Source organism: Gossypium arboreum, chromosome 10 (assembly GCF_025698485.1).
Source record: "Gossypium arboreum isolate Shixiya-1 chromosome 10, ASM2569848v2, whole genome shotgun sequence".
Classification (NCBI taxonomy): Eukaryota; Viridiplantae; Streptophyta; class Magnoliopsida; order Malvales; family Malvaceae; genus Gossypium; species Gossypium arboreum.
Window position 1 is genome coordinate 45,016,951 of NC_069079.1, and position 72,089 is coordinate 45,089,039.

Here is a 72,089-nt window from a genome sequence, read left to right on the forward strand (position 1 = left end):
GTATAATTTATATGCCTGTTTTTTATTTTATCCATATGAAAATAGACTCATTAAGCTTAAATTTCATAACTTTCTCATCATTTAATTCCATTTATACTATTTTTAGTGATTTTTCAAATTCATGTCATTGCTGCAGCAATATTCTGTTTTAAGGCAAATTTCATCTTTTCATGAGTTGTTATGAACTAGATAACCTATTAAACTTCCATGATATCAAACATGATCTAAATTTAACCATCACCATGACTTATCAATATCAAACATTTTCTCAACCAATCATGGCCATATCATAAAATTATTTACACAAAATAAATATATTGCTATACATGCCATACTTAAGTTTTACAAGCCATTTACCCAGATGAAAGTCCTTTGGATAGTGTGATCGAACCTTCGACCCGTCCCGATTCCCGAGCTGGCTTGTTCAAAACTACAGTAAATAAAGAGGAGGGAGTAAGCATAAATGCTTAGTAAGTTCATATGTAAATAACAAGTAACATAACAATACAATTATACCAAACAACTTTAGCATGGTATCACCAAAACATATATCATATTTCTAAACATCATTCATCATCTTACTACCTTATCGTTGTTGTATCTATTATCAACCCGAGGGTTAAGAACATACCTGTCCAAAGTGTCCATTTCACAACACTTACCAAAACGTCGCTTGCATCTTAAGTGTTCTTTCATTTCACTAGAAATTTCACCCGTTGAACACATCGGAATACAACTTGGATACACGGATAATTTGCACATAAGTGCCTCATATGTAACTAAGAAATCATGTAACCCGCCCCTAAGTGAACTCGGACTCAACTCAACCAGCTCGGGCGTTCGCATCCATAAGTGAACTCGGACTCAACTCAACGAGTTCTGATGCCTAGTTACATTTCACGAACTCGGACTCAACTCAACGAGTTCGGACATTCGCATCCATAAGTGAACTCGGACTCAACTCAACGAGTTCGGATGCTCAACCATCCTAGTGACATGTCACTTGTATCCTAATCTATTCCTAAGGTTCAAACGGGCTTTTTTCCTCGATCTCACATTGCCGTCTTCCATAGAATATCGGAACCGATACTCGGTAGCAATTCATATTTATCAAGTAGTAAACATAATTTGCATATTACTCAACATTAACCACAGAGCATAATATTTCACGATAAAAAAATCAGCATATCATATAATTAACATCAATAACTTAAAAATAACAATTATGCTACATTATTTACACATGAACTTACATTGTATGCGAAAATGGCTACTTTTACCATTTCGTCCACAACTTGGTATTTTTCCATTTTAGCCCGAATTTCAATTTTCCTTGCTAATCGAGCTTGGAAGCTTGAAAAACCCTAGCCATGGTTTCTCCTTGCTATATTCGGGCATGGGGTTGAAGATGAGCAAAATTGACTTTTAATTTTGTATTTTAATTTATTTTACCCCTAAATGACCAAAATGCCATTACTACTAAATTTTCCAAAAATTCCATCCATGTCCAATTTTTGTCCATAGACTTAGAAATTGGTAAAATTGCTATTTAAGACCTCCTAATTAATATTTCAAAACAATTTCATACTAGAAACTTCTAGAATGCAAGTTTTACAAATTATTCGATTCAGTCCCTAATTTCAATTTAAGCACTTTATGCATAAAATTTCTTCATGAAATTTTCACACAATCATGAAATCATATCATAGACCTCAAAATAATCATAAAATAATTATTTCTATCTCAGATTTTGTGGTCACGAAACCGCTATTCCGACTAGGCCTAAAATCAAGATATTACACTTTTCAAGTCATGAGAAGGCATGATATGGAACTGAAACAAGCTAAATTCTCATTTGGTGTTGGGCAGGGAAATTTTTTGGCTTTGAGAGTTCAAATATAGGGATAGAAGTTAGAACCGAGAAAATACAAGTTGTCTAGGATATGATCCCCTCCTTAAATAAAAACACACTAGGGACAAAGGTTGACAAATAGGATTGTGGCTTTTAATAGATTTGTTTCCAATATGGTGGACAAATACCTTTCAAACCCTCAAATTCCCTTTTCAATGGAATAAGGCTTGTTAGCAATCCTTTGAATAATTAAAAATTTATTTAAGCTCGCCACTGCTTCTCACTTGGCCTTCCTTAATTTATAGCTTTACTTAGTAGCCTTAGATGAAATAGTAGCTACATTCTTAGTTAAAGAAGAGGGATCATCTTGACACCGTATTTACTATGTCAATAGAGTAGTACAAGATGCATAAATAAAATAGGAAAAGCTTATTTTATACATCAGTGAGTTTTGCTTATGGTGTTTTTACACAATTTTGATGTGTTTGGTTAGCTAACTTTGCCTTAGTTGGTTTCTTCTTTCCCTTAGCTTTTTATTTCTTCTTAATAGTTATGTTTGCCTCAGGCTTCTCCTGAACCGACTTACCACCTTTCAACATCAACTCATAAATTCCTTCATGAGCTGAGTCAAAGTAAGCACCTTGTTCCCCAATTTGTAAGCGGTCCTAAAGCTAACAAACTCATTGGTCAAAGAATTGAAGACTATTTCAATCTAAGTGTTCACATCTAGTTTAGCCCTATTATGCTTCGCTTCTACAAAGAATCCTATAAGCTTAAGCATATGTTCTTTGACCAGAGTGTCGAATTTCTGCTAAGAGTTCATCAAATTTATAATAGTAGATTGTCGAGCCAATGCGACTTGACCTCTGAGCAAATCCTCCAAATTTGTCATGATCTCTTTTGTAGTACAAAAATTCCTATGTTGCGTTTGTAACACATTTGTAACACCCTATACTCGGCCTGGTCGCCAAGCCCGAATATCTAGATGCCACACCACTATCTTATATCATACACAACAAGTAAAAGTTTATTCTGAATGAAACGTCTTCCATATTATAATTCGCATAGGTTCTTGATCGAACATTTTCTTATTGTCGATTATACATGTTGAACATACATCAAAAGGTCTCAAAATAGTAATTAAACATGCATAAGGTCCATTTAACAAAATCTCAAAACTGTCACGTATGTATCAATACTGACACTAAGGTATTGATATTTTTTGTAATGCCCCAAAAAATTTAATTTTTTACTATTAGATTTCTGTCGTAATTGAGTTTTTGTATCTGTGGTTGTGTGCTCTGCTTATGTGATAGAGGTCAGGAGTTTGAGTCACATCTTTAAAAGTTCTGTTATTTTATTTTAAGATAACCTCTATCTTTGAATGACATATTAAGTTTAATTTAGTGTAAACATGTGTCAAGAATGAGCATGTTGGTTCATTGGTTAAGCTTTTGTATTCTGTTTGGTCCTATGTTTGAATCCCAGGGTATGCGATAGGGAACATTTTTGCTAAGTTCTAGAAATCTGATTGGAAGTTATTAAGATTTAAAATTAGTCGTCATCTTCTATTTGTTTCCTACTTTTTCTTGTTCTTTCCTTTCCTTTTCTCTTTTTGATTCTTTTATTTTTCTTCATTTCGATTACTGTCATAAATGAGTAAGGGTCTAGTCGAATTTATACATTGTTAATTGCCTTGATCTAAAGGTTATTAAGTAAGTTTCACCGTCAATTCGTAAAATCCTATGGTTTCCTTTTTGTTTTTCGTAGAATGTTATGAGTTGGGCATTTTGAGTGCATTGTGTAATTTCTGATAATTAGTCGCTTGGTTTCCTCTTAGGTGGGCATATTGGGAGTAGCAAACCTGAACTTGAAAATTTGAGTAATTATTATTGACTTTCCAGTAAGTTTGATTTCGTTGAAGGTTTCGTGTAGAAACTTTTGACATGTAAATGTGCATTATTGCCGATAAAGTTGGTTAATTGAGTTATTGGATGCTCGTTTTATGCTTCGGAGATCCTTTACGTTGTTACTTCTTCGAAATCTCTTCAGGAATGTACCAGAACCCCCGTTTTGTGATTTTTGGATGTCGAAAAAATATGGTTGTTGACACCGCACGAACGTGTACCAGGCCATGTGTTAGGCTGTGTAACACACTGTTCACTAAATACGAGTCACACGGGCAAGGGATACAAGCGTGTGTCAGGCCATGTGTGGTCAGTTTAGTACAAAGTTCACATAGGCCAAAGACACAGGTGTGTGTCTAGGTTGTGTTACTCACTGAGTACAAAATAAGAAACACACAGGCTAAGGACACGGGCGTGTGCCCAAGCCGTGTGACTTACTGTCATTTTTGGATACCACATGGGCCAAAGACATGGGTGTGTGTCTAGGCCATGTGACTCACCGTTTATGATTTAGAACTACACGAGCAGATGATATAGGCGTGTGTTAGGCCGTGTAAGACACACGGATAGGCATACGGGCGTGTGCCAAGTTGTATGGGGTGTGGATAAACTCTGGAACATTTCTCTGAGACTGTAATCATTGTCTAACATGAAAATTGGTCTTCCACAGTGTAATTATGATCTGAATTAGATTGTATGAGTGTCATTAGATGTTTTGATGTAAGGTATTGATTATATAAATGTATGCATATTGTGAAAATTGTCGACGATATTGATCTATATCACTTGATTATGAACTGTGTTTGAATAGTTGAGTATATGTACATGTTATATGTAACCTACATTGCATGGGATGGGAATTTTGTAAAAGAGAAAGTAATTTGTTATGATTCAATGGCTAAGTCACGATTATATGTGAATTTGGCATTTTATTGCATTTCGATCTGGTAGCCAATCTACACATGATTTAATGTGTCAAATTGACACATCCTGTGTGTAGGGTTGGATGAGTATTAAATGCCCTTAATGGTGTGTTGGGATGGTCAGAGATGGTGTGCAGCGGTGAGGGTAGGAATAACTGCATCTGTTTCTAATTTGTACTGTATATGAACTGGAATCATTCTGGCACATAATTGATACATTTAAATATGCACTGGTTAATCTTTGATATTGATTGGCATATGAGATTCAATAGTTTACTATTGCAATTGTGCTTTTAGTTGAACCTATTACGATTATATGTTAAGTTCTAAACTCAGTTTGTTACTAACTAAATTTCAAGCAACCCAAAGTATTGATCGGGTCGGTGTGGTGGGAGCTCGGTCAACTCGTTTTTACCCTTTATGATTATTATTAGTCATTTCAACATTCTCTAGTAATATGACCTTAATGTTGTTGGATTATTGGCTAACCTTTATAATTGTTACAAATTGTCGAACGGTTTCTTTTATTTGTGTTATAAAATGGGTTTCTCTAGTAATGTCAATGTAACTCTTCGGATTTGGTCTAGACACTTAGGTCGGGTTTGGGGTGTTACATTTTCCTTAAGTAGTATTGGTACCACCTAGAAAATCAATATCAAACTTGCAATCTGTTTCTTGATTAAAAACCAAAAGTCTCGAAAATTATCAGTACTTGTCATGAAATATCGATACTTTAACCCTGAGTATCGATACTCGAGCAAATGTATCAATACCAAATCTCTATTTTGGCTTTCTGCATGTTTCGAAACATAGAGGTATCGATTTTAAAACCCGATTATCGATACCTTTTCTTCAGACCTAAAAAATACAGCATATATAAGCAATTAATCCATTTCAATTTAGTTCCTAAACATCGTACATCAATTCCTTCGATGAATAATCATTCAATGGGCTAATTAGGAGTTCAATATCACAAAATCGTGTTCGAGCAAGTAACATTAATCCATCCTTATGTTCATGAACTCAAGCATAACAAAAACATGTAACCCTTATAAACCGAACCAAAAACCAACAAAATGTCTAGAAGTTAACATGGCTATAAACAAGTCTACCACATTGTGTTTTTGCTTAATGTAAATAAATATAGAACACCTACGAAATAATGCAAAAGTCTTGCTTGAATCACCTCTCGGAACCAAATCGCTCACACAGACACATTACTAATCTAAGATGGTTTAAAAGGAGTGGGGGAGCTTAACAAGCTCAGTGAATACTCAGAATAACCACAATGCAAATAATTCATCAAGCATCAACGAAACAATTATATAGCATAACCTTAACAGTTCCAACTCTAGTGTCATTTTATACTTACTCATGCATTATTACTAGTTCTTTTACATGGTAAACATATTCACTTTTAAGCATATATCCTATTACACATATAATCACCTAACATCCAAACATATATCACAATATTCAAAACTTCTTTATAGATAAATTGTACAATGGTCATATACTCATTTAGGCATACATTACGTTACACATATATACATTTTAAGATAATTTGACACTTGAGCTATGAAACATAAAAGTTAGCTCTATCATCACTCATCGGATACGCAGATCTACAACACACCAAACATAGACTCATAGAGTCAAACATATCCCAAAAGTGAAGCATAAAGCTAACACTCTCCTTATTTCCCCTCACATGTCCCGTTGAATGGAGCTTAGCTCACATTCCTTTATCCCTCCAACAAGTCCCAGGGCCTCAATGCCCAGAATTACTGTACATATAGGTGAGTACTCACAATCCTATGACATACCAACTATATTCAATGGTTTCAAGATCACAAGGCCAAAATATCGAAAAAAAAACATGTCACTTACCGATTATCCGTGCACTATCACTGCATATTTGCATCTTTAGCAAAACACTATCACTGTCATATAACACATATATATCATGTATACATCTTCACTTTCACAATAGTTATCATATCCACATATCACATGCTATAGCATCTCATCCCAATTCATATATTTACATTCACATAAGTATATAAATCACAAGATAAACATAGGTACGAGAAAGCTTACACTCGAAATTTAAAGTATGGGTTTAGTCTACTACTAAATTCCCAAATAACACATTGAATCATGTCCACAAGTAATTATTCCAAACACTCACCAATTACACTTTCATTGAAAAAGCTAAAAGCTCAAACTAGCTTTTCCTTGCATTTATCTCTACTCATAGAAGGTTCTATCGAATCTAGAACTTCAACACAACAGATTCACACAACAATACATCCAAAAATCAGCTAAGGACTCATTACAAGCATACAAGACATAAGCCTAAACTAAGTTCTCATGTAACCGAAACTTATAACATAGCAAACTTTAAATTCAAATATCTAGATCTATAATTAATATTTTCACCTAAAACCAATTCCGTTCATCTTATAATTCACCTACGACTAATTCTCAACCTTTAGACTACAATAAAATACTTAATTCATAGTATCAAATTTTTTGACATATTTTATGACTATTTTTCAAAAATTCATTAAAACTGAAGAAATATTTAACGAAACTTCAAAGTAAGTTTAGAAGCCTCTTAATCATGTCAAAACTAATTGGAAAACACTTTGAAACCACGTTTTTACTCAAAATCCTGAATTTCACCATTAACAACCTAATTTTTGGATTTTATTTAAAACATACTATTTAGTGGCTAAAAACTTAGTTTTAAAGACTAAATAATGTTTAAAACTAATTAGAAGTTGAACTGTTACCTTAGATGACGGAAAATCAAGCATTTGATCAAAAACCCGAAAAACTCGAAAGCTTGACAATGGAAGAACTATGGTGCTTTTGGGTGTTTTTCTTGGTCTTTTTATAGAGGTTTGTAACTTAAAAGTTGATAGAAATTAAAAGGATTTATGATTTGGAGTTCAAAATTAATTGGAATAGAAAGAGAGAATAAGGGACGAAAAACACTAGTTTTGGGGGTTGTTTTCTGTGAAATAATTTGGAGATTGGAGGATTTTAGCTTGAATTTTAAAATCTGGTTAAATTGCTTCATAAAATTTCTATGTTTTGAATCTTTTACAAATCAGCCCTTTTTTGCAAAATTAAAGGTATTTAGAACTCATTCTCAGAAATTGATTTAATTTTCTAAAAACCATAATTGAAAACATTATTGGTATATCATGTCACAAAATTCCAAACACTTTAAGGCTGAAATTCTTAATATTCCCCTAAAACTCCTAAGCCCTATTTTGGGGTGTTACAACACTACTCATGCTAGCTAACATATAACATCAAGCAATCGAGGTAGAATCTCTCTAGCGATTTCTTGCTCTAGGCTGAGCTTCAGATGACAAGGTTTGTCAAGGGAGAATTTGTGTTTCTCATAGCTGAAAACTATCAACAAGTTTTGTTCCTATTCTCGAAAGTTATCTCCATTCAATTTAGGCTTAGGGATAAATTTAGCCACTAACGTTTGCATGTTTTGTCAAAATGGCCCTAATTGTATTTTTTGGCCTTTTTTGGCCTTTTTTGGCCATCAACCTTTGTTCTTTTTTTCAATATGCTTTTTCTAGCGGATTAATTGAAAAAATTTAAGGTTTCATTTTTTGTTTTCTTTCAAAAGGTTTCAACCTTTCATACGTTTGTCTACTGAGAAGTTTTTCTACTGAGTTAATTCCTTTTAGATAATTAAGTTTATTTCATTTAAATTAAAAGTTATTTTTTAAATTTAATGTATTATTTATTTTATTATTTTTCTACATGTAATTATCGTATTGGGTTGTCTAAGTAATAAATTACATCTTATTAAAATACTTCACATATGAAATTTCACATCATCCCCATTAATTTTTTTTAATGGTACTTTCATTAAATTTGTTAGAAAAAGCGGATTGAAAAAAAAGAACAAAGGTTATGGCAAAAAAAGACTCAAATATACAATTAGGGCCATTTTGACAAAACATGCAAATGTTAGTGGCTAAATTTGTCATGAAACCTTCAATTTATTCTTAATAAGAATGCTAATAAGAGGAGTAGGAGACATGTTTGAACTAAAAACAATAAAAATTCACTAATTACTATATTTGCATTAAGCAAATATTTTCATTTCAACAACATAGCAAGAACATGGATTACATTCAACAACCATTCTCAGTAAGAATGTATGTGCCTTGTATCAAAGTCTTGAAAAATAGTTTTTTGTTGCTACGATAATTCTCACACCCATATATAATGTTGCCTTGGGATCTCATGATTCACTAGCAAAAACGTGAATTACACCCAACCAATTCGTGAATCTTGATTCTCAAAAATCCTCACGAATCAATGACCGTTTAACATTTAACCATCATCTCTAGCTTAAATATCGTTTCTTGGGAAACTATTTAATAAGAGACGATCTTGAGTGTATAACCATTGACTCAACACCCATCATGAACCTGCTTTCATTTTGAGTCATCTTGGGACAATCTCACTGAAAGTCATGCATGACTAGTTGTCATTAAAAGGAAATCTCATCCAGCGAACCCACATGATAAAGTTTACCTTGGGGTACAGCCAAGGTAGGAATCGACTCAAAATTTTATCATGTTATCACATAAGGGCCATCAATAGAGGCCATAGGTATTGTTCAATGAAATTTTTCCACTCAACATTTTAAAAAACATGCAAGGTTCTATATGACATGTTTCTAATATATGCATGACATGCAATGTCAATTTTATAACATTCAAAGTCATTTATTCACAAGAATCAATCAATCATAAAACAAAAAATTTTGGTTCTTTAGAGTTTTTCTTTTAAAGGAAAAATCGAAGACGTGAATGTGAACCATGCACCAGGTAGGGTCCCAAGAAAGGAAAGTGAGCCATATTTGACCACTTAAAAACCAAGTCCTTTCTTGGCAAAGTCAATCCTAGACATGCACTTTCTCATTACTACACTTCTCACAGCAATCGAATAACTTAAAGAAGTGAATGAAACAATACAACACATGTATTTTCTTATTACCACACTTATTATTTAATCGATCAACTATAGATCATCTCATACATATATATCAAAATTATAATATAAATATTATAAAAAAATATAAAAACATATATATAAGGAGATAGGTAATTAAAATAAAATTGTTAGCCAAGGTTTATACGGTTCTATTTCTAGAAAAAAAATGAAAAACAAAAAATTACACAATTTTTCACAGGAAGGAATTCCTTGGGTCTTCAACTGCCATCGCTCCATTTTCTCGTCATCATGGGCTTCTTATGGAAAAATTATATTTAAGTTCTATGTTCGAGTCTGACTCACAAGAATTCTATGAATTTTTTTTAAAAAAAAACCTACGTGGAGATGATAGTCCACGGTCTATTTCCTAAGAACTACAACCTTGACAAAAAATAAAAGTTATATAAAAATATATATATAATATCGCATCCATTCTCATATATAACTCAAAACATGTATAAGATCTAAAGAATACCACATTCTATGTAATCAAATCATTCAAGAAGAGAAATATATTTTGATTATTTGTTTATACTCATAGATAGAGCACAACCTAACTCATGATACCAATTGTAGGAACATCAGATTTGAAAAACGCAATAGAAAATAGATTTGAGGAAAAATCTGAGTTTAATTTTTTTTTCAAAAATAAGAACTTGGTTGTGATATCTAAAGTAATACATTTAATCAAAATTTTACCTTTTTGATTCGTCTAGGGTGAACGCTTTGACCGAGTAGTCTTCTCTACTATCCTTAAGTCCACGTTTACCAAGTGTGGGCTCGCTTCGAATCAGAAATATTTTTACAAAAATTACCAATGGCGTAATTTTACAATTTCTTTAAACTTTTGGGTCAAGTTGTAAATAAGAAAAATATCTCTAGATATCTTCTGAAATAATTTCTCCTGAGAATAATCTCTTTACAACTTTCTCTTGAAAGTCAAGTGTGTAAAATAATAACTCATAACTCTCTTTATATAAGGACAGTTTAAAGAGTTCAACTATGATTAAACTTAATCACTTTAATATTAAATTAATAAAATACTTATCAAGATAAATATTTGATTAAATTTAATATTAAATCTATTAAATTAATATTATATTTATCTACAATATAAATATTAAATTAAGCTTAATATTAAGACAATCACTTTAATATTAAATTAATAAAATACTATTAAGATAAGTATTAAATTTAATTTAATATTAAATTTATTAAAATAATATTATTTTTGGAATAGATAATTTGAAATCAAATTATCTGATAGAGTCCTATTAGAAGTGTAATTCTTTCACTACTCAACCATCGAAAAACCACCTGCCGACCATTGAAACACCACCATCGCAATTGCCAACATTGTTGTGCCTGGTGGTGCCATCGCAAATGCGAGACCCTCGCGACACTCTAAGCTGGTTCGGGCCTAGTGACAACCGATTAGTCCAGTCCAGCCATCGGTTGGACCATCGGCTCGATTTCACATACCAGGCCCAATTCGACCAAATTTTGGATCTCAGTCTCAGTTTTGGATTCTTGGGCCCAATTTTCGATCTCAAGTCCAATTTTCAAGTTCAATTGCCCATTGGGCCAATTGTTAACTTGAAAATTAATTTCTAAAAATATCATATTAATTTCTAATAATTTGATTAATTTAATTTTCCCAAAATTCACTTAGATTTTTCAAATTAATTTTTCAAGAAAATTATTTAATCAAATTTTCTAATCAAACAGTTCTCAAGACTGCCGAATTTAATTCCATATCGAATAAATCGACTCAATTAAATTATTTCCAAAGTCATAGAATTTTCTTCTGGTTCAAATGTAGTCTGATAAGCTTTTATTGAGCTAGTGGAAGGACTAATCATACATATACAATTAGGCTCTGATAATTGCAATTATGTTCAAAAGCATCATTCTGATAATTCACTTTCACTTAATCATGAAGTTAGTCCACAAGAAGTACCATGATTGAAAACTTTTTATTTTATACTCTTTACGAAAGTAATTCATCCTGCTGCTTTGTCCAATGACCTTATCATGTATGTGTTACCCTCATATGATATCCTTGATTCCTTTGAGTTAAATTCATTCACTCAATACAATCATATTTTATCTCATTGTTACCATTGTGTCTTCTTAATGATTAATATGATCAGTATCAACAAATGGCTGTGATAAATTGCTCGTTTGAGAACAAGCAACTCGTGGACATGTTCCAAATTTATCAATCCATACAATGCCAATGATATGATATCATTAACTCTTTAATTGAGCTATGAATTCCATTGTTGCTAGTAAAGCCATGTTATACACAAGTCATGTACCCAACATACCGGCTATATGGTCGATCATCTTTAGAGCATAAGCCTCCACTTATATCAAAAAGCACGAGTTACATATGCATGGTCAATGACTAACTCAGGATTTAGGTAAATCACACAATGAATGTCACAAGTGAATTAATTCACAAGTGGATTCAGAATTGATTCATTTTGAGTCCAATCCAATGTATCATTCTTCAATGAATACATCTATGTCTCTACCCTTAGAGTCAACTATTCTGATAGCCAACACTAGCTTTCTCCCTTATTGGAATTGTAGACGAAATAATAATCCTTCTAAGCATTTGAATCAAATGCTCACTTTGATTCTTTTTACGGGATCCCAAACTTGTTTAGATTATCTACTAAAGTAAGTTGTCTTTCTTGCAATATAAACATTCTTACAGTGCCACTTATCATCAGTTTGAACTTAGACAATCAATGAGCTAATATTTATTTGTCACAATTTTGCTATGCATGTAAAACATGAAAGAAAGAAACACAAAAGATGTAACACCCCTAACCCCTCTCTGTCGTTAGATTAGGGTCATGGGCATTACTAACACGTCGTACAATTAATTAATTATAATTACACATATATATACTAACCAATAACGATATAATATACAAGGGCACAAACAATCAGTTCATATTATACTTGAAATTATATAATCGAATAATGATTCATGCTATGCAATGCTAAACTTGGTCTACCACTTTCTACACTATTATCACTATTTATACATTACTAAACTTAGCCTTCCACTGTCTACACTCTTATCACTATTTATCCCTTCTTGAATGTCAAAATTCAGATACATATAAGACTATTCCAATTATTAGTATCTGAGTATTAGTCCATACTTCATCTACGATTATCTTTTTAATTTATCTTCGATGAAGTTAGTGAAATACACTTAATTTAGGTTTTCTAATCCATCCCAATTCAAAGTAAAATTTACCCTTATAGCCCCGATTACGAGTCTACAGGACCTTAAAAGTAGTTTAAAAATAGGTAGGGACTAATTTGAAATAATCTGGAAGTTTAGGAAATAATTACAAAAATTTTTCCTCACATGCCCGTGTGGCCAGGCAGTGTGCCTCACACGGCTGAGACACACGCCCATGTCTCAAGCCGTGTAACTCTCTGACTTGGGTCACACGCCCATGTGTGTTTCCCGTGTGTGACACAAGCCCGTGTGGCCAGGCCGTGTGCACCCAAAAGTACCTTAAAGCTCAAGTTTACCATTTCCTACTTACTTGGGCACTAAGCAACTCAATTACCAATCATTTAACCTATTCAAAACACGAATAAACATGCCTAAAATACACCAAAATTCATCACCTAATATGCCTAACCAATGTGCCCTCATTGGTACCACATTTTATATGTTCAAATATATCAACAACACATCAAGCATTCAAGACTTTCATTCATATCACATTTACCATATTTGAAATAACTTTCAACTTCTAAAGTTACCAAATATGAAGTTAAGCATATACCAAGCATTATGGTAAGCTATCAAACTTTAAACTATCACATACCAAAATAAAAACTAGGCTAACATACTAACATAGCCTCAACCACAACTATATACACATTTAACCATCATTTCACTAGCAAATAAGTTAACAACGTTTTATAAACAATACCAACAAAAGGCTCCCTAGGTACATGCCATTACAAAACGAAATATCACCACACTTGAGCTCAAGATTTGTGATTTGATGTTAAGTCGGCAATAATTCGAACAGTACCTAGCTTGCGCACGGACAAAAAACTGCACACTGAGTAAAACTCAATGGTATTTCTATAATCCAAATAATATAAAGTTGATATAAGTATTTAAAATGCAAAATGCAACAAGTAAGCTATGTTCATGTGTTTCAATTCAATAGTATAATTTTTGCTCATTCCTTATTCACATCTACTAAGATTTTCACATGCTCAAATATATAAGTATATATCAATGACATTTCATTTAACATTTGAATACATCATCTCATGCAATGGCATGATTCATATCTTTGATCAATACTTGAATTCATTCAAGTTTCACATCTCAATTTATCATTTCATATCTCATTTTTTATCTCATTATCATTTCTCTTATTTGACATTTCAATATTTTCTCATATCATATTCATTTCTCATCATTGCTATTTCAATATCAATCACTTAACTTATTATTTTACTTTCCCTATTAACAAGACATGGACTCGGACGAATACACAGATCCAACCAACACACCAGTTTGGCACCCACTGCCTCATCAAATAAATCTGCAGTAATAACTGCGCCCAACGCTAGAAAATTGACATCCAATGTCTAATCGGTTAAAGGTTGAAGTAATCCGTGAACTCTTCCTATCCTGTGGCATGCCATATATGTCCGACTCAGTCCGATACAATTAATAGGGATTCACTTCACTTTTAAATACAACCAATGTCTCAATTTTGTTAATATACATATCATCACATATAAGCATATATCTAATTTGATAAAAATCACATTTTTCTCAATACATATATATTCATAATCAGTATATTTCATAATACACAAAATCAATCCATTTCATTTCAATTATGAATTTAATTCAATTCCCAAGTACCAAAGTACTCACCTCAAATTCTTACCATATGCAAATAATTATATATGCAAGAATCTACTATTTAATTCGGATTATAGAAACACAAATTGTGATTTTCGAGCTTTTAGAAGTCGATTTTATCATTCCCCTTTTTACTCGAGGATTTTGATATGATGTTAGCTACGGAATAAACAATTAAATCACATTAATATTACACATTTCAATTTCACATTAATTTTCAATTTTCACACTATATTTTGCTTATTCTTCAATTTAGCCCCTAAACCGAGACTAATTTTAACCTTCACAATTAACTTCATATTTTTATACTAATTTCACTCTAGACCACATTTAGCTTCCTCTTTTCTAATTCGACCCCTTAATTTTGATTTTTTTTAAATTTAGTCCCTATTGTTCAAAATCAACAATTAATTCCACAATTTATTCCTTTTCCATTTCTAAGATAAAAATCTATCTATTTAATCCCTAATACTTAAAATATTCAACAATGTCAACATCTAAAATCTTGAACAATACTAAAAATTACAATATGGGTCGGATAACCTTTAGTACCAGATTCAAAAAATATAAAAATTACAAAAAAAGGGGACTAAATTGACTAACCAATTGAAATTTGAAAGTTTGAAACCCTTGGTGCCATTGGCCAGTTTGTTTCGTTCTTTCTTTTCTTTACTTTAATTTGCATGCAATTGTTTCATCTTTCTTTCCATTTTCTTTCTATTTCTTTATAATGTTTTCATTTTATTATCTTTATTATTATTATCATTATTATTAAAGTTACTTTAATATATAACATATACACATGCAAATTCATTAAACCATAACCGGCCACCTCCCACCATTTTAATAAATGGTAAATTTGCTACTTTAGTCCATTCTATTTCTTGCAATCTATAATTCAACTTTTAACTCTTACACGATTTAGTTCCTATAACTTAATAACTCTTAATTTTACAAAATTCACTATTCCAAAAATTAATTAGCTACCCAACTAACTTCGTAAATATTTAATTAAATATTTAAATATTTACGAGTTTGGTTTATGAAAATGGAGTCTCGAAACAACATTTTTCGACACCCCTGACTATCGGGTCGTTACAAAAGACATAATAGTGAAATGTGAAATTAACTTTATTTATTTATTCAACATTCAAATACATAAAAAAATAATAACATGTTTACTACGATATTGGCATATTTCCTAACACGGATCAACTTGTTGCACACACTATCAAGATTCTGATTCGGTAGTCTTTTAAACATTTTGAATACGGTTATGTGGCATATAAATAGGACTAGTTTTGTACTTATGTTTACTTTTGATGCTCTTGAGTTTGAGTCAAGTATGATACTGATTTTGGATGCTTGAGTATGATGTTTTAAAAGAATTTGTATTGGCAAGTTATTCTTGAAGCATTTGAATGGTAAAATTTGATTGTGTAAAGATTGAGTTAATATGTTTGAAATGGCATATTTATCCGGTTATGAAAATGTGATGGTAACCTAGGTATATTAGCATATGGAATGTTTCTTAATGAAAGGATTTGGTACTCAAGTGCATGGTATTGTGATGAGCCATAATTGAAATGCATAAATGGTAAATGTTTGGATGTTGAATTTGGTTTGTAATTCTTATTTGAATGCTTGAAAGTTCATAATGTGATAAGCGATGTTTTAATGTCTAATTTTTTATAATGAAATGAAAGTTCTTTTGCATAGATGAATGAATACTTTGGCACGTGTTTTGGTCTGGTATGGTACAGGTTTAAATGTGCATGCATGCACCATTGTGTTAGAAATTTAAGTGATTTGAAAGCTAGATCAAAATGACCTATTTTTACATCACACGAGCTGGCCACACGACTGTGTGATAGATATGGGTTGGTGGAACAATCATGTGACTTCTGGTAAAAAGGAATTTTTAGGGTCGCAAGGCTCCCGATTGTTACACAGGCCAGCCATATGGTTATGTGACTACTGAAGGACATGGCTATTTCTGTGCCATACGACCTTAGAAAGTTACATGACCGTGTGTTCCCTGTTTTGCATGAATGTCCTTATCTTTTGAGAATGTTATAGTTTGGTTCTTGCTTGTTCCCGGGTCAACTCTAGAGCTCACATAAGCTTGTACAAGACTTGAAAAAGTTTTAAATTGTAGTAAATGATTAATCTAATAAAAGCTATTGAATTTTGATCATAAATTGTTTGTAACTATTCTGCTTTGTACTATAGCATTCTGTAACTCGATCCCGGCAATAGGGACGAGCGAGGGGTGTTACAATTACATTATTATTCTATTTTATTCCAACAAACTAGTTGTACTTTTAGAAAGCATTTGGTATGATGAAAAGTTATCACTTTTTAAGGAATTTAATTGGTTGGAATGTGATTCCACTGTTTGGTATACAACATTTGGTTTAATTTCCTTGGAATGTAATATCCCTTGGGAATTACTTTCTTACAAGTTATGGAAAGTGATTTCATTGATAATTGTGAGAAAGTAACTTTCCCATGTAGATGAAAAGTAAAAAAGGCTTGCTAAGATAAAAATAACCTTTCTTTTAGGGTAAACTTTCTAGTTAGCCACCAAACTTTTAGGGTGCTTTCATTTTGGCCATCCAAAATAAAATCTTTCCAATTTCTTCACCTAACTCTTAAGGTGCTTTCATTTTAGTCACCCAAGCATTAAATCTCAAACGATGGTTAACTATACATGTCGCATCATGTTTATACTTTCATATTGGTCACCCATATTCTAGGTTGCTTTCATTTTGGTCACCCCAAAAAAGGTTTTTTTTTTTTTTTTTTACTTATTGATCAGGGTAAAAAGTATTAGGGATTCAAGTGAAAAACGGTAGAAACTAAAATAATGCATTAAAAAAATTGTCAAATTGTACTTATTTAACCCCATTTCTGGAAGTTCTAATTTTTTTTTCAAGATTAAAATTTTAAACTTTAAAACATCAAAATCAATTAAATAACTTATTGAAAAATTATATCCCTTGATAATGTCAACTGATTTATTACTATAATATTGAAACTAAATAATTTAATCTCCTTCTAAAAGTTTAAATTTTATTTTATTTTATTTTTCAAATTAAAATAAACTGAAATAACTCATTTTAATAATTTTCTATGAAACACAAATTTCTTTTGATTATAGTATCTTGAATCTTCCATACTAAGCTAAAAGTAAAGAAAAATCTTTGCAATTAATTAATTTAATTAATTTTATCTTTCATACCAAACAAAATTCATAGTTTTATTTATTAATTTTTACCTAAACAATTAATTTAATTAATTGTAATGATTTTCGAAATGGGATAAACAAATACAATTTGATAAATTTTTGGTATTATTTTAGTTTCTACAGCTTTTTTCACTTTAATCCTTAATTGTTTTACCTCAACCAATACTTAAAAAAAAGATTTTTGGGTAACTAAAATGAAAGTATAAATATAAAGTGGTATGTACAGTTAACCACCATTAAAATTTAATGCCTAAATAACAAAAATGAAAATATTCTAAAATTGAGTAACCAACTAAATAATTTACCTTACTTTTATTTGTGTTTTAGGATATTAAATCCTTATTGTAAAAACAAAAATATAACATGACTTTTATTCTCGGTCAATTATTTAAATTCATTGTTTCAAAATAAATATTTTTTCTTTTGTTATAAATATTTTAAATATATATATTTTATTAAATTAAATTTTTTTTTTGAAGAGAAACGACTAGATCTTGTATTTATATAAAAAAGAAGGCCAAAAATAAGACCACCCAAACTGGGTCATCTAAACTGGGCTAAGGTCTGAATAAAGAAATGGCGGTTTTAGTCTGCCATGAGTAAAGTAAAAGCAAATGTAAAGGAACTACAGAAAAAACAAAAACAATAAATGCTGCAGAAAAAGGAAACCTAATCTTTAAGACTAGTCGAATAAAAAAAATAGCCGTAGACCTTTTTTTGTCTTCTTGTCCCATCATCTGTCCCTTTTGTTTTAGATGGTAGCCGTTTCAAAATTTTCTTTACCTGCTACCCATTTCATTTCTTCCCTCATACTTCACTCCTTAGTATGGTTCTCTTCTCCAGTGCCCTTTCGGATACAGAGAGAAACCCCCATTCGCTTGCACTAGGTATGTCTCCTCTTATTTCTTTAAAGCTTCTCGAGCGATCTTGTGTGCAAATACGTTATGTGTTCTGTTTATAAACTGGAATCAGATATTTTGAAAACTAATCTTCTTGCTCTGGATGTCGTGAATAATAGCCCCTATAACTGACTTGTCTTTCTCCATGGATTGGCATTTCTTGATGATTGTCCGAGAATCCCCTATGACCGTTACTGAGGGGAGATTCATCGTAATCCCTAGTTTTGTCGCTTGTAAACCTGCAAGGGCTTCTGCGGCAAAAGGAGAATGAACATTTTTGTGCAGGACTGTCTTTGTTACGGAGAATCTACCTGACTGGCCCCAAACCACCACCCCTGATGCTGATTTAAGAATCCTTTTTATCAAAGGCTGCGTCAAAAGTAATCGTCACTTCGTTATGAGACTCTCGATGACTGTGACTATAATTCATATTTGAGGTACTTGTTCTCTCCTCCAGACCTTCAAGTTCGGCTATATATTTTTTAATTTTATGTGATAACTCCCTCCTATCTCCGATTTTCTTTCATGTATGAGTATATTTCGCGAGTTCCAAATAAACCACATACCAGAACAGATCCTTTTACACTGCTCAGTAGTACTCCTCCTGAAAACCCAAGTAATCCATTTCCGGAATCCCTGATTCGTACTTCCAATAATCCAGGATAGACCTAATAATTGCCATACCTCAACTGTTATAGGACACTGTCGAAAGATATGAGTGATATCTTCTTCCTCTCTTCCGCAACGAGGACATGCTACATTACTAGTAACTCGTTTGTATTTTAAATTAACGAGAGTAGGAAGATAGTTCCAGGATATTTTCCATATTGTAATTGCTATTTTGGAAGGAAGTTGTAGATTCCATAGCTTTTTATAAAAATCCTTAATGTCGGCCTGTATTAAACAAAAATTAGGATCCAAGCTAGACTCTTGTAATAGTTTGTAAGCGTTCCTCACTGAAAATTCTTCGGATGGTTCACCTTTCCACACTTAGAAATCCTCATGAGGAGTTCTGCTAGAGGAATCTGCATTATTTTGAGGGCAATTTCTGTTGGAAAGGTACGCCTAATCAAGTCTGCCTTCCATTTTCTGTCTGCGACTTCTATTAAGTCTGCAACTAACTTAATTCCATTATCATCTCTGTTAGGCCATTCTCCTAGATTGGTACCTGGGATCCAACAGTCATCCCATATAAAAATTCCAGTCCCTCGTCCAACTCTCTAACACAGCCCATCCTGAAACAAGCCTGTGGCAGCCCAGATACTCTTCCAGGTAAGTGAAGGTAGGTTACCTAACTGAGCGTTAAGAAAATCCGACTGTAAAAAATATTTTGCTTTAAGAACTTTCGCTAACAATGAATTCGGATAAGTAAGAAGACACCATCCTTGCTTAGCTAACAACGCAATATTAAACTGGCATAAATTACGAAAACCAAGACTCCCTTTCTCCTTTAAAAGACAAAGATTTTGCCACGTACTCCAATGTATCCCCCTCTTGCTATAACTTTTTTGCCACCAAAAAGTAGCTATGATGCTTTCTAATTCTGAACATAATGATTTCGATAATAAAAAATATGCCATTGAATAGGTTGGAATGGCTTGCAAAACCGTCTTGAGGAATACTTCCTTCCCCCCTTGAGATAAGTGTCTAGTGCTCCAATTGTCAATCCGCTTCTTAACCCGGTCTTTTAGAATCTGGAATGACTCCATTTTCTTTCTGCCCACCATATTTGGCAAACTAAGATAACGCTTTGGATCATTTGAGCTCCGTACTCCCAAAATGCCTATAACCGCTGCTTTGGCTTCTTTTGTCGTGTTTTTACTAAAGAAAACCGTAAATTTTTCAAAATTAACACACTGGCCCGAGCAGATTCTATATTCCCTTAGAATTCCTTTCAATGTGGTAGCCCCTCTACTAGTCGCCTCGCTGAATAAGATACAATTATCTGTAAAAAGTAGATGCGAAATTTACGGTCCACTTCAGCTAGCTTTCACTCCTCTCAATGCTCCTTCTTTAGCTGTAAGCCATAATAAACAAGACAAACCTTCCCCACATAAAAAAAATAAAAATGGGCTCAATGGATCTCCTTGACGAAGACCCCTTCCTGGTTGAAATCGTTCTCTTACATGCCCATTGACCACGACTGAGTAGGAAACAGAATCTAAGCACTTCATAATGGTATCAATCCAAATTCTAGCAAAGCCCATTCGAACCATTATGTCTTTTATGAAATTTCATTCAACTCTGTCATATGCCTTACTCATGTCAAGCTTCACTGCCATAAAGCATTTTTTCCCCAGTTTCTTTAAATTTAGTGTATGAATAATTTCATAGGCCAGCAGAATATTATCCGATTTTAACCTTCCTGGTACAAAAGCGCTTTGAGCTACATCAATACATCTCTCCATTATTCTTCAGAGCTGATTTGCAATAGCCTTAGTTAGCATTTTGTAGATCACATTACATAAACTGATAGGCCTAAATTGCTTCATATTAAATGGATTGGCAATTTTCGGGATGAGTACTATATGAGTACAAATAATTTGTTTAAACTCCTTACCTTCATTAAGAATTTGAAGACAAAAATTGATGACATCCTCCCCTACAATGTGCCAACACTTCTAATAGAAAAGAGCCAGAAATCCATCCTCACCTGGGGCTTTGGTGGGCCTCATTTCAAACACTGCTTCTCGAATCTCTTTTTTTGTATAAGGCGCTGTAAGCCTTTGATTGTCCTCCTCTGAAATGCATCTAGTAATTCCCGACAATAAATGATCAGTTCCTCCTCTTCCCTGAGATGTAAAAAGATTCTGGAAATATTGTCGTGCAATCCCTTCCATTTCTTGAATGGCTTCCGTTTCATTCCCTTTATCATCTCTTAATTTATGAATGCAGATCCTTTTTCGCCTTAGTGATGCCTGACTGTAAAAAAACGTTGTATTTCTATATCCAAACTTTAACCAGTTTACGCGAGCTCTTTGTTCCCAATATCGTTCATCTTTATCAATTTCAAAGTTCAATTGAATCTTTGTGTCAATCATCTCTGCAAGGTTGATATCGTCTCGATCAACTTCTACCAAATTTGAAAGCCTGTTTATAAGTAATTATTTACGTCTCCTTCTATCGATTCTAATTCTCCCTGCTCATCTCTGTAACCCTGTTTTTAGATTATCAAGTTTTTCCAACAGGCCCCCTGAAGCTCACTCCCAAATATTTTAAACCTCCTCACCAAACGAATCCTCCATAATCCACCAGGCTTCAAACTTGAATAGTTTGTTATCCGGCGGTTTATCATCTTTTCTTATATTAATTAAAAGGGGACAGTGATCAGAAAAAGAGTGAGTAACATGAGAGATATTTACCTCAGTAAACATATTTAACCATTCCTTATTTGCAACTCCTCTATCTAATCGTTCTTGGATGTTTGTTTCGGGCAGATTTCCTTTTTCCCAAGTGAACCAAGTCCTAGAGAATCCTAGATCCATTAACTGACAATCTTCCAGGACATTACGGAAAGCTTCCATTCCTCTTTCATCTCGAGGTAATCCTCCCTTTTTTTCAAACCCATACATGATTTCATTGAAGTCCCCACAAACCATCCAAGGAATTCCTTCCTCCGTAAACAAATTTCTCAATGCAGTCCAAGAAGCGTCTCTATCTTGTGCATAAGGGGATCCATAAAATCCCATAAGCCTCCATTCACAGCTCACTTCACTGTCATCAATCAGAACGTCAATGTGCCTTTTAGAAAAACTCTTAAGCGTGACACAAATTTCTTTTCTCCATGCCAAGCACAACCCTCCTCTCATTCCCTCTGGGTCAACTTCAATTCCATGTGGATATCCACAACTGTATCTTACTCTTCCCATATGACTTTTTCCTAGCTTTGTCTCCATAAAGAAGACCAGTTGGGGATTATGAGATTTCAACATATACCGAAGTCTTCTAACAGTGCGTGAACTCCCCAATCCACGGACATTCCAACTTAAGATTTTTATTGTGTTCGGTCGGCTTGTCTCTTGGCAGCTGCCGATAATAAGTGATTGACCTCCATCACGCTTCTGTTTCTTACTACTGAAGTAGAACCTTCTCCCAATTCTGCTGGTACCTCCATCTCGCCCTTAGCCCTCTTCTTCCCTTCCTCACCCATAAGTGCTACCTCTTTTAGATCATGCTCCATGTCAGTAAACACTGACGGGATTAATTGATTATCCCTCTTTGAATTCAAGAGTTCTATTTTACCTTCCAAGTTTACCCCTAAAATCGAATCATAAGGCCTCCCAAATCCTTGATTCTTGTTTCTCGCCGTCTACATAACATTATCTATCTTATAATTCCCTTGCATTCCTCCCTCCCCCTCTTCCCTCAACCATACACTGTTCATGGCTAGAGCCCTCCAAGATTGAGCTCGTAGCGATAGATCCCATCCCAATTCAGCAATTTCCACACCTAGCGCCATCTTTGCTTCACAATAAGAGTCATTATGTCTCAGTCGACCACAATAGAATCAAAATAAAGACAGTCTTTCATATTTTAATCTCACATATGCGCATCTTCCCTGAAACATAATCTGTTTTTTCCTTTTTAAAGGGCGTCGTACATCTATCTAGACTCGTATTCTCATTTCTTTTCCTAGATTCGAGCCATCATATTCAATAAAATCCCCTAAAAAATTGCCCACTTGTACTGCCAAGTTTTCAGAGAGACCAATCGGCATATCATGAATTTGTACCCAAAAAGGCGCCAAAATTAGAGGAACTTTTAAAGGATCCTTCCCCCATTGTAACTTGTGTAACAGTAATAGATGATTATTAAATGACCAAGGAGAACCTTTCAGAACTCTTTCCATATCCATAACATGATAAAATTGAAACAAAAATCTCTTTTCCCCAAGATCTCGAATTTGGACAACCCGAACAGGATGCCAACGATTTGCCATAATGTTTTTCATTGCAGGAAAGTGAATAATACTAGCTGTTAAGAAACAACCCACCAACCTGAAGACTTCTTCTTCTCTATTTGTGTTCTAATCAACTTGAATTTGTAAAACTGCATCTTCATCTTCATTGAGTGTTAACCCCGCTAAATTTGTTTCCATCTGCTGCAAGTGAATGATTCTATCAAGAGTACGCCGTGATGATGCAGAAGCGCTAAAAAGTGAAGTAGGCTGCCGTCAATCAAAAATAAAAAGCAAAAAAAGAAGAACCGAACGGAAAAACAAAAACCCTAGAAACGTGCCAGAGAGGGCAGACTGAAAAATATTAAATCAATATTTAATATAAAGATTTTGTAAATCCTACATTTTCACAATATTGTAAGTTAATTTTCAAATGTATGTCTATTATTGATTTTGATCAAAATAAATTAAACTAGACATGTGTCATGTATTAAACTCTACTTGTGGAATTAAAAATTTTTATTAATAGTGATGAATACTAACCCATAATAAAAAATGCTCGAAAACATTATTATTAAGAGAATATTTAGTATACTATCATGTAATTTTAGATTCTACAAATATAGTCAAAGGTTGGCAAGTAAACCATATAGGGGTATAGTAAAATATTAAAAATAAATATATAAAAAAGAGATACATGTAAATTTTTAAAATTATTTGTAAAATAAAAAAATTAGTATAAAATGTTAACTCTACTATTAAATATTTAATTCATATACTTGTCAATATTAAATATTATTTAAAGAAAATTAAAATATACAAAAATTATTTTTATTTAACAAAAATCTTTTGAGTATACTAAATATGTTATTTTCCTTTCTTGTGAATAATGAATCACATGAATCTAAAATTCAACAATATTGAAAAGTCTTCACCAACTGTCTAAATAAAATACATTTGATTTAGCAATTGCTGCGATCCGTCCACTGTCTTTATCAATCTATTTTTCCTTTCTTGTCCGATTAGACATCCCCAAATAATTTTCTTGGTTGAGTTGCGAACCCCTCAACTACCCACATCATCAATTACTTTTTTAATGAATTATATATATCCCCCTAGATGTTCTTTTTTCTCCTAAAACTAAGAAATTATTTTTAAGCCCAACTTTTATCTTAAGTTAGACTTGAACTCCAAAGTAATAATTGAACTGGAAATGACTTCACTCCACTCTCTTACATCTTATACAACACGATTCCATCACACGTTATACCTGTCCCCTTCAACTTGGCTGCCATTGGTTCTTAGTAGATTATTGCTTTATCTTATATCATTCTTTTTCTTTGATTTCTTGATTCCCTTGGCTGCAATGAAATTCCATGCACTGATAAATGAGTTTTGTGTTGCCAAACCCCTCAAAAACAAATGGAGGAATCAATCCAGGAGAATAAATTGCAGCAAATATTTGTGCTTTCTTCTTATGTTTTCCATTGTTTTATTAGTCTTTCTTTGTCACCTGTTTTTCTTTTCAATCGATGCTCGACCTTCATCTCACCACCACTCAATGAAGAAGATTCATAGTTTAGTTGGTGAAAGTTCAAGTCAAGATTCTTGCTTGGGTCGATATATTTATATTCATGATCTTCCCATGCGATTCAATCAAGATTTGCTCACCAACTGTCAGGTTCTTACAAGGTCCATTGATAAAACCAGTATGTGTGAATATGTACAAAATTCTGGTTTTGGTCCTCAGATTATAAGCTCTGAGGCTTCGGATTTATGGAACAGCAATTGGTTTTGGACGAATCAATTCATGTTAGAAGTTATTTTCCATGACAGGATGAAGAAATACGAGTGTTTAACTAATGATTCACTCGTTGCTTCGGCCATTTTCGTCCCGTATTATGCTGGTTTGGATCTTCGTCGCTATCTATGGGGTTTCAATACTTCCATGAGAGATTCCTCGGGTCTCGATTTGATTAATTGGCTTAAACAAAAACCCCAATGGAAAACGATGTGGGGTAAAGATCATTTCTTGGTTTCCAGCAGGATTGCTCGTGATTTCAGGAGAAAATCCAACAGGAAATCCGACTGGGGAAGCAACTTCAGATTCTTACCGGAATCTAAGAACTTGTCGATGTTAACAATCGAATCAGGTCCTTGGAAAAACGACATAGCTGTTCCATACCCGACTAGCTTCCACCCTTCAAGTGATGATCAAGTTCTTCAATGGCAGAATCTGATGAGAACCCAAAACAGGCCCTACTTATTCTCTTTCGCAGGTGCCTCAAGGACCCGACAAAAGAATTCAACAAGGAAGGAAATCATCCGCCATTGCCAATCTTCAAACAAGCTCTGCAAATTACTTGACTGTAACTCAGTAGGACATGAATGTGATGATCCTTTGAAGTTGATGAACTTGTTTCGAAGCTCAATCTTCTGTTTACAACCACCAGGGGATTCATTAACGAGAAGATCAACATTTGATTCCATTTTAGCTGGTTGTATCCCTGTGTTCTTCCATCCAGGGAGTGCTTACACACAATATTTATGGTATTTGCCCAAGAATTACTCCAACTATTCTGTGTTTATATCGGCGAATGATTTGAAACTTGGAAAAGTTAGAATCGAGGAGAAATTGGTTACGGTCTCCAAGGATGAAGTAGCGTCGATGAGAGAAGAGGTCATAAGATTGATTCCGAGGATTATTTATGGGGATCGACGGTCTGGATTGGAGAGTGTTGAAGATGATGCATTTGATTTGGCAATCGAAGGAGTTTTGAAACGAGTAGATAGATTAAGGGGAAGTGACCTTTGATTAGAGTTTCCAAGTTGATTTTGTATAGTTTTCTCCTTTGTAATAGTACTTTTAGTTTTATTATTACATGATGAAATTCAGATATGTAAATATATTCTTTCAACTTAATTACAAGTGAAGGAAAGGACATAAACATGGAATTTCCCAATTGGGCGCTTCCCCACAAAACCTGTGGGTCAGGCATCAACCGGTGAAGGCCACCGCCTGTTTCTCCTCACACTAATCCCGCATCTTTTTTCGCTGCTGTCGTCCTTGTTGCGTCAATGACCGGGTCCACTCACACTTCTAAAATTTTATTTCTCTAAATTCCTTCAAATCTATCTAAAATTTATATATTTTCACAATTTAAAAATACTAAATATATGATGTGAGTAAAAAAATGTAATATATTTATTAAAATTTTATATAAAAATCAATAATAATGATAAAATTAGGTTGTTTTATGGATATATACTGAAAAACAATTAAATTTGGTCGTCTATGCTGTTTTTTTTTTTAAATTAATAGATTTATAATATTTTTGGAGAGAAAAAGTGAAAACGCATTCTATAGGACGTGTTTTCACTAAAAATTAACAACTTAGGTTTTTTGGTCAAATGGTTAAATGTTAGTATTTTTATCCTTGAGTCCCCGGGTTCAATTTATCTCCTATTTACATTCATATTTTTTATTTCATGTTGTTTTAAGCTTAATTTTGTCCTTAGTCCTAGGTTCGATTCTCTTATAAGCTTTTTTATATATTTTTATTTCATTTGTTTAATTTTTTATTTTTAATTAATAAATATTTTATTTATAAAATAAAATAAAATAATAAATATGTAATTATTTTTAAAAACATCAACTAATTCTTTTGATATATTTTTGTTTATATATAATATTTATATGTCAAATATTTATTTTCTGTACATATATTATGGGTATGGTTCATATATTGTGGGTATGGTGTGTTCTAATATGGATTAAAATAAATATTACACATATAAAAACTATATTTACTAAAAATAATGATATTTGCAATAATTATTTGATTTTATAAATAAGAGAGTTATTAATTAAAAATAAAAAAATTTTGAAAACAATATATTTATTAATTATAAACATTAATTAAAAAAACTTGAAACAACATGGAATAAAAAACACATATTAAAATACTTATAAGAAAAATTAAACACGAGACTCAAAGATGAAATTGCAATTATCTAACCAAAAGAGCTAACATGTTAAAAATATTAATTAAAAAAAGATTGAAACAACATTAAATAAAAAATACAAATGTGAAAGAGAAGAATCAAACCCGAAACTCAAGGACAAAAGCACTAGCATTTAACCATTTAACCAAAGGAGCTAAGCTATCAATTTTAGTGAAAACGCAATTTATAGGGTACGTTTTAAGCTGATGTTACTGAAAGCACGCCCTGTATGATGCGTTTTCAATAAAGGCAACATAGATGGCCAAAAAAAACAATTTCATTTTCTCTATTAAAAAAAACATATATCGGTAAATTTCAAAAAAAAAAAGGGCATAAATGACCAAATTTAACTTTCTTTCAGCATATATCCGTAAATCAACCAATAAAATTAAATATTTATTATATATTGTATTTTAAGTTAAAATCTTATTAGAATTAAAATTTTTGGGCTACACAAGAACAAGGTAATCAACAAATTGGCCAATAAAGTTGCCAAATTTCTTTGTCATTGCTTAGGCAATAAACCTTGGGAGAGATCATGGATCTGACAATGGAACCTATGGAACGTAGATATACCCCAATTCTTCCTTGCCAAGGTTCCTCTTCACTATCCTCAATGGATTTCATTTTCTATAAAAAAAAAATGGAAAAGAAACTATAAAGTAAACCAAAATGGCAAAAGGCAAGAGAAAAGAAAAAACTGAAACGTAAGAGAAAACGTGTTTCAAAAGCAAACTTGTTATTACGGTTGGTGTATTTAATGATATTATACTCATTCATTGTTTAGATCTTAAATGCAGCCTTCATAAAAAATACAATTTTGTTTCTTTTATTGAAAATGATTAATATATTATTTGGTATGAGATTAATTTTAATATTTAATTTGATATTTAAACGAAATCACATCATATAGTTAGGTAAATATTTAATAAGTGTATACCAATAAAAAATATAAGTACTTAATTGAGATAAAAGAATAAATTTAAGTATTAAATTGAACATTGAAACGAAACTTAAGTACTTGTTAGGATAAAGAAAAACTCGTGTATTAATTTTTTCCTAAAAAAATCATGTACCAAACTAAACATTGAAGTTAAACTCAATTATCGAATTGAGACAAAAAAAACCCAAGTATCAAATCAAACATTAAAGCCGTATCAAATAATATGTTAACCCTAATAAAAAGGCATAGCGACTAAATTAGCCCCTAATATTTAATCTTTTGTTATTTTGACCCTAAGTCTCTTTTATTTATCATTTTAACCCTCAATCTTTAAAATTTTATCCAAATAATGTGTTTTGGATGAAAAATGCTAATTGAACCATTAAAAAATAATGTGATAACATGGCATGAAATTTGTAATATTTTGAATTAGGTGCACACATCAACGTTTTTGGAAGAAAAAATAAGTTCCAAATGTTGATATGAAATTTTAAACAAAACATAATACCGGAAAAATCAATTCCCGAAATAATATAACCCTAAAAAATAAAATCAGTATGGAACATGGGAAAACTTAGGAATCAAAATCAAGGAGAATTTATGCATTGGTATGGTTGGTGTCAGATATTGAAGTGGAATGTAAGTTCATACATTGGAAAATTCGTATTCTCTCAGCCACTTCTTGGTGCTTCGACAATTTGGTTGAAAGATGTGAATGTAGACATGATAATCTAAGGGATCGATTATCTTCTTTATATTGTCCATGCAGTGAACAAAGTGTGAATCTCCACGAAAAGGAGTCATGCAAGTGTAAGAGTTTTGGTCATTAAGGTATGATTTTCAAAGTTTCTGATTCATTTCTATTTTCTTCATGATTCTATTATTTGGGGAATGGATCAACCATCTACTTTGCTATTTTTTTATATTATAATGTTATAGTTGCATTGCATTTTTAAGGGGATAACGGAGTTTGAACCATAGAAATGACATTATTAAGAAGGATAACTATGAATTCCAAACATAAAAAATACCCAAAAAATTGTTATGATGATGTCATATCATTCATTATAGTTAACTTCTAATGAATTAGTCAGCATTTTTCATCTAAAATACAACATTCTGATACAATTTTAAATATTGTTGTTGGAATGGGATCAAACCGGTTGCTTGGACCAATTGGATCAATCCAAACAAAGGGATTGGATCGGCCTGTGAGTGAACCATTTGGAACCAGTAAAAAATTGAAAACTGAAATAAAAACTAGTAATTAAACTGGTTGAACCAATTTATAAATTTATAAAATATTTTTTAAAAAAGTATGCAACCAATTTATAAATTTTTAAAATATATTTTTTTTTAAAAAGTATGCATTTTTATTTGTTTATTTGATTATTGTTGGACTGATGATGAAGTCGTAAACCAACTAAAAATCCGACTAAGGCAAGTGCACCTATCAATTAATAGTATAGCTAGGAGCAAAGATATTGTTCCCACGAGAACTAAAAGTACTAGTTATTATTGGATTTTTTATTATTTAACCGAATAATTGGAGTAATTGATTAAAAACTAAAATTAACTAAAGAACACAACAAAAAACAAATCAGGAAAATAATTGAGTAAACAACCAAGAAATGAAACAATACCCAGGAAAGAGTTCACCTAGATTTCATCTGTCATTATCAATCTAAATTACACAACTTCTTCACTTAGTATCGTGATCCGCATAAATCCTTAAATTATGCTAATATCTCTCTTCAAGAATAAGAGCAACTGACTCTAAGTTGATTAATTGAAATTTCTTTCTAATTAAAACCCCTATTATCCCATTAACTCAATCTATGGATTCCCCTATTAAATTTGACTCTAATTCGGTAGATTTATGTCGTCTTATTTCTAGGATTGCATGCAACTCCACTCAATTACGTTAGATCTACTCTTAAACAGGGTTTATTCCTCCTCTAATTAAGCACATCAAACATGGATCAATAGTATAGAAATATTAAACCAAGAATTAAACACACATAATTGAGAACAAACTCTAAGTCTTTATTGCGTAAAATAAAAATCAAATGATAGAATCCATCATAGGGTTCATCTCTCTAAGTATTTATAAAATTAGTTCATGCTAGCAAATAAAAACATCCAAAATACAATATAACCATAAGAAATAAAGAAACTCATAATGGCTTTCTAAGAAATCAATTGGGAGCAGGGGCGAAGCCAGAAAAAATTTTTAGGAGGGCTGAATGAAATTTTAATTTTTTATAGTCTATATATTTATAATTTTTAAAGGATTAAATAGAATTTTTATAATTTGGGGGGGGGCAAAGTACAATTTTACCTTTACTAATTTAAAATTTTAAGAAAAATTCAAGGGCCTAAACATAAATTTTCCAATTTAGGGGGGGCCAGAGCCACTACCAGCCCCCCTGTATTCGCCACTGATTGGGAGTCTTCAATCTTGACAGAAATCTACTTTAAAATCCATTTTAGTGGTGTTTTTCGAGTTGTTTTCTTGAATATTCTATGATGGCTCACTCATATCTTCATATTTTTGTCATATATATGTCTTAGAATGCCCGAAAAACCTAAAAATCACATTTTTCAACAGTTCAGTATCCGAATTCGCAAAATTGACACGGCTTGGCACATGGCCATGTGGCAACCTATATGGCTCACACGGCCAAGTGGACAGGCTATATGGAAAGGGTCAACCTGTGTAGCCCCTGTACCTTGCTCTAATTTTTCGATTTTCATTTGTTTTTCACTCTTTTTGCTCCTAAGTGCTCACCTAAGTATAAAAACATGAATTTAAAGGATTAGGAGTATAAAATTCACAATTAACATCGAATAATTACCAAAAAATGCATTAAGAATGAGATTAAAACATGTTACTTTTAGCACTTATCAAATATCCCCACACTTAAGCTTTTTCTTGTCCTCAAGTAAAATCCTCAACCTACAATAAAGTTAACTTCTCTTAATTTATTATTATCATCGATAATGTCTCAGGATAATTTACAGATAATCATGCATTGAAAATTTAAACTAAAATGAAACTGAACAACACAAGCAATTGAAATAGAGAATTTTAAGGTTTAAAAACATTAGGCATCTCCCCTATCTAAAAAATTACTTGAAATTCAAACTCAATAAGAAATAACATCCTCGCTAAAGATTCACTCAAAGTGTTTAAGGTTCAATTAATATGCACTCAATAGTCAAATGAGAAATTTCATTACCATAGGTTTGCTTGAAAATCAAATTTCCACCACTATTGAATAAGATGGCACACCAATCAAGAGTTCTTCACAAGGTTGTAATGGTTAACACTGACAGGTTAGAATAAAAAAATGTGCTAGGATCAACAGGGTTTACTAAGGGGTAATACAACAGGTAAGCTTATTAAAGGTTAGGTGGGTTAAATCCTAAGTGCCTCTATCATATCAATATATCAAATCAATAATGTGGTCTTGACATGTATAATCGAAGCAATTCTAGAATAACAAATCAAGTCGATATCTCACAACCAAAAATAAAATGAGTTCAAATAAATATATGCTTTATAGGCTCAAAAACTCAAAAAAAAAATGGTTTCAATGTCAAACTTGCGAATTTAAAATTTTAAAATAATATTTCAATTCAGGGAGACAACCTAAAATAATAATTTCTAAAAAATAACTTATCATGCTTGACTCTCTCGTGTCTTAAAGTATAAATCACACAATTCAAAATTTATTCCAAAACAAAATCAATACAAACTCTAAATTAAAAATTAACCTCAATGGTAGATGTGAGAACATTACTTAAAAACAAACAAAAATTTAGGGATTTTATTGCATAAAAATATAAACAACTTCCCCAAACTTAATATGTACATTGAAGACAATGTATAAACAGATATAAACAGAATAAGCATAATATCATAAGGGAGGGAGAGAACTGAAACTACCTTGAATATGGATGAATTCGCCAGAATAGTGAAAACCAAATTGCAGACGATTCTAAATGAAGTACATTTTTCCAAACAAACTAATAAGAGAATAAACAAAAATAAATAAGATAAATAAATTACAAAATAAAAAACAATTAATAAAACAATAAAAGATAAAGTTCAAAATAAAGATAAAATAAAGCAAAGTAGTCTGACAAATAAAATAAAAACAACTAAAAATAAAAGTACAACCGAAGATAAAAATAAATAAAGCAGAAAATGAAATCAAGTCAGTGATCAGCATCGTGCGAGGTGCTTGGATTGCGAGACGCATGATCAGGATGAGAGATATGGAGATGTTGGTAAATCTAATGCAAATACGTCTCAATGCTATCGAATTGATCAAAGCGATCAAATAGCTCAGAGAGATCTTCAAGTGTAACAACGGGAGTAGCCGTACAGTGACTAGGAGGCAGAGGGGAACGAGGTGCGTCCACATAGCTAGGAGGATCATCATCCGAAAACTCCTCATGCTTATTTTAATGATCCAAATGAGACAAAGTGTATCGATGAGGACCCACTCTAAGCTAGCGCTCGATCATCCTCATATGACTCATAATAGATAATCCCTGTGGGATCATCTGACCAACTAATGTAAATGAGGACACCTGTGCTCTGGAGTATCCAATAGTCGAAAATGTCACGCTAGTCGAGTCACGTAAGGGCTCAAACAGATAGGACCCTTCCTGCTTCGGTCAGACTAGTGGCGAAAAGATAGGGCTAGAAAATATGCAACGTCGATGAGGCGTCACATCGCCATGCTCTAAAGGAAATATGCGTCATATGTACCAACCACCCCGATACTCTCCCTTCGTTCGATTAATGTGTGCACCAGAATGGCATGAATATAGCGCAGTGCCGAAGGTAGAGAAGTTGCCTTCAACTAACTTGGGTTGTACGGTGTTGTAGTCACAACAATATCAGTCCAATAGAGAGAGGGTAAGAATAGATGTGCTGAGATAATGTCGAAAAATCCTAGGTATTCATGAACTCCTCAGAATAGAGTTCAAGGGAAACTCCGAACCCTGAAACACTTAGATAACGCGTCATACCACCGAGTCTGAAGGAAACAGTGCGCGGCTTATCCTACTACAACATAACATGTTGTACAGAGAAAGTCAAACAGAACACTAGTGTGATTTCTGACTAGGTAGGCTCGATGATGGTGAAAAATCAATCTTATAAAGTTGAATCAATCAGTGCTCACACTCTATCAGCTAAGTGTATCGCCTGTAATGCCTCCCAGTCTATACAATGTCCTAAACAAAGGGTCACTCCCGTAAATATTGATGTTGGTCCTTACATGGACCCGAGAATGATTGGAGACATGAATGTCTTGCAACTAGAGGAGAAGCCAAGGACGAGGTCAACCCTAGTGTCTTCTGCTTTTTAGAAGCGGGGACGTGACCTCAGGTTTTCCTCTAGTATTCGTCATAATGTACTTGAAAGAATAGATACAAAACAACTATTTTAGCATCAAAGCAGATCAATAAAGCATATGCAATAAGAAAAATACAAACATAATAAACCAATTGCGATGCATCTCACAACAATAACCGATTCACTAACACAACTTTAATTAATATGAAAGCAATAATAAATAAATTAATAAAAGTCTAAACTATAATAATCCAAGCATGTAGAATAATGACAAGCATAGCAATATAATTACTACTATCTTGTAAGATAATAATAATAAAAATAATAACTAAATCTAATACTAATATAATAATAAATAAAAATAATAAACCAATTAAATATAATAAATATATAATAAAATAATAAGAAAAAGAAATGGAAATGACTGAATGGTGGTTGGGGTAGACGGTGGCATAGGTGCGGTCGACGTAGGCGGAGATGGGGGGTTCATAGTCGACAAGCAAACGACGGTTGGGGTTGTGGCTAGTACTTGCGTGAGGAGATGGTGGCCGAATGGAGGGAAAAGAAATGGACGGTGGAGGAAATGGCATGAACCGCGTGTGCGATAAGGATGAGGAAACGAGAGAAAAATGGGTCGTTTGGGCTAAAAGTTCCATCTAGGTTGGAGGCTTAGGGAATGATAGCTGATCTACGATGGGGAAATAAGATAAGGGAGATTGGGGGTAGTTTGGACGAGAAGAAAAAGGAGTAGAGGGAGGTCAGGAAAATAGTTAGAGGAGGGAAAAATGGGAATAAGGAGAACGATGACAATAAGTACTTGTCGGCAGCTAGGGTTAGGCGATTATGAGGAACGACGGCCAATTAAGGAATATGAAGGAATAAAAAATTAGGGTTTCTGATTTTAAAGGGGAACATAGTCATGTTAAAGTCCCGTGTTGGGCCATACGACCTTGTCCATTAGCTATGTACTTACTCTTGGCCCATGTGGCAATTCAAAAATTAAATAAATAAGTTCAATGACTCACATAGCTTAAAACATGCCCGTGTGTCTAGGCCGTGTGCCACACACTACCTTGTCGCCAGGCCATGTAGTTCATCTTAGCCCATGTGATGTTTCGAAAAGAAAATAAAAATATGCCTACTATCCATGCAGCCTAAGACATGCTCGTGTGTCCAGGTTGTGTGTCACAGACAGCCGTGTGTCAAGCTATGTGCGATGATCATTTGCTTCTTACACACCCTACCACACGACCGTGTGACAGGCCGTGTATCACAAATGGCCATGTCTCCAGCCCATGTAACTTTCTGTGTCCGTGTGGGTTAAATTAAAATTAAAAAAATTAGCTCCAGTATGCATACAACCATGTTTCCAGGCTGTATGGACCCTTTTTTAAATTTTTATAAATTTTTTAAATTTTTTTAAATAACATGAAATTAAAATGAATAAATAAGTAAAATAAAAACAATCAAGTTGCCTCTTGAAAAATGCTTATTTAGAGTCTAAGCTTAACTTCCCTTTTTAAGCTAACGGTTAAGGCGAATCTTGGAGCCGAAACTCCTCTATCTCGTTGTTAGTATTACCACCAAAATAAAGTTTGAGACGAAGATTGTTTACAGTAATATACCGTAATCAGGGTGTGTTACCTCAATGGTTCCATATAGAAATACATTTTGTACCACAAGTGGGTTTGACCCTCTTGACTTAAGCTCTAAAGGAAATATTTGTGGATCGGACTTGTCTAGCAGCAATTTATCCCTAACTTTGAATTGGTTTGTCCTCTTTTCATGAACATCATGACATTTCTTTGTTACTTCCTTGTGCTTTCTTGATTTCTCATTAGCTTTGGTTCGCCATTCATCTAGTTCATCGAGGTGCACCATTCGCTCCCCACTCGTCCCTCAATTTTTATCACCTTGAGATGGATACTGTTTGAACACATATTAATTAGTAAATTCCTGCAAAGAATATTGAACCACATGATTACTAATATTAACAAAATAACGAGTATCATCTCACTTCCTAGGAACTCTAATAAAATCACATGCTTAAAGAGTAACATTTTCGTCACCTACACTCAGCACAAGTTCACCATTACCCACATCAATAACAGTTCTAGCAGTGGCTAAAAAGGGTCGACCTAAAATCATGGGTACCTCAATATCATAATTCATGTCCAATATAAAAAAATCAACAGGGAGTATATATTTATCAACTTTAACAAGTACATCTTTAATAATACCCCTAGGATACTTAATTGATCTTTAGCTAATTGAATATTCATTTTAGTGGGTTTTGGTTCCCCAAGACCAACTTGTTTGAACATTTTATAAGGCATAACATTTATACTAGCCCCTAAATTAAACAAAGCTTTTTCAACATTTAAACTACCAATAAGACAAGGAATAGTAAAAATTCCTAGATCTTTAAGCTTGTTGGGTAGTTTGTTTTGGAGAATGGCCGAGTAAACCTTATTAAGCTCCACAGTCGACAAGTCATCTAAATTCCTTTTATTTGTTAAAAACTGCTTTAAAATTTTTGCATATTTGAGCATTTGCGAAAGAGTTTCAAAAAAAGGTAAGTTATTATGCAATTTTTTTAAAGGCTTAAGAAATTTACCATATTGTTTTTTTTATGCAGTTTTGCTTCAATATTGCCGGATATAGAATTCATGGTTTGTATTCTCTAGCCTTCGGATTATGCTTTTTATTGCTTTCCTCAACCCCATCATTTCAGGCTTGACTAACCCTTCCATACTTTGAACAGTAATTGCGTGGACTTTCTCCTTTAGGTTAGTTTCAGTGTTACTAAGCAAACTACCTTATTGTTTTTCCGAAACCAGTTTAGCAAGCTGTCCAATCTAATTTTCAAGCTCTTAAAATCGATGCTTGTTGATTTTTTAGAGTTGTCTCAGTGTTTTGAAATCGAATTTCAGACACCAAAATAAATTTAGCTAACATATCCTCAAGGTTTAGTTTCTTTTCTTACTGATAAGGTTGCTAAAAACCCGGAGCGGGTTGTGACCTTTGATTTCCTTGACCCCCCTAAAAGAAATTTGGATGATTCCTCCAACATGTATTATAGTTATTACTATATGGGTTATTTTGAGATCTAGAATTCTTACCCATAAAATTGACTTGCTCATGCTCCATGCTAGAACCAAAGGGTAAACATTCTAAATTAATCATCACTACTCCATTCGCATCACATTACACTACCAGATTTAACTGCTTAGAAAATTTCAAACCATCAATTTTCTTACCAAGAACTTCAACTTGATTTGCTAACATAAAAACTGCACCTATATTAAAAACATTGATTGCTTTAATCGGTTTCATTCTCATGACTTGCCTCTGACAGTTATTTAGTGTCATCTACTCAATAAACTCTTGAGGTGCCTCAGATGTCTTACTATTCAATGTTCTGCTAGCTGTTGCATCAATTAGTTGTCTAGTTGAAGGATTCAAACCATTGTAAAAGGTTTAAACTTGTATGTAACACCCTAAACCCGACCTAGAAGTTTAGACCGAACCCCGGATGTCACATTGACCATCGGAGTGATCATAAGTAAAAAAATTTTTTACCAAGCAAGTTGTCACGTTGAATTGAAACATTTAATCATTCAAAATCCAGAAAGTAAAATTTCATTAAAACTTAATATGTATATAACCGGAATAAAAACAATAAAAATTAAAATGTGTAACACCCCCTGCCCGTATCCATTGCTAGACTAAGGTACGAGGCATTACCGGAGTTTACAGAATCATTTTTCATTAAACCGAGTCATTTTACTATTCTATTTCGAACGTATTTATAATGTCCCTCTATTGGGCTCAATTCTCATTAAATTTCTTATATATATAGACAATTTCACATTATGTGATTATATAACATATAACAACTATATCTCTGTATTTTAAATACATTTTCATAACAACTCGTCTTGATTTCATACTATTTTATATATTAACTTTACTCATCAAAGTATTTGAAATATCATCTTTATGCAAACAATACACATGACCATAATTATGAATGAACTTATTTATCAAACATATTCCATGTTCATATATCATAGTCTCATGTCTCCATATATCAACAACCATCATTTTCATGAATTTCGAGTTCAATTTCATAACTATCTGTCTCATGTTCAGATTATTCCATGTTGAAACTTTATTCATTACATCATTTGAAATACCAATTCATACGGACAATACACTTAAGATGTACAAATATATAATCACAAATGAATTCATTCATCAACCAAGTTCTATACTCATGTCTCATTAACTTGTATTTCCTTATATCATATAGTTCGATGTAACACTTACCAAACTTTGTCAAATTAGTGAACGTCTTATGGAATTGAGTACTTTGTTTCCTCGATGCCATAGTCCAACTATGGTCTTACACATCTTCACATAATGATGTCATAGCCCAGCTATGGTCTTACACATATTCACATATCAATGTCATAGCACAGCTATGGTCGTACACGTAATCACATATCACATACCGATGCCATAGTCCAGCTATGGTCTTACACGGAATCACATAATCACATACAGATGCCATAGCCCAACTATGGTCTTATACGGAATCACATATTCACATATCACATATTGCCATGGTTCAACCATGGTCTTTTCCGTCAATTCATCTTTTGCAACTGAATGAAAGTACTCAACCCTGCATTCTACTCAATTTGAACATTTAATTCACTTTTCATACTTTTACAATATTTACAATTTAATAACGAACATATGAAATAAAACATTATATCATTTCTAATTCAACGTTTATCGATTATAATCGGGCATGTGATCAACTTATACACAAGTCATTCATATATTTTCCTCCTCCTCCTCTCTATTTCACATCCTTAATGTATATATATCATGCTTATAAGTAACATTATCTATAATTTCACTATTTACTTATATGTGTATTCAATTTAATAACGAACATATGAAATAAAACATTATATCATTTCTAATTCAACGTTTATCGATTATAATCGGGCATGTGATCAATTTATACACAAGTCATTCATATATTTTCCTCCTCCTCCTCTCCATTTCACATCCTTAATGTATATATATCACGCTTATAAGTAACATTATCTATAATTTCACTGTTTACTTATATGTGTATTCAAAGTTGTCCATCCGTGTCATAGTCACTAAATTATTTTTATCTTGAGCTAAAGAACTCCAAATTAAGATCCGCTTGATTTTTTTGAAACTAGATTCATATATCCTTCTACCATAAAAATTCCATAATTTATGGTTTATCTAATTAGTACAGTAAAATCTTCAAATTTATCCTTGTTCTGCTGTTTGAGAGCTTTGACCTTTGCTTACTAAAAATTAATTATCTCTTAACACAGAATTTGGATGATATTCACGTTTATTTCTCTTTAAACATATAAATTTAAGTCCCTAATTATTTTTCTCCAATTTTTGATGATTTTCTAAATTCAGAATAGGGGAACCCGAAATCATTCTGACCTTGTCTTACAAAATTTATTATATCTCATGATTTACAATTTCATTACTTATACCGTTTCTTCTATGAGAAACTAGACTCAATCAGATTTAATACCATATTATATTCATCCTCTAATTTGATTCCCACAATTTTTTGTGATTTTTCAATTTAGATTACTGCTGCAGTCCAAAACTATTTTAGTGCAAAATATTGATTATCATTTTCCCCTAAACTTTTAATACATGAAGATTTCGTCCCTAGGCTCGGAAAATGAAATTCTTGCAATTTAATCCTTATTCCAAGCCTAACTATTCTCATGCATACCAATCACAGCCCATGAATTCCATGAAATTTCAGAATATACCATAGATTCAACACTTTTCAATTTAACCCCTAAAACATGTTTTCATCCAAAATTCTTTAATAAAACACCTTTAAACATCCATTATCATCTCAATTTCATCATCAAATAAAAAAAATCATATGAAATTATCAATGGTAACTTCCAAAATTTTCAACAAAATCAAAAACTAATAGAATACTAAGTTGGACCTAATTGTAAAAGTCTAAAAATATAAAAATTTCAAGGAAAAAGCAAGAGTTGAACTTACTTGAAGCTAAAATATGAAATACCAGCTCAAAACCCTCTTTCATGGTTGTTTTTGATAGAAAGTTGAAGAAGAAATGGCCTAGAAATCCTTAAAATCAACTTTGGCCATGTAACTTTTGTTAAAATTCCAATTTTGTCCTTTTCACATAAAAATCTTTGATTTTTTTCATGCTATGCCGCCTAAGCCATTTTAGAATGGTCCATTTTCCCTTTTAGTCCTCCCTTATTTAATGGTTAAGCTATTTAATCACTTTAGCAAGTTTTGCACCTTTTCAATTTAGTCCTTTTTATCTTTTTTTCTACCGAAACATTAAAATTTTCTGACGAAATTTTAATACTACCTTACTGACACTCTGTAAATATTCATAAAAATATTTATGGCTCGATTTATAACACCAAGATCTGAATACCTTTTTTTCTCAATTTCTTAACCAAATAAATCTTTATAAAACACAGTTTACTATTTCAAAAATCTTTTTAAAAGCTACATTTGGCTCGTAAATATTAAATAATATAATTTACGAGTTCATTTTCCAAATTTGGTGGTCTTGAACCACTATTTCTTACATTGCTGAAATTTGGGCTATTACATTGTAACCACAAAGGTAACCCATGGTGAATGAACCTTCTCAAAAGCTCCTTAAATCTCTCTCATGCATCATATAATGTTTCCAAATCAATTTGAGAAAATGAAGAGATGTCGTTCATCAACTTAGCTATTTTAGTCATTGAGAAGTACTTCAACAAAAACTTATCAATCATCTAATCCCAAATTGTGATAAAGCCTTGTGGAAGTGAATTCAACCACTTATTTTCCTTACTCCTCAAAGAGAACGGGAACAACAATAAGCATATGGCATCATCAGAAATGCCATTGATCTTCAAAGTGTCGTAAATCTCTACAAAGTTAGCCAAATGAGTATTTGAATCTTCATCTTACAACCCATCAAACTGAACATATTGTTGTACGATCTAAATTGTGTTCAGTTTCAGCATAAAATTGTTTACAACAGTAGTCATTCTGAGATACTCGATTCAACCCCAATCAAAATAAGGTTAGCATAATCAAACATAGTGCGAGGAGTAGAAGGTGCAAGATGCTGCTGATTATTTTGATTATCATTCATCTCCATAGTAATATCCTTTTCCTCTTGATTGTATAATAAAACTTGTTGACCTTGCTTTGCTTCTTTAACTTCTCTCTGATTTTTGGGAGTAATCTTTTCAATTTCACTGTTAAAAATTAATGGTTCCGACGGGTTTTCTCTAGTCATAAACCAAAAGAACTTGTCAGAATCAAACAAATGAAAAATTAGAATGTAAAAATTAAATTACAAACAAAAATAAAAATGGCTAAATTAATAGAAATAAAGTTTTCCTAATTTTTAATCCCCGAAAATGGCACCAACAACTTGATGCAGTCGTAAATCAACTTAAAATCCGACTAAGGCAAGTGCACCTATCAATTAATAGTATAGTTACAGTGAGCAAATATATTGATCCCATGAGAACTAAAAGTACTAGTAATTACTGTCTTTCTATTATTTAATCGAATAATTGGAGTAATTGATTAAAAACTAAAATTAACTAATTAAATTAACTAAAGAACATGACAAAAAATAAATTAGGAAAATAATCGAGTAAATAACCAAGAAATGAGACAATACTCAAGAAAAAATTCACCTAGATTTCATCTGTCCTTATCAATCTAAATTACACAATTTTTTCACTTGGTATCTTGATCCGCAGAAATCCCTAAATTATTCTAATATCTCTCTTCAAGAATAATAGCATCTGACTCTAAGTTAATTAATTGAAATTTCTTTCTAATTAAAACCCTTATTATCGCATTAACTCGACCTATGGATTCCCCTATTAGATATGACTTTAATCCGTTAGATTTATTTCGTCCTATTTCTAGGATTGCATGCAACTCCACTCAATTACGCTAAATTTACTCTTAAACAGGGTCTATTCCTGTTTTAATTTAAGCACATCAAACATTGATAAATAGTCTAGAAATATTAAACCAAGAATTAAGCACAAATAATTGAGAATAAGATCTAAGACTTTATTGTGTAAAATAAAAATCAAACAACATAATCCATCATAAGATTCATCTTCTTAGGTATTTATAAAATTAGTTCATGCTAGTAAATAAAAACAACCAAAATACAGTGTAACCATAAGAAATAAAGAAACTCATGATGACTTCCTAAGAAATCAATTGAGAGTATTCAATCTTGATAGGAATCTACTTTAGAATTCGTTTCAATGGTGTTTTTCGAGTAGTTTTCTTGAATATTCTCTGACGGCTCACTCATATCTTCATATTTTTGTCATATATACATCTTAGAATGCTCGAAAACCCTAAAATTCATGTTTTCCTGCAGTTTGGGGTCCAAATTTATAAAATTGACATGGCCTGCCACATGGCTGTGTGGCAGCCTATGTGGCTCACACGACCATGTGTACAGGTTGTATGGAAGGGTCAGTCTGTGTGGCCCTATACCTTGCTCCAGTTTTTTGATTTTCGCTCATTTTGTTCCCAAATGCTCTCCTAAGTATAAGAACATGAATTTAAAGGATTATGAGCATAAAATTCACCACTAACATCGAATAATCACCTAAAAATGTATTAAGAATGAGATTAAAACATGTTACTTTTAGCATTTATCAACTGATGGTTGAACTTATTAAATCAGGAATGGATGACCTGATCGATTCCACCACCGATCTAGTTCTTAAAACATTGATTTAAAAATTGAAAACCAAAATAATTTGAAAAAAAAATTAGAACCAAGTAAAAATAGTGTAAACATTAGAAACCAAATTTATTATTCTACCAAATTTTTAAAAAAAAAAATTTTTGACTTTTACTAGATTGATTTTTAGTAAGTGATAAGTTCTAGGTTTTTTTTCTTTATTTTTTTTAGGAAAATCAAGTGATATTAATAAACTTCAAAATCGAAAAACAAACATAACCAAAAAAAAAAAAAAATAGCACACATTAAACTTCAAGTCAAGAGGCTTACGTCATACACCTATCCCCAAATCTAATTATTTTTATGGCCATCCAACACCAAAGTATCGACAATACAATCAAGAAATGCATCACTAGTAATATAATAAGCATGGAATAAAGCTATCCTAACTATGGCATGAGCTACTCTATTAACTTTTCCATGAATCTGATGGAAAGATAATTGTCGAAACTGAGACTTTAGTTGATGGCAGTCCAGCATTAACAAACCAAACTCTAAGTTGTCACCATAGAGAGATGTTAAAGGACAAAAATTTTTCTTTATTGATTTCCAAATATTGACATATTATTTTATAAATAAAAATATTAACATAAAATTTTAAGATAAGTTATACAAATGGTCATTCAAATATTGTCACGTTTCTGTTTTGGTCACCCAAATTTAAAATTTTTCAATTGAAGCACTAAACTTTATATTCATTCATATTTTGTTTACCCACCATTAAATTGATAACGTAAATAATGAAATGACATTTTTCTAATTGGTATAATAACATATTTAGTCATCAATACTTACATATTCTATCAAATTGATCCTCATTCTAAATAATTCAATAATTTAACCCTTCACATTTATAAATTCTATCAATTTAATCCACACACTTCCTAACCAAAGCATTCAAAAAGCTTTGGCAATAGAGACATTCCAAAACTCAAAAAAAAAATTTCTCCAATTGTGCAAATATAAAGACTTTACGAGGTTTCTTGAGAATTGAACTATATGAGGATTTTAGTTTCTGCGTCATTTAAATTTCTGCTTTTTCTTGTATTTAATGGTTACCCAATTTAATCCTTAGCTCAAAGATAGGTTCTTTGCAGTTGGAAAAAAAAAAATAGAATTTTTTGCTGTTAATTTATTTTATTTTGTTTGCTAAATCATCCATAAAAAAGAACTGCAAATTTGATGCTAATTATTCTGGATTTTTATTGAATTAATTAGTACCTACTGCTAGATTTTTTATTTCTTAAGCTTGGTTCTTTGGACTTGGAAGTTCAATGGTGATCTAATTGTTTGGTTTCTAAGCAATAATATATTTACACGTGTAATTTATTACATGTTATATTTGCACAATTGGAGAAGTTTTTTTTTCTTTTGGGGTTTTACAAATTTATTGATGTGGAATGCCTCTATTTTAAAAGCTGAAAGCTTTGGTTAGGAAGTTTGAGAATCAAATTGATAGAATTTTTAAATATTAAATGTTAAATTTATTAAATCATTTAGAATTAGGATCAAATTGATAGAATATGCAAGTATTGAGGACTAAATGTGTTATTTTACCATTTAGAAAAAGGTCACTTCATTATTTATGTTATCAATTTAAGAGTGGTTAACCAAAATAGGAAAGAATACAAAGTTTAGTGTCTAAATTAAAAAAAATTTAAGTTGGTTGACCAAAAACGTGAGTACAGTTGAGTGACCATTTGTATAGTTTACCCAAAACTTTATGAGAATTACTTAAAATATTATAATTAATTTTAAAAAATATTTTTTTATTAATTGAATACTAATATAAAATGAGTTGGATTCTAAATTCAAAAAAAAAATTGCACTTAAATGGATTCGCTTAACATTAAGGTCCAACCCATTTAAGTACATTTTTTTTTAAGTCTTATGTTTAGCTTGATGATTAAGAGTTATTCACTTGTTGAACCAATTTAGGCTCAAGTATTAAAAAAAGTAAGAGTAAGTGAGAAGCGTTTATTTATGTAGCTTTTTTAAATGTGGTGAGGGTATGGTTCTTTTTAAATATATAAATATAGAGATACTTAGATGCTTTATTAAAAGAAAAAGAAGTGATTAAGCTAATTGTCGAAACCACCCCTTTTATTTAAAAATTTCGGATTTAATGAAAAAAGGAGGAATCGACTTTTGAAAAACAAATACATGAGTCGCCACCAATCTTTTTGTTTCGGTGTGATTGGATCACCTAAGAATTTGGTTATTTTAATAAAACATTCTTGGTTTACTAAAACAACAATTCTGGTCTACGAAAGTATGAGAAAACGGGTTCGGGAGTCGGTTACGTATGAGGAAGGATTAGCACCCTCACTACGCCTAAAATTGGTACCAAATCGATTAAATATTGTCCTTATGTCTAAAATCAAAAATGTTTCTGAAATGTGGTTCTTTTTTTTGAGTAACCCGAGTTGATTACCAAAAATCTTCTTGTTTCGATGTCCGAAAATTTATGATTCGAAAATCACAAAAGGATGCTCAACTATTTAGTCCAACGAAAAACCGAAACCCAGCACAGTAGGGCACGATTCCTCGAATTTCCAAACATTGACCATTGCCTTTCCTTATAAGATACGTGTGAAATTCCGAGGAGATATTCGATTATTTTGGACAAATAAAAAAACGCAACCCAACATGATAGGGCTCGATTCTCAAATCGCCAAACATCGAACATCGCTTTCATTTTGAAAGATTTTAGGAAATGTGAGTGAAATTCCAAAGGGATGTTCAATTGTTTCGAACCAATGAAAAAGCGCAACCCAGCACGATAGGGCACGATTCTCAAATCGCCAAATATTGAACATCGTCTTCGTTTTTAAGTAATTTTTTATAAACATGAGTGAGAATATAAAGAATGTTCGATCATTTTGAGCAAACGAGAAATCACAACCCAGCACGATAGGGCATGATTCTCTAATTGTCAAACGCCAAATATTGCCTTCGTTTTAAATTAATTTTAGAAGATATGAAAGGAAATTTTGAAGGGATACTCGATTATTTTGAGCAAACGCGAAATTGCAAACCAACACGTTAGGGCACGATTCCGCGAATTGTCAAACATCGAATCTCGTCTTCGTTTTGAAGAATTTTTGAACGAATGATTATAAAGCTAGCTTAAGACGTATTAATTCGATTTGAAGTAAGACGAAATTAATCATAAAAATTGGGTTTTATAAAACCACATTTCAAAAGTCGAGTAAAAACGATGAATGGGATAAACGTGCACATGAAATACAATCGATTAATGAACTAAAAATTAAGTAGCTAACCTAAAAATGCAACCCGATTACAAAAGCGCATGGAGGATAATAATACAATGACAAAGATGATAATATAACAACCATTCAAGCAAAACAATACATACGATAATATGCCACAATAATATACAACATATGATATAGAATAACCAATACAAGATATAAAAATAATATAGCAATTAGAAACCAATGCATTATAAAATGATTTTAAAATAATAACGAATAAATGGACCCATACATAAGTTGACATATTTGCATGAAAGCTATAGATAGCTATATGATTTTTGGAACAGATATTATATAATAAAAATTTGAATCAAATTGCATGTAAAATGTTTTAAACATGAATTTATTTAAAAGTTAACAAAATATATGATAGTACAAAAATATATGATACAAAAAATACATGACAAAAACATGAGGCCCAAAATAGATTTATAAAAATGTACATATAAGTTTATTGTAAAAAACATGAGATTAATAATAAGATATACACACATATATATACATATTGATAATATAAAATTATACACGCACCCTTTTATTAAGCATATTTAAACAAGAGGCCATATAAAAACATAAATATAATATCGAGAAAACTCAAAATAATGATTTTTAAAAATAAAAAGATGTAGTTTCAAAAATAATTTCATATATGTATATTGAAAACACTTGATAAATCACAAAGTCAAAAGGGTTTTAAAATAGAAAAATCCATTAAAGTAATGAATGTATTAATATATATATACATAAATTTAAAAGTAAGTACATGTAAATTAGTATAGAAAATGATAATACGTATAGGTTAAAAATGTATGTGTAAAATGTATAGATTAGAAATATATATAAAATAAAGTGTGTACTCATATAAGTAAGTGTAAAAATAATTTAAATTTTATGCAAAAACATATATATACGAAACATGCTAAGATGTTAAAACATATGCTAAAATATATGGGTAGAGTCAAAAACCATGACATGCATGAAAATACATTGACTTTATCATAATATATATACATGTATAAAAAGCGTTTTAAAACGAACCAATTTAAAAGAAAACGAGTAAATGGATATATATATATAATTACATATGTAGATATATGTACATGGAATGAAGTTAATTTATTATAAAATATATATATACATATACATATATATGTGATAATGTAAAAAACATTTGCACAAAATATATAAAACATGACAATAGTATTATATATAATAAATACAATAATAAAGAAGTAAATGTCGAGGCAATGAAGAAATGTACAAACGAGTAAATAAAAGAAACTGTGAATTTAAAGGATTGAATTAAAACTAAACTGAAACAAAAAGGATAATTTGAAAACCAAAAATGATATCGAAAGGGGTAGTATGCGATGCGCGTAAATGTCGAAGGACCTAAACTAGAAATATTCCAGTCCCCTAAAACACAGTATTTAAGCGCGGACCAATGTCCAAAACGCATACAAATTACAGGGAAAATTTAAAAGAAAAGGAAAATGCGAATATTAGCCGATTTGCACACGGCGCGAAAGGGGAGGGACTCATATTGTAAATAATCCCTCACCGCAAAAACACGCGGGTCATCGGGGCAGAACACCGGATCGGGATGGTTGGTACGACACCGTTTCAGTGCCATTGGTTACGGACTCGAAACGGCACCGTATTCAGACCTTTAAAAGACCCCGAATTTGGCTATTCAGCCATTTCCAAAACCCTAGCCCCCATTTTGCTTCCCCCTCGCCTGGCCCTAGCACTTCCCCTTTAGCGCCGATCTGTGTCTATCGGCAGAGACGAACAGCCTCGGGCTTCAAAGGACGGTCATTTCGGTCGTAGGATCCCTTCTACCCCGATTTCAACGAAGTCGATGGAACCCCTGGCACTTTCGCGAGGTAAGGTTTCGTTTTCTTTTTCATTTTTCCCTTTTTTGAGTATAGAAGGATGAAGAAAAACCACTGAAATAAATGAAGAACAGAGAGTTCAAAAAGGAAGGGAAATCACCTTCTCCATTTTTCGATTGCTTTCTATTCTCTGTATACAATATGCCTTCGTATTTCTTTTTGCTAATGCTCGCATAAAAAAGAAAAAAATACAAGTGAAAAAATGAAAGGCTTTATAGCCGAATAACAAAACAACAAAAAACATTTTTGTTCTCTTATTGGCTGTTGTTCTCTTGTTTTCTTTCGCAGGTACGGGGCGTGTGCTGGCACTAGGCGTGAGGGGGGCGTACGGGGCTATCGACGTGGAGGCACGAGCGGCGTTGGGGCTGAGGCGCTGGCATCGTACAGAGGCACTGTCTGGTTGCTGTTGCAGTGTGAGCCAGGGCTGTTAGGGTTCCCTTTCTTAGAATACTGGGCCTATCGGGCTAGTAATTGATATTGGGTCCTGGGCATTGTAAATTTGGGTTTAAAATTGGGTTATGTAACTTGGACTGATGGACTGTTAATATATTTTTGTTTATTATTATTCTTTGGTTTTGTGTTTATACGGGTCCGGGCTAAATTGGCCCATTACACTAATAATAATTTCTCCAACTTCATAAGGCAACTTAGTACCTATGTGGGTTTTCTTTTCTATTTCTTTTTATAGCATTTCTTTATTTATTTACTTTAGGATTTCATTGAATTTTATGGGAACTTGTAGATTTTATATAGTGTTTTATTTATATTTCGTTCCGGCTTTTCTTTTGCAATTGACAGTTTTGTTTTGGTTAAACAAGTTTGATTTTAAATAGACTAAGACTATCAATCTTGGCTGAAACCTAGCACAAAACTTTAAGGTTAATAGAAGCCTTCTATTATCATTGATAAGGAAAATTCAAGCAATTCCATGAGTATCCTAAGTCTCAAGCATTTAAAGTTCTTCTAGATGATTTTTTTCATATTTTTAATTTTCTTTGCTTTGCATTTCCCACAAAGAAGCAGTAAACTTTATTTGTCATATGTGTTTAAAACAATAATGCAAAGATTTCTTTTAGCCCTAGTTTGCTTGGTTTGATGCATAAGGATTGCAGTATCTAGACATGATCTGAGTATATTTGCATGTAATTTTGATGTAGGGATTCCGTAAGATTAATCCTAAAAGGTGGGAATTTGCCAATGAAGATTTTGTGAAAGATCAAAAGCATCTTTTTAAGAATATCCACCATAGAAAGCCTATTCATAGTCATAGTAATCCTTCTGTCAGTAGAGATTAAATCTAACCCTAGCATCTTCATTGCAACTAAGTAAGGAAATTGTATTACTGAGGGGGAGTTATTCTGGATTTTTTTAAAACTTTTTGTTTATAGTTTTTAGATAATTGCAAGTTGTTTTTGTTGCTACATTATCTTACTACTGCTATGATATGGCTTAGTTTCATTAATTCATTGTTTTCTCAACTTGTTTAGTTATAATTACTGTTAGTTAGTTATTGATGCAAACTCATCCTAACATTGATGATTGATTGTTTAATTAATTTCTAAGTTAAAGTTAGATTAAGTTAATGTGTATGTACCAAGGGAAAGCTTATGTAGACTGATGATTCTTGCTTCTTGCCTTACGAGTTTTTTTCAACAAATGGCCAAAAGCGAAAATTGTTGAAAAATATGAAACTAGCAATTTGGAGATGGTTTCCATATTTAGATGTTGGTTATTTATGGAAACATATATTTGGGCTATGTTAGTTATGTGGTGAATATCTAGCCCATTATGGAAGATCTTTTTGCTTTGGAATACAAATATTGGTAATTGATTTGTATCGAAACTCTCCAAGGCAATCCCTCAGATTATGGACTTTAGATTGGACCGTGATTCTTCTATTGAGCTGGCAAAAGTCTATATTTATCTCATATGTTATTATTATATCATGTTACTTTTATGGTATTATTGTTTTATTAGAATTTTTTTAGATATTCTATTGTAAGCAAGTCTCAAAACAAATGTCTATATTTTTTAAAGACTTGCCAATGAAAATGTACTAAGAGTTAGGGACTTAATTTGTTTTATTGTAAGAGTGTTATATTTATAGTAAAACTTGTTGTTGAGGTTTTTACTTGCTGTGATCACAATGGGTGATCATAGTGGTGAAAGTATTATATCTTCAAAGTACAAGGGTGAGGGAAATGATCACTAGGTTCACTCTGTATTTGTTGAAGAGAGTGTATATTTCTCACTAAGCTAGGCTTCACAGACGTGTGGAAACTGAATTACATAATCATCTTCTTGTTTCCTTTGTGTTTTCTGTTTTCTCACTTAGTGTTTGGAGAAGTGCCCTCCAACTCAAGCACCAATTTGATTGTGTTGTTTCTACTCTTAGCAACATCTTTTTTGCTAACACCATGCATAATGCTAAGGAAACTCTCTTGTAATAGCCTATTTTTTACTGGTATCGAAAATGGTGGTTTCATAACACCATTTCTAATGTTCGAGTCCATAAATATTAATATTTAATATTTACAAGGTTGGTATAGAGTTTAATTAAAGTTTAGCCCATTAATTTTGTTAACTGAATAGTTAATTAAGGCATAATGACTAAATTGTAAAAGTGGTAAAAATTAATTGTCATGGATTTTAATTAATTAAAGGACCAATTGAGCAATTGGACTCATCCAATTATGTTATACAATAGTGGAGGCTAGTTGTAAGCCATTAAACTTGATAAGTAAGTTTGATATTAATTAATTAAAGATTAAGTAAACTAATTAGGATTATTTAGAAGTTAATTAACGTATATAATTAAAATCAAAAGTTGTCATCTTCCATTTTGTTTTCTCCTTCAATTGAAACTTCAAAAAAATCCTAGGGAAGCTATTTTTATGGACTCAACTTTCGATCCTTCCATTTGGTAAGTTTTTAAGTCTTTTTCTTGTAATTTTTATATTTTTTAGGTCCCGGGAGCTTGATTTAGCTAGCCCTTATACCAAATTGTAAAATTGTTAAAGTTTTTAAAAGTTGTCATTAATGAATGCTTGATGAAGTTGGTGTTAATTTGTTAGATTTTAAGCTTAGAAATGAAAAAAATACTAGTTTGTAAACTTTAATTGCTAGTTTTTGAACATATGGACTAAAGTGTAAAGAATTCAAAATTGATGTGAAATTTCTATAATTATAGATATTAGAGGGCTGTAGAAGGATATAATTGTAATCGATTTTGAAATCGAGGCTCAAATTTGAAAGTTATAGCAATTTTGATTTTAGGTACTAAATTGAACAAAATGCAAAACTTTAAGGAACATTCAAAAAATGAAATTGAACTACCACATGCATAAAGTAGAATTTATAAATCATTTAGAATTAATAAATTGAAATGAATTATCATATAGATCGAGAATTGAATCAACCTGAAGATAATTGAGAAAAAGGAAAAATTCATATTAGTCCCCGACATCTTGTTATTACAGTTTCTGCCAGGTAAGTTTACATGGTGTAGTTATATATAATAGTAAAGTAAATATGTTTGACTTATGAATTTTTTTGTGTGTAAATGTAATTTTGAATTGGTTACGATTTGGTACAAAAAGATGAGATATAGACTAAATTGTAAATAAATTATAATATGTGCTATATGTGTCCAAATGGATACGAAATGTTTTATGATGAGATGATATGTATATGATGACACTACAGTGATTTAAATGTTACGAATACAATATTAATGTCTATGTGAACTTAGTAAACAATTAAGATACGAATGCCAATAGGCTTATTTGCGCGCTTGTATGAGTTTAGCATTTTAGTGCTCTCTATTTAGAACTACGGTGCTCTCTGGTGTGGTATAGTTACTCGTGCATCCGAGTTTATTTACTAGAGTTTATCGAGCTAAATGATTAACGCAAAAGAGAAATGACAATGAAATGTTACATGTTTGATGTTCAATATGAAAATTTGATGTTTTGATATCGCAAATGGAATTGAATTGTGAATTCTATGTGAATTGTACTAAATTGAATAGCATATTAATGTTGAATTATTATATGACTCGGTTATGTGGCGACTCACCTTATCGATGTGAAACGCTATGTCAGGAAAATTGTATCAAGTTAATTGGATTGTTATGTTTGATTATAAATCAAGAAACATTATTCGTTTTATTAACTATGAACTTACTAAGCGTTCAAAATGCTTACCTAGCTTTTTTTCCCTTTTCTGTAGATTGTTGGTTTGCGGAACTCGTCGATCAGATCACCTTGAAGCTCACACTATCCAACTATCAACTCGGTATACTTTTGCTTGTTTTAAACTCGGTTATGTGGCATATACATAAGTATTATATTTACATGAGTTTAGTTTGGATGAATAATTGTTTTGAATTTGATTAATGTTTGAATCATGAATGAGTTAATGCTCAAATGTGAGAATGTTTGTTTGGTAGCTTGTTGATATTTTGTGTGGCAATTTGGTAGCATAAATAAGCATTGATGTGACATTGTTAAAGGTTGGTTTGAATGGTCTAAAGGCTTGTGATGTAGGTTGAAATAGATTAAGTTGTTTGGTTGGAATTGATGTCAAATTGTGACATATTGGATTGAGTGATGTGTAAATGGTTAAATGCATGTTTTGGAATGAGTTTTTGGTTAATTTTGTGTGCAAGTGCAAGTGTGCAAATATGCACCAAATGAATATAAAGTTTGGTTGGTTGACAAAAGGCTTATTTTGTTCCAAAAACAGAGTCCATGTCACGATGTCAAGCGATGGTTGTCGCAACAAGATCTAGGTTTCTGGCCTTGACATGACAAGGAACCCTGTCATCACAATAAGGCAAAAAAAGGGGTCACGTTGCGATGAGGAACTCCTCACGCCACAACGACATTTTGAAATTTTGTAAATGTATCAAAAATTAAAAGAAACTTTAGAAAATTAAAAGAATATATCAAAAATTTGAAATTATATATAAAGTCTAATTTGATAATTCTTTTAAAAATATTTACCTACTCAAAAATTACAAATAATGAATGGCTTATAATAATTTTTAAAATTAACTATTCAAATTGTAATTATATCTGTGAGAATTTTAAAAATTAAATATTCAAACTATAAGTTATTTTATTAAAAAAAATCAATGTAACACCCCTTACCCATGTCCGACGCCGGGACAGGGTACGAGGCATTACCAGACTTAAGCATACACATACATGAAAAATTGGGCCATAAAATTTTAACCAATTCAAAAACATTCAAACACAAGTATATTGTCCCTCATACGAGCCTACGAGGCCCAAAACATACATTGGGAGTGGTCAAGGACTAAACCGAGAACTTTAGAAAAGTTTGGGAAAATTTCTTTAATACAGAGCCACACGCCCGTGTGAGACTAAGGACACGTCCGTGGGCTCTCGACATGCCCGTGTCCTCCAGCCGTGTAACTCTTTGACTGTGACATCAGCACCAATTTAAGGTCACACGATTGTATCACACGCCCGAGTGGCCAGACCGTGTGGTCAATTAAAAATAAATGAATTTTTAATAAAATGGTACAGACTTCACACGGCCAGAGCACACGCCCATGTGGGTAGACCGTGTCTCTCGCACGGCCAAGACACACACTTGTGTCTTAGCCCGTGTGTTTACTACTGGGCATACTGACTTGCAAAGTTTAGGTGCAAGGGACACATGACCGAACAACACGCCCATGGGGCAGACCGTGTGTCACACACAGCTAAGACACATACCCGTGTGGATAATTTAGAGGCTATTTTCCAAGCCATTTGTCACCATCAATCATTCATACACTCAAGTATATTTCATAGCATGCAACATGACATATTTAGACGCTTAATTATTCAACACCATGGCACTTTCACATCTTCATAATGTCATCTTATTACACATTCAATTAGTCACACCATTTGGTAGCATTCCACATCAACTTCATGCATAACCAACTTTGTTACCGTAACTTCAAATTATACCTTCATGACTATAGTCATCTTAAGTCATTAAGTCATTCCTTATTTTCATGTACTTAATTCATACCTTATCATATATCCATCAAACAAACCACATAGCACATCATCAAGGCATTAACACATGCATACATGAACAATTAGGCTTACAACCCAGAAATCAAATATAAGCCATCTCACATGGCTATTACAAAATGAATCATCAACATCATCGGCCTTCACAATTTGGCCCAAAATAGCTGACACATATTACAAAATAACCAAGTCCCCTATACATGCCATATTCAAATTATCAAATTCACTATACCCAATGTTCTTTTGATAGTGTGATCGAATACTCTAACTGCTTCCAATTCCCGAGCTAGCTTGGCAGAACTACAGAGGATGGAAAAGGAAGGGGGTAAGCATTAAAGCTTAGTAAGTCCATATGTAAATAATAGGCAATGATAGTACGAAGACATAATAACATAACCATAAAGATTATTCATCATGCAAGCCTTTTTGCATACTTATCATATGTTCATATATATATATACATATACATAAACTTTCTCACCATAAATTATTCTTCATCAAGGCATTGCTTATGAGTTTAGCGTACATACCTATACTCACTCGTAGTATATCACATAAACATACCTTCTTTAACATGCCCTCCTCGGGTCTTTCATCACATTATCCATTGCATGATCCATTGAACACTCGGAATACTATTGGATACGCGGAATAACTTACACATAAGTGCCACATATACATACGTAGCCAAAGCTACCTCATAACATGTCTTGCAATGGAGCTACTCACGGGCCTACTCATAAAAGCTATCAGTTAAGGTGTAACTACACGGGCTACTCACATAAGCTGTTAGGTATCCGACCCACTCAAGGATTACCTAGCCACCGGTAGGACACACAAGACCATTGTCTGGAACCCAATTACATGTATCGCATCTATTATGCACTCGGACCAACTCAACGAGCTCGGATGCCACATACATATCACGAACCCAGACCAACTCAATGAGTTCAGATTTCTTATTTCCTAGTGACATGTCACTTGTATCCTAGCCTATTTGTTCAAATGGGATTTTCCTCACTTGCACATGGCATACTTTGTTGTACTTGCTCATGATGTCGTATGTAATAGCCATAATATCATCTATGCTTTCATAACAACCAATAAGCATATAACTCATAACAATAAGAAAACATTTATCACATAATATTAAAACATTAAAAACATGCTACAACACCACATTATTTACATATGAACTTACCTTGGTACAAAATGATGATAATCGAGCCTATTCTTTGAAATTTTTATTTTTTCCTCGATGAAGACCCTATCTCGTTTTTCTTGATCTATAATGCCAAATTTAACTTGTTTAATAATCACATTGTCCAAATCAATCCATAATTCATACTTTGATAAAATTACCTTTTTACCCCTAACTTTTCACTTATTTATAATTTAGTCCTTAGGCTCGTAAAATGAAATGTATGCATTTTCTTGGTTACCCAAGCCTATCCGAATTTTTCTTATACTCATAACAGCCCTTATTTTCATCAAAAATAGATTTTTATCACTTATTTTACACCTTTTTCAATCTAGTCCTTTTTAGTGGTTTTCATGAAAAATCACCTAGTAAAAGATGTTTATCACACACCAAACTCTCATATTCCTCCATAAATCATCAAAATACATGCATGTCACACATGGGTAAATTTTCATACATAAACCCTACTTTAAAATAAGGGTGGAAATAGGTGAATCAAGCTACGAGGACTTCAAAAATGTAAAGAACATTAAAAAAGGAGCTTGGAAGCACTTATAATCAAGCTTGAAAGTTGAACAAAACCCTAGCTATGGTGTCTTGAGAATTTTGATCAAGCATGGAGAGAAGATGAGCATATTTTTGCTTTGATTTTCCCTTTTTATTCTTTTAATTACCAAATGACTAAAATGCCCTTAGGGTCTTTCTTTCAAATTTTTCTTATGCATGCCCATTTTTGTCCAAAATTTTAGAAATTGGTCAATTGCTAATTAAGACCTTCTAACTTATAATATAAAGCAATTTCATGCTAAAAGCTTCTAGAACACAAGTTTTGCATGTTATTCAATTTGGTCCCTAAAGTTCAATTGGATATTTTATGCATAGAATTTCTTCATGAAACTTTCACACAAGCATGCATACATATCATGGACCGTAATCATAAAATCATTATTTCTACCTCGAATTTGTGGTCTCAAAACCACTATTTTGACTAGACCTTAATTTGGGATGTCACAATCAATTAATTTTTTGGTTGTATTATTCTATTAAATTTATTATTAATGTATTATTTCTATTAAATTAAAAAATCAATTAATTTATCCTAATAAATAAAATTATCGATTTCATCTTCAAGATTTTTAATTTTTTACAATGATGATTTGAACCCTAACTATTTTTGGGAAAGATGAATATCAAGCTAATAGGCCATAACTTGGGTTCATGATTTTTTTTGGGATAGACCCATATAAGAAACGAACAAGAACGAAAAGAGAAAATTGGACACAAATATTTACGTGAAAAACCCTCAGTTAAGAGGATAAAAAACTATAGTCAAATAAGACTTCACTAAATGAGCAAATAATTTGAAAAAGTACAAGATGGAGATAACCTAAAAACAAACCTTGAACTTCGAATACGAAGCTCCCTAGCTAAAACATGAAAATCCCTTAAAGCTATCTCAAAACTCTCTAAAATTAATGTGAAGAATATATCAATTCTAGGGTTACAATGCCCTTTTTTTATGGGCTGAAATTCGTGGTTAATATGATTAAAATATCCCTAAATTAATTAGAGTTCAACTGGAAAACATAGTAGAGTATAACTAGGAGAAGAAACTCAGTTTTTGTGAGAAACACGTCGCTACGTCACGACGTTCCCATTCGCATCGTCACGACATCGTCTGTCATCGCAACATCAGAAAGTTTCTCGTTGTAACATTGTCGGCTGATTTTGGTGTTGTAATATTGAAGACTTTATGTCGCAATATGAGTTGCGATAAAAACCTAAAATATTCAAAAATGCAAAATACACTCTACATTATTTGTTAATTAAATTAAAAAGCATTTAATCAGTTTTGTAACTCCTAAAGTGATTTAACCTTTATAATTACTTGAGAAATATTCAATTAGATAATTTATTTTACTTCAAGTATGTCACTATGGTTTATGCAAAGAAAAGTTTCATTTATTATCTATTGAATTTTATCTACTCATGTTAATTCCTACGCCCTCTTCTTCTATAGGCAAAGACGTGGAGTGATTGGTTATTATCAGAAAATGTTGAAATCCAATTAAATGGAAATTTATTATTAAAAATATGGAAATCTGAAACAAATTAAAAGAAATTGGTAAAATTATTATTACTCAAAATTAATATTTAATCGTTGAAATAAAAAAAATTAATCTTGAATTAAGGATTTTCAATTGTTAATGAAATTAAAAAGCATCTAACCAGTTAGAGAATTACTATATCTGTAACTCATAAAAGAAATTAAAATTTTATTTATTATATTTTTGAACTTTGATCTATTCATGTTAGCTCCTATTAAAATTCAATTATATCATCTCTTGTGTAGCCAAAACGTGAAATCCAATTTAAATTAATATTTAATAGGTAAATTTATTATTACTTAAAATTTAATTTTAAAATTAATATTTAATAGTTGAAATAAAAAATAAAAATATTATTATTACTTATCAAAAATTAATAGTAAAAGACATGAAATTACCATTTAAATATTATTACTTATCAAAAATTTAACATTAAAAAAATGAAATTACCATTTAAATAGTTAATTTTATAAATTATTAAGGGTATATATGTCTGTGGCTCACTATTTAATGTTTTGAAATTGGTGTTTTATATATGGTATAGATATGTTTACGTTTTCTTTTTTCATATACATATCTCTAACAAACATAAATATTTTTAAAATTATAAAGAAAATCCAGAAAACATAAGCATTAGTGTGAATCCAACAGCCGCAATAAGTAAAATCTGTCTTGACTTGAAAATTACAGAACTCAAATCAAAGGGTGTGAAGGAGGAGAGAGACATCATGAAGCGAAAAAAGCAAAACAATAGCGAAACAGATGATTTTGGTGTCTGCTTCCCACCAGATTTTTGTTTGGTCAAAATGCACAGCTGGAAATGTTAAATGGGTCTATAATCATAACTATCCCACTGCCTACTATATGAATGGGGTAGGGTTGCTTTTGTTGACTTGGTTAAATAAATGAAATTTTTGTATTTGTGCAAAACAGAGAGATCACAATCATCATCAAATGATTAATTTCTTGATGTTGCGAGTGATTTACAGCAGTGACTGAGGATCCCATGGAGCTACGGTGTTTGGTGTTTTGCCTCAAATGGAAAGATCCACCAATCAGAACAAGAATGAAATTGTGGCCATGTTTTTTTTCTTCTTTAAAGAAACAACATTCTTAATTAATAAGTTTCAAACAGGTACATATTAGACGTGATCTTACCGAAGTAGAACTATTCTCCATAAAAAAAAAAAAATGTCTAATGATGGATTTCTAGTGGTTTTTTGAAGCCAACTAATCATGGATTTGAAAAGAAGAGAGAGTGAAATCGTTAGTAAGCCGGAAAAGATGTCGACAATGGAGCACTCAACTTCTAGAACTTCTTTAAAGCGTACAAGAAATGAAGTGAATTTTTTTTAAAGTTTTAAAATAAATAAAGAATTTCAGATAAATAAATAAATAAATTTTTAATTTTTATAAAAAAAATTAAATAATGTCTAATGTGGTATATATGTGAATTGTCATGTCAACATTTAGCCATCCAAGTTAATTGTAACACACTAAACCCGGCCTAGACGTCCATATCAAGTCCAGAAAGTTACATCAACGATACTAAAAACACTACATTTATAACACAGTCAGAATGAATCATTCATCACATAATATCCAACATAGTAATTAACTGAGTATATAATCTTTCCAAACATCATAATATCATAGAATACCGAAATTCTTAATAGTAGTATTTAGAAGAAAGATAAAAGCTGGACCGAGCTCCTATGGCACTGACCCGTTCACGTCTGAGAATCACCTGAAATCCAATCAATAATAAAGTGAGTTGTAAACTCAGTGCATAAAAGAAGTTCGTTCAATTAAAACACATTTATCAAATATTTTCTGAATTCAAAGGTTTGGTTTGGTAACAAAAGCATTTTTAGTTCAGATTCAAGATAGATTAGTTAAATATGTAGAAACAATTTTAGTTTCATATACAGAACAGACCAAATTCAGATGCAGATTTTCCTAACCTTTACCCGCTACACACTATCTTCGGTTATCCCAACACACCGTTGAGGGCATTCAATGCCCAACCAACCCTACACACCATAGAGTGTCTGTCTGACAAGTTTACAGAGACGCAGTTTAGCTGCTAGATCGTAATGCGACAAAGCACTAGAATCAAAATTATGCATATGATGGCTTAACCACTAATTCAGAGTAGATTACTTCCTTCTTTACAATATCCCAACCCATGCAAATGCAGAGTACAAATATCCACAATATGTATTCAGTCATTCTAAATTGTTTCACAAGTAGATAACACAGTTCAATATCAGAATAAGTATCACAGTACACATATAGTTATAGTCTTCATACGTCAGTCACGAAGTCCTAAAGAGTTTCCGTACAATCAAACTCAGATCATTCATACACTGAGGAAGTTAATATCAGTCTTAGGCAACACTCACGGCCTCAAAATCAGGTTTCGAGTCCTATTTATATGCCACACGACCTGGACACATGCCCATGTCCTTGCCCGTGTGGTTCACACGGCCTGGGCACACTCCTATGTCCTCTGCCAGTGTGGTTCTAAAACGTAAACAGAGAGTTACACGGCCTGGAAACACGCCCGTGTGCTTACCCATGTGGTCTTAAGTCGCAAACAGCAAGTTACACGGCCTAGGCACACACCCGTGTCTTTTGCCGTGTGAACCCTGCACTAACATGACCACAAAACGGCCTGCACACAAGCCCGTGTGGCTCTAAATTGATGAACAGTGAGTTATACAGCCACCCACATAGCCTGGGCATATGCTCATGTGCCTGGCCGTGTGGCGTCGGCATCCATGTTTTTCGGCGACCAAAATTTACGAAAAATGGAGTTTTCGGCACACACCTAAAGTAATTTTGATGCAGAAACGACATAGGAAGATTCCAGAACCTAACAAAACCATCTAATAATCAATTACACCATCATTCTCAATATATTTTTATGATCGACCTATCGTCAAAATTATGTCGAAAGTTTCGACGCAATCCCAACTCAATTTCGCACACTTCCTTGCACGTAACAGAGGAAATGGGGCTAACGTGGCAGAGGAGCGTCTCTCCTAATATCCTCGCCTAAAAAGTAACCAATCGAGCATTCAAATAGAGCGTTCAAGTAAACGAGCAAAATCCTGTTTCGACAGAATAAACATTAACAAGACAAAACTCGCAGAAATGAAAGGAGATAACGACAGAACTTACACAATAATTGCACAATCGACATAGCAAGCAACGAAAGAAATCCCAATTAACACGGAATTAAGTATAACACCAAGCAAAAAGATAAAAGAAAGAACAAAGAACAAAGAACAAAGAACTAGAGAGAAAAGAAAAGGAAAAAAAATAAAAAGAAGACGACGATAGAATTAATTTCAGAATCGTATACTCTAAGATTTGAACCCAGGACCAAATAGAATATAAATACTAAACCAATAAACCAGTAGACTCATTCTTAACATGACTTTACATTGAATTGAACTTAACTATATAATGCATGATTAAGGGTTGCTTCTAAAATAACAAACTTTTAACGATAAAACTCAAACTCCAGACCTTAAATACAAAAGAAAAGTACAAAACCATAGATATAGAAGTTTAATTATTACAAAGTTCCACAATTAAAATTCTCTAAATTTTGGGGTGTTACATTAATGGTCTGTTAAATTTTCCAACTAATTATGACCAATTTGATAAAAACTAAAAGTGTGAGGGCAAATTGAAGTTTAAAAAAGGACTAAAATATTTCTTTTTAATATAATTGGAATGCTGAAAATGTCATTATAGTTTTTAGGCTTAATGACAAATTTGACTACTAATATTTGCATGTTTTGTCAAAATGGCCCTAATTTTTTTATTTTTTGCCATCAACCTTTCAAACTGCATTTTCTAACAGATTTAATGAAATTACTGGTAAAAGAAGTTAATAGAGATGATGTGAAATTTCATACGTGGAATATTTTTAATGGGATGTAATATATTACTTAAATAACCCTATGAGATAATTACATGTAAAAATTAATAAAATAAATAAATAATATGTGAAATAAAAAAACTCTTAATTTAAAGAAAATAAAGATAATTATCTAAAAAATTAACTCAGAGGAAAAATCTCTTAATAAACAAACATATGAAAATTGAAACTTTTGGGAAAAAAAGAAAGAAAGAATGATTGAAACTTGAATTTATTAATTAAATCTATTAGAAAAGTAGTTTAAAAAATCAAAGATTGATGGCCAAAAAGACTTAAAATACAATTAAGATTATTTTGATAAAACATGCAAATATTAATGACTAAATTTACAATTAATCCTAGTTTTTATGAAGAGATTAAGTGATGCACATTATGAGCTATTCAAGTTTGAGACTACACAACATGTAATACTAATTAATACAACATCTTAGCCTTATAAACAAAACATCTGAGCATTTAAATTATCTAATAATTAATATAAAATTATTTGTTTGATGAAAAGAAATTCACCAACCATAATATTGTAGGAATCTTAAAATAGACAAAAATACTTACTTCTATAAAAGAAAAGATTAATTCAAAATTTTAATTACTAAAATTATATAAGATCAGTATGGTTGGTTAACATTCTTAGCTTTTTATAGCTGTAGTTAAATTTTAAAAGTTAAAATATATTTTATGTTTTTATATACTTCAATAATATTTAAAATTTAGTTCTCTATTTTTATTTTTAAGAATTTAATTCCTCTACATTCTGGATTTAAAATTTAGGTTCAATTGTTAATACCGTAAAAATTCTTCTATTTAGATTATCCGATATGACATTTTAAAATTAGAAAAGAAAAATCACTCCATAGTCATGTAACAATAAAAATAACGTTGGAAATATTGATTAGAATTTTTTTCTTGAAAACATCCATTCAAATTGTATTGACAAAATAAATTTTTTGTTGGAATAGTGTTTTGACCTTAACGTTTTAATTAAAATAGTTAACAATATTAGTTATTTAAACTAACTAATTATATTATAAAAGCAAAGGACTAGATTATGTAAAAATTTTAAGTATATAGATTAAATCTCAAGTTCCAACATACTTTAGAGGCCATAACTGAAATTTGATCATTGACTTATATTGTTAAAAAAAAACAATGAAAAACCTAAAGGAATTGAGAAGTCATATGTTAGTCTATAATACTCTTAGAACATTCAAATTATATATAATCATGAAATATTTTAATAAAAATAATGATATTAATTATTTGAATTAATTAACTTAGATTAAAAATTAAAAAAATAGAGATTAAATTTTAAATTTAAGTATAATAAAGGAGTAAAACTAAAATTTAAGAAAATGTAATAAAAAAAAATTTTTTTTACAATAATGATTTTTTCCTACGAATACCTAGTTAAAGTGGGAGTATTCCATAATCATGTAGCGTCCAAAATCATAAATTACTAGGAATGTAACCTTGCGGAGTAATTTTTTATATTCGTAAATAATGTTGTTGTAAATAATATTTTTAATCATTATATATGTTAAATAAAAATATTATTAAAACATTTTGAGATGATTAATTTACACTTTATTATTTTAAATTTATTTATTTATCAAAAACTATTCCCATAGCATTATTATAAAGTAGTTTAATATTATAGAAATATAAATATTATATAAAGTTAAATTAAATTGAGTTTTTTTTTAAATTGAACACATGTAATTAAATGTTATCATGAAAAAATAGTACGAAAATAAACGAAATTTTGTGTAGAATATTCTAACTTTTATTGGTCAATTAGAAAGGATAAATTACATATTACTATAAATTTTTTTATATTTAGTAAAAATAGATGTAACTTTTTCTTATTCATTATTAATATATATGGGGTTGTTGGAAAATTATATTAAATTTGAACATAAATGTATTTTTATTTATTATTTATAATTTTATTTTGTTAAGCATAAATATTTCAGTGTTACACATTATTATAGGAAACTTGATTCACAAAAGTTAATTTAAACTAATTTATTTCTTTTAATAAGTAATTTTATGACGTTACTAAAAAATAAAATACAATAATATTAGTACATTGTTAATTTCTTATTATGTTTATAAACATTGTTATTTAATTTAATTATTTTTATTATAAATTTAGGGTTAAGTATGTTTTAAATAAATAAATTTATTATTGTCTCCTTTTTATTATTATTATTATTATTATTATTATTATTATTATTATTATTATTATTATTATTACTATTATTAGATACTCATTCAAACGTATTCATAGCCTATTTCTCAAAGCGTAAAGATTAATGACATACATACTTCTTAGAGTAGTAATTGTGGTTCTTGCACCTTAACATCCAAAGTTAAAGCCCTATTTTGTTATTGTAACAAAAAAATATAAAAATTTAAAGACAATAAAAATAATTAGTTCAACATAAATAGGACTAAATTTAATAAATAATAAAAGCGATATTGAAAAATCAATTACATTATAACAAAATTAAGAAATATATGTATTGATACTAGTGAATAGTTCCTCCTTCAGATTATCCTAATAGGTTTATTCTTAATTTAATAATTTCTAATTTGTTGAAGATCTCAAGGTCATATATTCATAATGGAATATAATATTAGTAAAAAGAAAAGAAAAAGAAAAGAATGAAACAATCAAATTTTGACCTTGTTAGTTTAGTCTATTAGAATCCATTCTCAATCCATGTTCTATTAGTATATGTTTTAACACGTAGCTTACTACAAACCATACCAAAATTACCTTTTTTACTCAATTGTTTTTCCAACCAGAAAAAAGAAAATATTGAATAATTTTTTATCCCAAAAATTTTAAAAATTAAAATAAAGGAGCTTTACATTACCTTGAGGTTTAATATGTCAAATTTGAGTGACTAACTTAACATGGACAAAAGCAAGCTTAATGAATGGTACAATTAAATAGTTGCAAAATCAAATAATAAGATAAACAATGCAATAAAATAAACGATTGAGGGAGAAATGAAAAGGAAAAACCTTTTTTGGAATAAAAATTTATAAATAAAATTATTAAAAAAAAGAAAGAAAGAGATTATATGCTTTAAGTTGTAGAAAAGTAAAGGTGATTTTATAAATAATAGATTTATTTATAAAAAAATCAAAAGCTGTAACAATAAGACATTCAAATCTAAAAGTATCAATACATTTAAAATATTAAAATACTTTAATAACAAACATAAATTCATATGTAACCCTCAAGTTAATTATAAATTTTCTTGTAATATTTATGTAATTAAAACCATCAAATCTAACTTTTTTTTTTTTTTGAATAACAAACAGAAAGGAAAAAATGGTTCAGATGATGAAAACATTAGAATGTGTTTGTAGATATTAAAATAGGACTATAATTAATAAGATTATCCACGTATTTTAGAATATAAGAGTTTTGGGAGCTAAAACTCTATTTATTGAAAGAAAAAAATTAATATAAAATGGTATTTAAATTGATTTTAACATCAAATTTTAGTTACATGCACATTATAAAGAGTAATTAGACATTAATGATATTAGGTAAAAATAATTACATTTTATTTAGTGATTTAATATTAATTTAAAATATACTTAAAACCACAATTAAAAGTAAATATAAAAATAAAAGGTGAATTTTGATCCTATTTATTTCATACTTCTTTGTAAGAGATAAAATTTATTTTATATATTATATTTCTAAGAGTAATTGAATTGGTTGTTAGTCACGATTTCTTCATATTAGCTTTCATAGTTTTTTAATTCTAGTCGGCATTATCAAAAAATTTCCAAAATTTTGTGATTTCATTTTTCACATTTTTTGTGCTTTTTATTTTATCCTAGACGAATGTTTTATTTTTAATTTTTATCCTGTTTTGACAAATATGTAAAACTTGTTAATATAAAAGTGCCATTAGTTCTATTATAAATTTTATTATAATAGTTATAATGATGAAGATAAATTCAAGATGATAAAAGAAAGATGAATCATTCAATACTTAACTTTTGTGTATTAATGATGTGGTGAGTTTTTTTGAAGCTTTTACCAATTTTTCTTGATTAATCAATGTTTATTATCGTGTTGATTTGATGATGATCATATTAATACATTTTTATTTGTTTCTAAATTATTCTAATATTACAATTACTGATTACTGTCAACTTATTTTTTTTCTTTTCTTGACACTTTTGTCATTTTTTTCTTGATTAATCAATGATGATCAAATTGATAATTTTTATTTATTTCTAAATTATTCTAACCTTGCAATTACTTTCAACTTGTCTTTCTTTTTTCCTTATATATCGAGAGAGAGAAAATGAGTCCCCACTCCACTCTTTACTGTATTTCCAAGCAAAGTGGTATAATTTGGTTTGTAACATAAGTATATATGTATGTAAGCTTTGATGCTGTATTTCCATGTCTTGTCCTCATCCATCAAAACCTCCATTCCTTCATTCTACATGAAAGATCAAACAATCATACCAACAAATCCCTGAATCAAACTTGAAAAACCCTTCAAAAAATCCAACCCAAAACCAAAATGCCCACTTTCAACTTCAAATTCATCTTCATCAGCATCTTCCTATCCCTTCTCTTCCTCCATACCTGTAATTCTGTCTCGATTTTAGACCTCGATAGTGCACTGGCAAGCAGTGAAATCGATGCAAGGGCAAGAAGGGTTTGCACCAAAAAGCTTGAAGATTGTTTAGAAGAGGAAGAAATGGAGTCAGAGAGCAACAGGAGGGTGCTGGTGATGCAAAGGAAGTACATTAGCTATGAGACACTGAGGAGAGACATGGTCCCATGTGCTACCCCTGGTGCTTCTTACTATGATTGCAATGGCGGTCATCAAGCGAATCATTACAACCGAGGGTGTGAAGTTATTACAAGATGTGCTAGAGGTATCAAAGGTATCAAAGCTTGAAAAAATTAAAAATCCCCCCCAAAATTTTATGTTTTTAACCTACCATATATAGCTGCTTTGTCCTAGGTGGTATCTTTCTGGGTTTTTCTTATATTGTTGTATATTTAAGGTTGTTAATTTTAATCTGCTTAATATAATTGCATGTTTAACTTGAATTTTTGGGATCTGAGACTTCCCTGATAAGAGTATTTATAAGAGTATTTATAAAAATTGACTTGGTGTTTGATAGGGAAATTATGAACCTTCATTTTTTGTTTTCTTGGTTTCTGAATATCTTTCCAGTAAGTGCCTAAAAATCTTGAGAAAATTCTCAAGTACTTACTTCTTTCTGTTGAAGAAGTGTAGCTATGGAGTGGAGAAGAGAAGGGTTAATATACAAGTTACTATCAAATCTGACCTGACTTGACCTGACCTGCCCTGTCCTTTTCTGACGATGAATCAAATCTCAGTTAAATATATGCTTCTCTCCAACCTAACCTATTCCATGGACTGAAGAGATGTCATCCTTAAATCAAACCCCTCTTTTGAAAAAAAACAGCCCTTGATACCCCACCACAAGATAAATCCATTAATTCTTTAGTGTTTAGCTATGCTACTGTAGGCCTGTATCTGGTTTCTCCTATAATGGTATAATGCTTAGACTCAGGTGGCAAGTATTGGATGCTTTTATGAGATTTTTGTGCATTTAGAGGGTCATATTTTATACCTATATCTCAATATGCATTAGGAAAGGATATCAAACATTGGTACTTCAAATAGAATGAAAATGTCGAAGCAATAGTATGGATGCCTTCATTCATTGAAATAGAAACCAAAATCATTCCTTGCCGTAAATGGATCATTCTGGTTTTTCCTAGCGGTACTGATAGAGGAATTTCATTTCATTTGATTTTAACATTATGAGTTTGAAAAACTTATTTTAGCGTTGATCATCACACACTGTAGTAAGTGTGATGGTTGTTGCTTGTTTGTGGTTTCTTTTCTTTTTCATTCACTTAAATGAACTTGATAACTTATGCCCTTTGCACAGTCTTTACTTCTGTGGAATTTAAAGTCATTGAACTGATTCTTCTCCAACATATACACATAATCAATGATAGTTTGCGTACCATATAAATTAGATCTTCTCTATATGTACTACAAGAAGATTGGATTTAGATGTAGGAAGGAAAGAATTATAAGGGATTCCTAGTTTATAACATGTTGTAACTGATAACCATGGTCTACCTAGTTACTCAAATTCGAGTGCAAGTGTCGGACAGTATGTTTGCTCGAAATATCCTTGTGAGAATTTAACATAATGTTTGTTTTCTTTGGATTATTGTTATCTAATGCAAATCATCAGCTAATACAGATGCTGTGGGGGTTGATCAAGAAAATCATGACTAAAAAAGCCCTAATGGATTGAGTTGGATTTTTGAAACTAGAACTAGCAAGGACTATTTACAACAAAAAACACAACATTTTATGTTTTGAGTTAAGCTCAAGCTTAGCATTTGCTCAACCCTGTTTTTACATCTAGCCGAAGATGCTAAGACTTTATCATATGACTTCTGCAGCGTTGTACTCGCAATTATTCCTCAACTTTGGATATGAAGCATATATTAAAGAAGTTTTCAACACAAATACTGAATACAAATATTTAAAAAAAAATTGTCCAACCAATATATATATATATATTTATGCATGTGTCTATATATATTTATAGGGCAGCATAATTAGAATAAAGTGAGGCGATCGCAATGCACTATCCTTAAATGCTGAAACACATTGTTTCCCATCACTTATTTGCGGCTCTTAGTGCACCGTATTCCGTGTCATTGGCTATTCCGTCCCACTGTCAATGGCTGAAATCCATATCCAACCCATTATCTACGAGTTGGTCCACCTTTTTTTTTTTTTACGAAGTTGGACCTATATGTCTATCCGTTGGGTTGAATAATCGAACAAATTTTAACTTGAGATTTAGTAAAACGGATACAGAAAATAGTAACAAAAAAAAAAAAGGCTTTTTATGAATAATGATATTCTCTATAAAAAAAAGTGAATAGAAACTAGCATTAAATTTTTTCACAAATCGGCCACAATTTCAAAGAAATAAAATAAGGTTAAAATATGCTTCAAGTCCTTGAATTTTTTATATTTAAAATTTAGTCTTACTTTTCAAATTAAAAAATTCAGATCCGATTGTTAATCTCATTAAAATAATTTTATTAAATTCGTTAGTGTGGCATTTTATAATTTAAAAAATATTCATTTTGTAGTGGTGTAATGGAGAAATGATGCTGTAATGGATTGGTTTGATTTACGATTCGGCCCTTGAAGTATACTCGTTTTCTCACTTTGGTATTTAAATTTTTTTCTGATCCAATTCGGTACCTAAAGTACACTCACTTCCCAATTTGGTATTTGAAGTATGCCTTGATATATATTTTTTTTATCCAATTTTTTATAGAAGTTAAATAAAGTTGATAGCCAATCACAAAGTATCACGTGAAAATACGATAAATGAAAAGAAATTAGTTAAAATTAATAAAATATTGTAAAAATTGTAAAATATAGTACACCAAATTATATACCACTAAGCATTTCCTTTATTTCGTTGTATATAATCTTGTCCTTGTATACCATTTTTGTTTACATTTTTTATAATATTATTATTAATTTCAACTAAATTATTTTCATTTATCATATTTTTTGTAATTTTATTTTTATAATTTATGTTTTTTTCTAGATTCTATATATATATTTGAATTTTTACATGTTTATTTCTATTTTTATATATTTTTAATGTATATATACATTTAATAAAAATATTTATTTTTACAAAAAGGAGCCACGTGGTACTGTGATTGGCTATAAATTCTTTTCAATATATGTAACAAAAAATGGACTAAAAAATATAACAGATACTTTAGGTACCAAATTGGAAAGTGAGTGTACTTTAGGTATCAAATTGGGTCAAGAAAAGTAAATACCAAAATGCAAAAATGGGTATACTTCAAGGGTCAAATCGTAAATTAAAACTAATAAATTTGAATTTAATAAGAAATTTAACAGAATTAACAATTAGAGTTAAATTTTTAATTTTGAAAAGCTGGTAACAATTAAGCGTTAAACTTTCATTTTGTAGATGGTAAAAGTGTTAGTTGGTGTAGCTCTATTTTGGGCTATTTTTGTGTGTGTGACGCTCATAATTTTCAAATGTTATTAGAATCACAAAACATAACGAAGCTACCTAGCAAATTGGATGATTTATAGAATCTCAAAGTAACTAAATAATTTGGCTCTTCTTCCACATTGAAGTTGTGATGAGACTATGGAATCTCTTGTTTTAAGAATGATTTAAGAAACTAATATTTTTAGCATTTTGTGTTAAGATTTGGGTCGTAGGGGGATTTTTTATGTATGTTTTATGGTTTATAAGTATTAATTTTTTCAAAGTTAATGGTCGTTCTTTTGTTTTTGAAGTTTAAATTTGAGTTTTTCCTTAAAAGTATAGTGTATTTTATCATTACACACATCATTTACAAAATTAAATTGAAGGTTTGTTACGATGTCAGTTATCTTGGGTCCAAATGGTCTGAATCCAAATGGGTTTGGGTTTGATCCGGGTTTGATTCCATTGAGTTTGCATGATGTGTTCACTGGTCAGGTTTGCGTGATGAGGTGTGATCGCAAGGTATGGATTGCAATCCCTTACGAGGTCGCTCGCGAGGGATAACGCATGGTGCCACGTAAACACGTGTTAAGTTTAAGATAAGATATGTGTCCACGTGTATGGAGCCTACGCAATATGTCATGTCAGCGAACAATATCCATATCATATAAATAGGTGAGCATCATTCTTTGAGAAGACAAGAGAGAAAAATACATCAACAATTAGTGCGATGAGTGTGGATAGACTTCTGATATTCAAACCTTTAGTTTGCAAAAATTGAAAATGGCTCACCCCAATGAAAATTCCCCTATTAATATTTTCACTGGAAAACTTAGGGATTTCAGTGCTGGAAACTAACCTAGTGAATCTGATTTGTTTGTTGGTTGGTTTACCGACCGGCCGACCAGAGAATCTAGGTAACCTGGCTCATGCAAGAGCCTCAAACTCCTTCGATTTAAATATCCTTGTTGGTCAGGGTATTCTTTTTGGTCAAAGACTGTCATTCCCCTCTAACCAAGATGCGTTTTCACAACATTTTGTTACTCTTCAAGAATAAATGAGATTAATGAATGAGCAAATGACTCTGTAAAGTGCTAGATTTGAACAACAACAGATGCTTCAGTAGGAATTGTTGAAGCAAAATAAAGATTTAAGAAAGAATGTGCAGTTTGATGATCTTCATGATAATAGTGAAATACATAAGGATGGTTCTAAATTGCATGAAAAGTCGTGGCAGAGCGAGATAGATGCTCTGCAAAGGGATGTACAGGCTTTACATCCCAATTTTCAGGATATGGATTGGTTATTGTGTTCTAACAATTCGTTGACTATTAAGGTTGCAACGGTGAACTTGACACCTGATTTTAAAGTTTCAAAAGAAATGTTTGAGGGTATAAGGGATCCTCGAGCACATCTCATGCAATATAACGATTACATGAATGTGTTAGGAGCTTTTGATGCCACGAAATGCAAAGCCTTTTCGACAACTCTCAAAGACAGTGTAAAGGACTAGTACTTGTCCCTCTTGCAAGGTTCTATTTAGATTTTTTTTGTAGTTGGACCACATGTTTTTGGGTAGAATTTGAGCACACAGGACAATAATAAGTACATCTATAGGGCTGCTGTTTGTTAAGCAGAAGGAGGGTGATAGCTTATAATATTATGTTAAACGTTTTCATGCAGCAACGTTAAATACAAAGAACCTGGAGGATCAGTAGGCGATTGATACCTTTATCATGGGATTTCTAAATAAACATGTACAACAGACCTCAGAGCTTGGCATATCTAGAAGAGTGGGCCCACAAGTTTGTTGAAGTTGAAGAAATAAAGAGAGTAGCTTGCGGTACATTCCACAGGGATGACAGGCAGTCAAGGAACAGAGAAGGTGTTCGCTATCGTTACATCTTCTTAATCTTTTTGTGTGCAAGGCGGGGGACAACAAAAAGGGCAGTCACAAAATGAATCACTTAGAACATTTCAGAGGTCGCAACTTGAGCATGAAAGAAGGTATCCTTCTTATGGTAAATTTGAAATGTACACTCCTTTGAATGCTACGTGTGCCTATATTCTTAGCTAGGTAAAAAACCTTGGTATTCTGCCAGCTCCTCTACTTATAAGTCATAATTTAAAAAGGTCAAGCTCGAGAGAAAGATATGCTTTTTACGAAGATGAAGAACATAAAATTGATGATTATTCTTCTTTAAAGGATGTTATCGAAGAAACACTTAGGAAATGTGAGTTGAAAGATTTTGTGGCTCAAGGTACTGACGAGTCAGGGCAAAGTTCAATGATTGAGGCCAAAGGTAAGCAGAAGGTGAGAGGAACTATTCATGTAATAATTGGGATAGATGAGGGTTGGACAACCTCTAATGCGAAGAGAAAGGCGTATCTCAAGAGTGTTATGTCGATTAGTTCGCTTAAAAGGTTGTGTTAGTAGGAAAAGTGGAGAGTGGATTTTAGTAATGAAGATGAAGAATTGGTTTGCGATGAAGAAAGAATTGATCCGATGGTGGTTTCAGCAGCTATTGTAGGCTGTGAGGTGAAAATAATAGTAGTAGATAGTGGCAGTGCAGTTAAGGTATTGACTTGGAAGCTTAT

The 72,089-nt window shown here is 31.5% G+C and overlaps 2 protein-coding genes, 1 long non-coding RNA gene and 1 other non-coding gene across 4 annotated transcripts; all 4 read left to right on the plus strand.

Moving 5' to 3' along the window:
• The first annotated feature begins 24,893 nt into the window (after nt 1–24,893).
• Nucleotides 24,894–26,649, plus strand: LOC108488573 (probable xyloglucan galactosyltransferase GT15). The gene has a single exon (XM_017792861.2). It carries the CDS (start codon nt 24,915–24,917, stop codon nt 26,514–26,516), a length of 1,602 nt encoding a protein of 533 aa, XP_017648350.2. The 5' UTR covers nt 24,894–24,914; the 3' UTR covers nt 26,517–26,649.
• A 14,082-nt stretch (nt 26,650–40,731) lies between these two features.
• Nucleotides 40,732–40,838, plus strand: LOC128282844 (small nucleolar RNA R71). The gene has a single exon (XR_008273197.1). It is a non-coding gene; the product is annotated as a small nucleolar RNA R71 (small nucleolar RNA).
• A 6,792-nt stretch (nt 40,839–47,630) lies between these two features.
• Nucleotides 47,631–48,708, plus strand: LOC108488426 (uncharacterized). The gene is made up of 2 exons (XR_001871755.2): nt 47,631–48,053; nt 48,351–48,708. It is a non-coding gene; the product is annotated as an uncharacterized LOC108488426 (long non-coding RNA).
• A 17,018-nt stretch (nt 48,709–65,726) lies between these two features.
• On the plus strand, nt 65,727–66,565 carry LOC108488364 (protein RALF-like 24). Its single transcript, XM_017792648.2, has one exon. The coding sequence runs from the start codon at nt 65,948–65,950 to the stop codon at nt 66,329–66,331; it is 384 nt and encodes a 127-aa protein (XP_017648137.1). The 5' UTR covers nt 65,727–65,947; the 3' UTR covers nt 66,332–66,565.
• The last annotated feature ends 5,524 nt before the right edge of the window (nt 66,566–72,089 follow it).

Excerpts from the sequence above, each read along its gene's own strand:
- LOC108488364 (XM_017792648.2), top strand. The coding sequence starts at position 65,948 with ATGCCCACTTTCAACTTCAAATTCATCTTCATCAGCATCTTCCTATCC.
- LOC108488573 (XM_017792861.2), top strand. The coding sequence starts at position 24,915 with ATGACTTCACTCCACTCTCTTACATCTTATACAACACGATTCCATCAC.